Source organism: Crinia signifera, chromosome 5, assembly GCF_055691185.1.
Source record: "Crinia signifera chromosome 5, ASM5569118v1, whole genome shotgun sequence".
Taxonomy (NCBI): domain Eukaryota; kingdom Metazoa; phylum Chordata; class Amphibia; order Anura; family Myobatrachidae; genus Crinia; species Crinia signifera.
The window spans coordinates 254,619,585-254,691,673 of NC_139221.1; the positions used below are offsets into that span (position 1 = coordinate 254,619,585).

Here is a 72,089-nt window from a genome sequence, read left to right on the forward strand (position 1 = left end):
ATTAAGGTGGGGGTGCCGGTCCCCCATCCAAGTTTATATATATATATATATATATATATATATATGTCACAAACTTGGGGTGCACTACCACTCGGGGATTGGCTAGACCTGACACAGGGGCGCGGAGTCTAACCGTGCCGGGGGTTTTCTGCCAGTGACCCCTCCAAGCGGGATATGGGCTTCTGCGGCACCCGACACGTCGGTCGCGGCCCCCTGGTCAGGTTCCCCGTATGAGTGGTGGTAGCTTGTGGAATATGGAGCGTGGTCGTCAAGCCGGATCAGTAACAGATGAGCAGATACGGTACCAAGGAATGCAGCACACAGGGAGCAGGCAGGAGAATGGTAACAGAACTAGCCAAGGTCATACACTGGATGTCACGGATGTAGTACACAAGGAGCAGGCAGGAGAATAGTCAGGAGAATAGCCGGAATCATACACTGGTAAACACTGGGTACGGTACACGAGGATCAGGCAGGAGAATGGTCAGGAACAAGCCGAGGTCAGATGCAATAATCAGAAGTCTGGAATAGTACAAGGCACTGGAACGCTGGAGCTGGTGTGAACCTATACTCTGGCAGCTTCTGTCTCCCAGAGGCTGCCCTTTATAGGAAGCACAGGGAACCCACAGGTGAACTAATCAGTGGGCTGAGCATGCTCAGTTTACACTGAACTCTCCTGCAGGAGAGTTACCCAGGTGTAACTAATTAGCTGAGCTCAGATCTCACAGCACAGTTCAACTATACAGAGCTGTCAGCAGCAAGGACTCCTCCAGGTGCTGTAATTAGCAAAGCTCAGGCCACACAGACTTTCCTTGCAGCATGGAGCAGGCTGAACAGACAGGAGAAGCCACAAACCAGGTAAGAAACAATACAATAACTGAATGTTGTGACATTACCCTCCCCTCTAGGGGTGGGCTCCGAACACCCCACATGGATACTTTCAAGGTCGCCTGTGGTGCTTCTTCTTTTTCTTAGAAGAACACTTAGATCCCTTCAAGGCTGGTGACGCCTCTGGCTCTTCAAAGTGGGCTCTGGCCAACACTAGACCACCCAAAAAAGGAGCAGCATCGTGTTCAGAATCATAATCTGAGTTGGAATCTAGTTCTGGGGTGCAAATCAAAGATTTTTTAACGGATGATTCTTTGAGACCATGAAGTGCTAAAGAGCCGACACGGATGCCCCTAACTATTGAGTTCTTCGATTCAGATCTTGGCAAAAAAATTTTTGCAGAAGCTCTAGTACTCTCGGTATGCCGTCTAGATGACCCATGGTTTTGAAGAGGCATAGGCAGACTTTTAGCCAGGGAGGATGAAGGAGTCTTAGATTCAAATTCCTCGATCACAGCCCTGGAGAATGATATTAGATCTTGCAGTCGAGGATCATTGGCTTCAACAAGTGGATTGACCCATTTTAGTGCTTCTCCCCGGAAGGATAAGATCATAAATCTTACAATATTTGCCATATTGACACTGGAAGATGGATCATGATTCATGGCATCTAAGTAGTGATCCGCTAAAGCCTGGTAATGGGCAAGGTTTCCATCAAAACAAATATCTTCAGAAGACTCTTCAGCTGGCTTTTGTGTACTAGCCAACCCTGGTGGGACCTTAGACACAATGGATGTCTCTTGAACTTGAGGCACTGCTGAAGCCTTATGGATGTCCAGTACAGTAGGCATCGGTACTCTAGAAATTTTTTCTTGGCTGACATGTTTAGGCCCAGGGGTCATGGAAGCAGACCTGGAGACCGCAGAGGTAATGGAGACAGGCCCGGAGGCAACGGATGCACACCTGGAGACCATGGAGGCAATGGAGACAGGCCCGAAGGCCACGGAGGAAGGCCCGCAGGACAAGGAAGCGGACCCGGAGACCACGGAGGCAGGCCCGGAGACCACGGAGCTAGGCCCGGAGGCCACGGAGACTGGCCCGGAGGCCGCGGAGACTGGCCCGGAGGCCGCGGAGACTGGCCCGGAGGCCGCGGAGACTGGCCCGGAGGCCGCGGAGACTGGCCCGGAGGCCGCGGAGACTGGCCCGGAGGCTGTGGAGACAGGCCCGGAGGCCATGGAAGTGGACCTGGAGACCACAGAGGCAGGCCCGGAGGCCACGGGGACTGGCCCGGAGGCCACGACACACAAGTCCTCATGCCCGGAGGCAAGGGCAGATGGGTCCTCATGCCCGGAGGCAAGGGCAGATGGGTCCTCATGCCCGGAGGCAAGGGCAGATGGGTCCTCATGCCCGGAGGCAAGGGCAGATGGATCTCCACCAGGAGTGACAGACCTGAAACCCCCACCTGGGGTGAGTGACTCGGAACCCCCACCTGGGGTAAATGACTCGGAACCCCTACCTGGGGTGACGGACTCGGAACCCCCACCTGGGGTGATTGACTCGGAACCCCCACCTGGGGCGATTGACTCGGAACCCCCTTCTGGGGCGATTGACTCGGAACCCCCTTCTGGGGCGATTGACTCGGAGCCCCCTTCTGGGGCGATTGACTCGGAACCCCCTTCTGGGGCGATTGACTCGGAACCCCCTTCTGGGGCGATTGACTCGGAACCCCCTTCTGGGGCGATTGACTCGGAACCCCCTTCTGGGGCGATTGACTCGGAACCCCCTTCTGGGGCGATTGACTCGGAACCCCCACCTGGGGTGACGGAAGCCCCTTCTTGAGGCAAAGTGCTCAGTGGCCCAACCTGGGAAGCCACACTCAGAGACCCTTCCTGGGGTGTGGCTACCAGAGGATCCTTTTGGGGTGCAACTCTCGGAGATTCCTCTTGGGGTAGTGTACTCAGAGGCCCTTTTTGGGGTACCACTTTCAGAGACCCCTCTTGGGGTGCAGTGCTCGGGAAACCCTCCTGGGGCGCAATGCTCAGAGACCCTGTTTGGGGTGTGGTACTCTGAGACCCTGCTTGGAGTCTGACAGTCTGACACCCCTCCTGGTGCACGACACTCTGAACCCCGTTCTGCAGCTTGAGAATTTGAGAACCCTCTTGGGAAATTACCCTCCGAGACCCCTTCTGAGGAAAAAGACTCTGTACCCCTTCTTGGGGCTCGCCATTCTGAGACCCCTCTCGGAACTCGACACTGTGAGAGTCCACTTGGGGTGAAACACTTTTATGCCCCTCTTCGGGCAAGACACTAGGAAGCCCTTCCTTGGGCAAGACACTAGGAAGCTCCTCCTGGAGCACAATACTCGGAAGCCCCTCCTTGGGCTGGACTAACAGAACCCCATCTTTGGGTTTGATACTCGGACTCCCCTCCTGGGGCTTGTGACCATGAACTCCCTCCTGGGGCTGGATGAACAGGACCCCCTCCTGGGGTTGGACACCCGGACTCCCCTCTCGGAACTTGACACTCGGGTTCGCTTCTTGCGGCTTGACCAAAAATGTACTGCTTTTAGGTAAAAAGATTTTAGTTCTGGGACCCCAGTGATAGCCTTGAAACTCTTCCTGAGCGGGCACAGAAGCAACAACCTTATTCCTGGCCTCTCGGAGGGAGCAATCCCCAATCAAATGGTCCTGGTCTCCACAATAAAAACATAAATTTAAGGACCTGCGTCGCTGGCGTTCCTCACCTGACAACTGGGGACGAGGCCGACTCACGTACTTGTCCTTTAAGGGCACAGATGTATTTGCCAATGTGGTACCCGGAGTGGAATCTGAGGGTCTTACAGGCACCAAGCCCACAGTAGACTCGCCGAGCAGTTTGGTGACAAGGGTGAGGACGTTAGACAGCAGCTCCTGTAACTGCTGTATTAGCAGGCGAGGCACCCTAATGAACTCCGGATCAGAAATCACGGGTGTTGGAGAGGGTGGAACGAGGTCCAATTGCTGCTGCAGAGTTTGCAAGCTTTGCATAATCAGAGCTTGGTGCTGTCCTTGCTTGTCAACCCGGACCAGCAGGTGTTCCAGGAGTTCTTTATGAGACATGCCACTAACAGCATCCATATTCCAGTTGGGCCAGAGTATTCTGTCACAAACTTGGGGTGCACTACCACTCGGGGATTGGCTAGACCTGACACAGGGGCGCGGAGTCTAACCGTGCCGGGGGTTTTCTGCCAGTGACCCCTCCAAGCGGGATATGGGCTTCTGCGGCACCCGACACGTCGGTCGCGGCCCCCTGGTCAGGTTCCCCGTATGAGTGGTGGTAGCTTGTGGAATATGGAGCGTGGTCGTCAAGCCGGATCAGTAACAGATGAGCAGATACGGTACCAAGGAATGCAGCACACAGGGAGCAGGCAGGAGAATGGTAACAGAACTAGCCAAGGTCATACACTGGATGTCACGGATGTAGTACACAAGGAGCAGGCAGGAGAATAGTCAGGAGAATAGCCGGAATCATACACTGGTAAACACTGGGTACGGTACACGAGGATCAGGCAGGAGAATGGTCAGGAACAAGCCGAGGTCAGATGCAATAATCAGAAGTCTGGAATTGTACAAGGCACTGGAACGCTGGAGCTGGTGTGAACCTATACTCTGGCAGCTTCTGTCTCCCAGAGGCTGCCCTTTATAGGAAGCACAGGGAACCCACAGGTGAACTAATCAGTGGGCTGAGCATGCTCAGTTTACACTGAACTCTCCTGCAGGAGAGTTACCCAGGTGTAACTAATTAGCTGAGCTCAGATCTCACAGCACAGTTCAACTATACAGAGCTGTCAGCAGCAAGGACTCCTCCAGGTGCTGTAATTAGCAAAGCTCAGGCCACACAGACTTTCCTTGCAGCATGGAGCAGGCTGAACAGACAGGAGAAGCCACAAACCAGGTAAGAAACAATACAATAACTGAATGTTGTGACAATATATATATACACACACAGAGAGAGAGAGAGAGAGAGAGAGAGAGAGAGAGATTGAGAGAGATTGAGAGAGCTAGAGGCTTGCACTCTCCTCATAGTCAATTCAATGCTGTGGTGACTGATCCAGCTGCACAGGACCACAATTGGTCGGACAGTGGGCCAAATTCATCTAGGCTTGCTAAGCAGCGGTAGTTTGAAAGTGTGAAAAAAGTTCCTTCCCATGTCATGTAACAGCAGCCTCACTGTCAAGTAGCAGTAGCCTCACTGTCAAGTAACAGCAGCCTCACTGTCAAGTAACAGCAGCCTCACTGTCAAGTAACAGCAGCCTCACTGTCAAGTAACAGCAGCCTCACTGTCAAGTAACAGCAGCCTCTCTGTCAAGTAACAGCAGCCTCACTGTTAAGTAACAGCAGCCTCACTGTCAAGTAACAGCAGCCTCACTTTCAAGTAACAGCAGCCTCACTGTCAAGTAACAGCAGCCTCACTGTCAAGTAGCAGCAGCCTCTCTGTCAAGTAGCAGCAGCCTCACTGTCAAGTAACAGCAGCCTCACTGTCAAGTAACAGCAGCCTCACTGTCAAGTAACAGCAGCCTCTCTGTCAAGTGATGGACTACTGGGAATGGTTAACCAGGCTAGGAATGTTCACATTGTAAAATAAAGATGTTTAAGATGGGACATGATGAATATCTATAAATATATCAAGGGCCAATAAAGAGATCTGTCAGGTGCATAGACCATGAGGTACTGTAGTATAATTATATAAATAGGTTGAACTTAATGGATTTTAATCTTTTTTAAACCTCACAAACTATGTTACTATGAAGTATGAAGAGGGAGGAATCATCTATGGGCTGCAGTTCGGCTATCAATGTGTATTGGTGGTATGCCATAATGAGGTCTGGGGAGGAGGGAATTGCAACATAATACTTAACTTAAATTTAGGGCGTCAAACGTGTATCAACTGCATACATTTGGTATTCCTAAGTATCTCCAAACCAGTAAGTAATGGTCAGTTACATTTTAGGGTTTGAAGAAATTATGTGATGTTGGCTATGTGAAGAAACATGGAAAAGTGTATTTTTACAACTGCTACTGTTCCACACACACACTGCCTATAAAATATATTTATACCTAAAGAAAGCCATGCCCATCAACACTATAACTCACTAAGAAATAAAAACAAATTCCAGTTGAATAGATACAACACAAATCGGGAAATTTGGTTAATGTAGGGGTAAAAATCCTGCAATCTTGGGGTAAAAATCCTGCAGTCCCCAAAGTCCTGTTGATCCCAGGGATATTGTGACTGACTGCAATATGTATTTGTGCTTTGAAGTAGATTTCTGGGGCTGTAAATAGATTGTTACATGGTAACCTGATGTGAACCATTTTTAAGGAGATTGTTAAATAGTTTATTAGGTACGTTTGCAGGTAACCATAGGAAACACACGTAAGTACAGTACAGTATGTATGAAATAAATTATTTCTGAAAGAGTTTAATGAATATCCTTGATTGCCTCTTATTTCATTGTCCACTAATAGAAAAATAGAACAAATGTATTTCATACCGTGTTCTGACAATAAATTGTTCAGGGCCTTTGAAATAACAGTAGAAAACAGATTGGCATTGTTCATTGTCACCAGAATCCAGCTACAGTTCTGTATATTTTAGTACAGTATTTTGTGTAGTGATTACATGGAAATATGAGGCTCACTTCTAGCATCACACTTCTCCCTTGGAAATGAGCCCCCAGCATTATCTATTGCTTGGAGATATACTTCCACAAGCCTTCTCCTCAGTAGCGAAAACCAACAACAGGAATAAATATATTCCCAGCCTAGGCTGGAAATAAACAGGCGCCTAAATGGGGTGTGTAGTCAAGCAGCTCTCACTAGGGGGTGTCTAGTCCCCAATATACATAGGAAAAGAAAAAGGAAGGGGTGGTGGAGCGCTAAATTAATCTAAATAGAATCAATTGGGTAGTACAGTATTAATATTTTTAATTAATCACATACATTTAAAACACATATAGACATGTATTATTAGCAATAAGTGACAGTCACAGTAAAATATATAATAAAAAATTTAAATATACACAATATTGAAGGTTGGACTAGTGAGGTAGTTATATTGTTAACCAGAGTTCCAGTGATAGAAGGATGGTGGCTTACTGATTTTGTATTGGTACAGTCCCTGGTGTAGATCCCAAATGTAGATGAAATTTTGTAGGGGAGTCCATAAAACCTGCAGGAATTGGTTCTGCTGGAGGGAAAGATGTAATCCTCACCAAAGAGGCATCCTCACCAGGGCCGTCTTTTCGTATGGGCTTAATGGGCACTTGCCCAGGGGCCCCTGATAGCTGAGGATCCCCTTTTTCCAGTGATACCAGAATTTTTAAAATCGGCCCTGGGGAACTGGAGATATCCAACTTCAAAGCAGCAGTCCACATCTGACCTGTTAATTGCAATTCCCAGTCATATTTCTCAGGTTCTCTCTGACTTTTTCTGAGAGTACATTCCAAAATATGGGACTCTCCCCTTTCTGTCGACACTAGCGGCTTGTCTCTATTATGCCCAGAACTAGAGATATCAGCCTTCCAGCAGCCAGTCCCTTCTCCAGCTCCAAACGTCTGGTGTACAGTTTTATATTTTTGTCAATGGATTGCGCTGGTAGTGTTAGTGTTCTCCCTCCCACCACCTGTGCAGTAAAGGAGTAATTAGCAGAAGTTACTGCTCCAGGTCCTACATGTTGAATGGAAGATAGAGCAAACCCTTCCATCTGTGGGACATCAAAGCTGCTGCTGATAGGAGGGGAGAATGGGTAAGGACCCCAGTGAATTGCTTTGCCCAGGGGCCCACACTGCTGTTAAGACGGCCCTGATCCTCACGATTATGCGATCCGTAAGTCCTGAATGTTGAGCAGGTGGTGGTGTCCCAATTGCAACAATTGCATGCGATCTTGGCAGGGGATTAGCCAGGAACCAAAGTGTAAAGCCAACTTGGATAAGAGCTTAGGATATCCGGTAACTCCTCAAGAAGTCCAACAGATTAAAATCAACAGGTGCTTCCCAACATGTTTCACTGCTTGCTGGCAGCTTTATCAAGGGTGCCTTGATAAAGCTGCCAGCGAGCAGTGAAACATGTTGGGAAGCAACCGCGTCTGCGTGCGGGTGACGTGGGAGTATCCATGGGAACATGATACAAAGTCCTAGGTAACCGGACGCTGATGCCCGGCAACCAAATTTACAGCACATCACATATGAATTACATAGCGGACTCAAATACCCCACAGAGCTCATAAAAACAACTTCATTTATAGTGAAAAAGAAATGAAAAAAACACAAAAGAATACCTCCACCAATACTGAATAATAACTTACATATAAAACATATATGATCAATAATGAAAAAATAGAGTAATAAGAAAATAACAAATCAAACAAAACAAAAAAAGAGAAAATTCAAATCTAAAAAGGATCCCTGCGGATACCGAGCATGACAACCTGCTTACATATATAATCAAGTACAGTAAATAGCAACATGGGCTAAAGCCTAATAATAGGTCAGTAAAATTACTATGTAAATCTGGTACATGCCTTACAGGGAAAAAGTGCCGGTAAAACAGTTGATGACACAACAGAGCCTATAAGAAACAATGGAGACCCCGAAATTCATTTAGACCTCGGGGTGCCACGGTGTCAAGACGCTTAATCCAGTTAGCCTCACATTTCAATAATTTCAATGAGCGGTTCCCGCCTCGTAGGGAGGCCGGGATATGATCAATGATCATATATCATAGCATGGCCATAGTGTGGCGGGCTTCCAAAAAATGCAGCGCCACCGGTTGGTCGCTGGAACCCTTTTCCAGGGCCAGTTTAATTGAATGACGGTGTCCCACCATCCTTTCTCTAAGTGTACAGACGGTTTTTCCAATATAATGGAGGGAGCAAGGGCACGATATCATGTACACAATGTACCTGGTGGTACATGATACCCTGTGCTTTAAAAAAATCCTGGTGCCATTATGGGGGTGACAAAATGAGGTACCAGTGATCAGAGCTCGACAAGTAATGCATTTAAGACATTTAAAACAACCAGGTCTATTACCCAAAAAATGGTCTTGATTGCCATCACATAACACTGACACATCGGCTTTGACGACAATGTCACGCACACTCCTGCCACGAGTGTAGCATGGCATTATCGCTGTATCACCCATGCGCAGGGATTCATCCATCTGGATGAGAGGCCACAGATTCTTAGTAGCCTTACTGATGTCCTGGCTACACACATTATAATGGTTGACCCAGGGTAACCGGTTGCTGACACTGCTTCTTTTCGGTTGGTATTTAAGTAAATCAGCCCTGTTTTTAGAGAGAGCTTTCAATTTGGCTTCATGCAGCAGTCCGATATCATAACCTCTGGTGGAAAATTTGGTGATCATGACATCAATCTGTTCACAAGCCAAAAGGTCCATGCTGCATATACGCCTGGCCCTTAAAAACTGGGAGTAGGGTAGACTAAATTTGCTGGATCTAGGGTGGCAACTGGTTGCATGTAAAAAAGTATTCCGGTCCGTGGGTTTCGTAAAGACCGTAGTCTCCACGATCCCATCGACCACCTTCAGCGCCACATCCAGGAAACTAATCACCCTACTGTCGACAGCATATGTCAATTTTACCGGGCTGTGGGTGTCATTGTGCCTATCGATAAGATCGACGAACTCTCCATTGGAACCAGTCCAAATCATGAAGAGATCGTCGATGTACCTGGTGTAGGCAAAAATATGTTTAGAAATGTCGACATTGCTGAAAAAAAGTTGTTTTTCAACGTCCATCATGTACGCGTTGGCATACGATGGGGCGAAATTGCACCCCATCGCACACCCAACGAGCTGCAGATGGAACGTCCTGTCATACAGAAAAAAGGGTACTCTTTACCTAGCACGGCGCCCGCGATTACAATCGCGGGCGTCGGGGGTAAAAAATCGCGGGCATCGCGGGTAAATCAAAAACGGGTGCGACGCGATGCCCGCGATGCCCGCGATTTTCGCATAAGGATCAATGTTAAAAGTCAGATTGGTCGCGATTTTAGCGTTAATTGGCTCAATGCCCGCGATTTTTACATAGGAAACAATGTTAAATGGGCCACAGAGCCCTAATAGTCCCCCTGAAGTGTGAAATGGCCCCCACAATTTTTAACGCCACCCCACGATCAACGTGAACCCGAAGCGTGGCGAGCGCAGCGAGCCCGCGAGGGGCGGCGGTACGCGTCCTCCGACCTTTTCATACCCCCACTATCCACGTTGGCGTGGAGTTGAGAATAGAATAGTGTGGCGAGCGCAGCGAGCCACCGAGCCCGAAGCGTGGCGAGCGCAGCGAGCCCCGCGAGGGGACGCGGATACCTTCACAGGTAAACGCGTCCCCTCGCGGGCTTCACAGGTGTCCGCGTCGCCGCGGACACCTGTGAAGCCCGTGAGGGGACGCGTATAACTGTGAAGGTATCTGCGTCCCCTCGCGGGGCTCGCTGCGCTCGCCACGCTTCGGGCTCGGTGGCTCGCTGCGCTCGCCACACTATTCTATTCTCAACTCCACGCCGACGTGGATAGTGGGGGTATGAAAAGGTCGGAGGACGCGTACCGCCGCCCCTCGCGGGCTCGCTGCGCTCGCCACGCTTCGGGTTCACGTTGATCGTGGGGTGGCGTTAAAAATTGTGGGGGCCATTTCACACTTCAGGGGGACTATTAGGGCTCTGTGGCCCATTTAACATTGATTCCTATGTAAAAATCGCGACCAATCTGACTTTTAACACTAAAATCGCGACCAATCTGATTTTTAACATTGGTCCCTATGGGAAATCGCGGCCATCGCGGGCATCGCATCGCACCCGTTTTTTAGTGCATGCGATGGTCGCGATGGTCGCGATGGGCGCCGTGCTAGGTAAAGAGTACCGAAAAAAGTTATGTGTCAACACAAACTTCAGTAAGGATAATACAAAGTTGATATCAGGCCCCACATAACTTTCGTTGCCAGTTAGAAGCCTCCTAACCGCCATCAATCCAGCATCAGTTGGAATGATGGTGTAAAGGCTTGTTACATCTATGCTGCATAATAGGCTACCCTCTGGAATCACCCCCAACCTGCTGATCAAGTTCAGAAAGGCTGTGGTGTCCAGAAGGTGCCCCGGGGAAGCCCGGATACATGGTTGGAGTAGAGCGTCTATGTAAGTAGAAATGTTTTGAAACATAGACCCACGGGCGGCTATGATGGGTCGCCCTGGGGGTGCCTGAAGCCCCTTGTGTATCTTAGGCAACGTGTATAACAGTGGGACCACAGGATAAGGTACAGTAAGAGCAACAGCCAAAGAAGTGCTAATAACACCATCAGCCACTGCAGTGTCAAGAATTTCTTTCAATAGAGCAGTGTATTCACTGGAAGGATCATGTGTCAAAACCTCATATACACCTGGATCGGCCAATTGCCTAGAGATCTCGCATTTGTTATCCTTTAAATCCTGCAGAACAACGGCTCCACCCTTGTCGGCGGGCCTAATGACTAAATCTGTATAATTACCCAGATCACGTAATGCATTAAATTCATCTTTAGACATATTAGCTCTAGAATTATTTTTACCATGCTGCTTAGGTCTGACAACAGAGGTAACATTATGTTCAAGTGCATGCATAAACGTTTTAATGTTGTGATTATAAGAAACAGGCTCAAAAACAGACTTAGGTTGTAACTTCAATACCTGAGGTGGTATAACTGAACCAGGATTCAAAGGTAAATCAATGGGCTTAGGGGTCACAGGTTTTTTGTTAAAGTGTTCTTTCAACTTCAATAAGCGATTAAGTTTATAGCGTTCAATTTCCCATTGCATATCATCCAAACGAGTGGTAGGCACAAACGAAAGGCCTTTATTGAGCACCCTGTGCTCTGCATCTGTGAGGACATGGGAAGATAAATTGAAAACTATATCATCGATGGGGGTCTGCCTTTTCTCCCTCGACCTTTGGCACTGACCACCTCTCCGCGTCCTGTGCCTGCGTCTCGGGAGATTATCTGCCTGGTACGAACCCCTAAAGGGGGAAGGGTCTTCTTCACGCGTCTGGCAGGTCTTACATTACCATCGGAATCGCTGGTGGTTAAGATCTCAGCAGCAGAATCAGCTCCATTAATGTCAGACCGTCCATACCGTCTATTATTATGTCGACCATATTGTCGTGGGCCAGATTGTTGGTTGCCCCCCTGGATCCATGAATAAACAGAATTCTGCTCATAGTCAAGGTTAACACGATTCAGTTTCTGCTTCTTGAACTGGATAAGATCACGCTTATATCCAATAACTTGTTTGTTAAGCTTGTCGAGCCAGTCGACAGAGGTGTCAGCAGTAAAGGAAACCTTGTGTGAATCCTCGAATACTTTGATCCGATCACGTACTACATCCAACTCGCGCCCAGCTTCTTCAATAACTAACAAAATCAGGTCCAGACTGCATTTATTAAGGACCGCGATCCATTTTTTGCAGAAAGCTACGTTGAAGCGGCCAATTGTAGGTGCGTTCCGCACACGAAAGCCTCTGGGAATGCGCTTGGATTGATAGTAGTCTCCAAGGGTGATGCTATGATACATATAATCAATTTCGCGCTGTTTGTGTTTCAGCCAATCCTTATACAAAAATTCAAGGGGACGGATTTCATCAGTCTCCTTATCCTGTGCTCGTCTTGACATGATGGCCTCTGCCTCTGATTCAGAGAAGGAGAGCACATTCCCCTGTGTCAGCAAGGCCAGATTAATTTGGTCGACATAGTCGGCATCCGCAGAAACACCACCTTCAGCCATGGTGCAGATATGACGTGGTGCACAACACCTGATGTGGATGATAAAATGTATACAAAACGGGGTGCTTCAGCTCGAAAAGCCCTCAACCAGCCTGCCAGCTGTGAGGGTATAACACAGTCCAAGTAGTCGAGCAGCACAACCTTAGCTTAGGTAAAAGGCCGGTGCCATCCAGAATCCCCTCGGGGACCACACACTCTCTCAACAGGAGGCGGCACTCGTACAGAAAATCCAGAAACGGCAGATAAATGTGTCTATATGTGTTTTAAATTTATGTGATTAATTAAAAATATTTATACTGTACTACCCAATTGATTCTATTTAGATTAATTTAGCGCTTCACCACCCCTTCCTTTTTCTCCTCCTCAGTAGCCCCCGCCCTCCAGGAAGTCCTTTGTTCACCCAAGGTGCTTAGATGAATATTAGGGGTGAGATTTAATAGGATGAGAGATTCAGAAAGTGAGAGATTTGGGAAGAAATCTCCAGGTTTTTTTAAAGCGGCAATCATTTACACTACAAAATCAAAGATGGAGATTTCTTACCAAATCTCTCACTTTCTGAATCTCTCATCCTATTAAATCTCACCCTAGGTTTCTACATGGACCAATAATCAGATATTTGATCCCTTCACCTCCCAATAAGTTTTATGGCAGGAAGGCACTCTAATAGCCTATCACTGGTCAGAGCAGATGCTTGCTCCACTGTGATAGCAAGACCACACCTCCTTATACAATGCAAACATAGCTTTGAAACTAGCAAAACAGACATATAATATACACTTATTTTCATGTGGGAGATGGTTTGAAGATGGGCTAACCCAGACCAGACCATAAGGAAGTACACAATCTACTGGAAACTCACAGGTAATCCACAAGTAGATTGTGAATCCACCTTTGATGGCTTCTGTGACCATGCTAAGGGAAAGGGATAGGGAAAAAAACCCATCCACTGATGCAATAAACAAAATTCAATGTTAGAGAAGGTTGTGTTATCCTCCAGAGTATGTAGTTATTTCTCTGGGATGTTCCCACGAGAGCAGATATTAGTATACCAAATACAGAAAAGAAAAAAGTACTCTTGTGGTTGTGGCACTAACCCACCCAAATATCAGTATATAAGTAATATATAAAACATCATGTTTATTCATATATATATATATATATATATATATATATATATATATATATATATATATATATATATATATATATATATATTACATAACCACTGTGCTATTTTTGGATGGAAAATTAATCTGGTCACAATCTTTGTGTTATTCTCAAACATTTCATATTCGTTTGATTACTGTGAAAAGGATATATAGTAGATTAGCAGGGTGTGCTTGAATTGAATCCAATCCAGGTATTAGGTGTGGTTAGGTCTATTGCAACCTGACTGCAAACATCTGTCAGTCGGTTTTGAAATGCTTTCAGAGACAAGAGACAGAACTCCTGATGCTGGGCAAGCTAGCCAGGTGATAGGCCTGAAAGTGGTTAGTGTTAGTGGCACTTGGTGGTCTTTGACGACATTTACACCATGTTTATAAAAGACCCACTGTGACCTGTGGTGTGTTCTGTAACTTACTTGTGAATTGCTGACATTCTGCTAATAACTGGCTCTCTGTGAAACTTGTGGAGATATAAACTCTTTTCATTTGGAATTTCATCCAGTGTGTTTATGTTCCTTATCACACTTAAAAAAAATATGTACCTTGCTGACAATTTCAATTACTAATTATATACAGTATCTCTCTGCCTGTTAGTAGATGTATTTGGGATTTGTCCCACAGATTTCTAAGATTTATCAGTATCTTGCCAGGAGACAATGATATATTTTCCATAATGTGGATTTCATTTTATAATAATATGTGTTGCCAATTGTTCTTGATATCACACACTCCAATAAATTAGAGTTAATATATTTATTTACTAATATCACAATTACGCATTAACAGTGACCACTAGGTCACATATTTTGGTAGGTACACCAACAACTGGGAGTGCACATTTTCAGCATCCCAAGTGTATGATTTTGGCTAAATAACATGGAATTAAAACAGTAAGTGTATCACCATATGATTTTATTATGTGTATTTGTTGCATGCATTTTGTTGTTATTTTCTCAATATATCCTTTTATATTAATATGAATAAATGTTATGTTTTATACAGAAATTATATATTGATATTTGGGTGGGTTATCATTCCACCAAAAATGACCCTCAACAGGAGGGATACAATGCTCTTTTCCTGCACTTTCTTTCTAGTCACACCATCAGTGACACATCATAGAGCAGCAGATCATTGAGTAGTCCAGTTTACCCATGAACAATACACCAGCAAAGACAAACCCATGCACCCATTGTGGGTGACCAGACTGCCAGCTACCTGCTCCCCACTACAGTCATTGTGGAGCGCTTTGTTGGAAACTTGACTTTACCTTCCAGACACTGATATTAGGGATTCAGTATTGAATCCCGGCGGTCGGGATCCCGGCGTTCAGAATCCCGACGCCGGAATCCCGACAGCCGAAATGCCGACAAGGGGGGGACGTGGATCGCCCCCCCAATTGTTAACGCCACCCCACGATCAACATGAACCCGAAGCGTGGCGGCGGTACGCGTCCTACGACCTTTTCATACCCCCACTATCCACGTCGGCGTGGAGTTGAGAATAGAAAGTGTGGCGAGCGCAGCGAGCCCCGCGAGGGGACGCGGATACCTTCACAGGTATCCGCGTCCCCTTGCGGGCTTCACAGGTGTCCGCGTCCCCTCGCCACGCTTCGGGCTCGGTGGCTTACTGCGCTCGCCACACTTTCTATTCTCAACTCCACGCCGACGTGGATAGTGGGGGTATGAAAAGGTCGTAGGACGCGTACCGCCGCCCCTCGCGGGCTCGCTGCGCTCGCCACGCTGCGGGTTCACGTTGATCGTGGGGTGGCGTTAACAATTGGGGGGGCCATTTCATACTTCAGGGTGCCTATTTGGCCTCTGTGGGCCATTTAACATTGTTCCCTATGGAAAATCGGGTCAATTGGGACATTTCACATTGTTCCCTATGGGAAATCGCGGTAATCACGTCGGTCGCATCGCATGCGATTTTTTGGTCGCATAAGATGCGACCGACGCTATTTACATTGTAACATGTATTTTATGTAAAATGCGACCGACGCGATTTTTTACCTTGCGATGCCCAAGATCAAAATCGTGGGCGCCCTTCTAGGTAAAGAGTACCCAAGCTAGAAACATCATACAGATCTGCTTGTAAACATGAGCTATGGGCCCTTATTCAGATCTCATCACAGTACAAATTTGTTCTCAAAATGGGCAAAACCATGTGCACTGCAGAGATTTAAATTTGGGTGGGGTGTGTTGAACTGAAATCTAAATTGCAGTGTAAAAATAATGCCGCCAGTATTTACCCTGCACAGAAACAAAATAACTTACACAAATCTAACTCTCTCTATACATGTTACATCTGCTCCACCTGCAGTGCACATGGTTTTGCCCATTTTGAGAACAAATTTGTACTGCAATCAGATCTGGATAAGGGCCATGACCCGTTGTGTATAGATAGTAAAATTGTTTTTACAAGATGAATTTGGGGTTTGCATTTAGTTGCAACTTGTACTCATATTCACAGCTGCATGCATCCCTCTGATCTGTGAAACAGCATTCTTTGTAAAACAAAAATGTGTGTCCGCCCCCCTTCTAAATACAACCCATGGAATGCAGACACCATATCTAATGCCAGTGGTCCCATAGCACTGAGTTAGGATCAGGTGTATGCAGGAACGGTTCTCTGGAGTTTGTATGCATGTACAATAGCCCCACTGTGCAAACATAATTAAAGTATAAAGTCCTTAATCAGAGAACATCACTGTCTCCTGCTAATGAAAATGACCCTCACAAAATGGCTGCTCATGCAATGCGATCCTGGGACCAGAGATGCCTCTGAAGAGGATCCTGAAGGCCACCGTGGACGCCGGGGGACACCGTGGACAACGGAGGACCATCGGGGCACCACCAGGGGTCCAGGTAAATATGGAATTCTTTTTTCCAAAATCAGGAAAAATCCCTTATCTAAAATGCTTGTGGTACCGAGCATTTCAGATAAGGGATACTCAACCTGTACACTGTAATTCACACCCCAATAATAATAGATTTTATTTTTATTCTGATTTACATAGATCAATTTATACTTCACATTATCATTGTGGTAGAATTATACTATTTTACCTTTATACTGTATTTAGGAAAACTTCTAGCTGCTAGCTGATAATACTGTACCTTAGCTTTTGGAGAGAATTATTTTAGACTAAAAAACGGCTAATGATAATTTATTCTACAGTGATATTTGGGTTTCCTTCTAGATTCTTAAAGACGATTCTTAACTTATGTAAACGTATTCCTGATGTGCACAACATGATATTTCTTATACAGAGGACACAATGGTTGACATTCGTGGCTTGAGTTTATTTTAATGCATTGACATTCTCCTGCATTCTCTAAAATCAGTTTTCTATGAATACTTTTGTAGACTTAATAGGCGGCTATGGAGGACATGGCAGCATCATGAATATTTAATGTTTGTGTTTTTCTCTCTAGTTTATTTTACATTTTAGTAAAATATCAAGCTATACATAACTACAACATAGGGCCTGATTCAGGTTGGATCGTATATACAAAGCTGGTTGGAGTGACGCAGTCCTTGGTCTCGCCATGCCTGGGAATAAAGGTTGACACACCCTCATTTCCCTGAATGTCAATCAGGCAGAGACTTCTGCATTTCAGATATGCAATCTCAGGACCTGTTCTGCACATGCACAGGACTGGTCCAGCTCGTCCTGATCAGTCGTCAGTCTAACGAGTTTACAGTATCTGCCTGATGAAGCCTACGCAGGAGATTTATCAAAGCTTGGAAAGTGAAGAGATAAAGTACACACCAATCAGCACCTGTCAGTTTTTAAACACATCCTTTAAAATGTCAGTTAGAAGCTGATTGGTTGATTCTTTTTTCCACTCTTTGAATAATCTACCCCTTAGACCCTATGTAAAGTGTTAAGCATCTTACACGTATCATGTTATAATGCATTGAGAGGCAGAATGGAGAAGGTAAGCTGAGGGGTTCACATTTCCTAAAATCCAAACCCACTGAAGCTTAGGTATCCAAAAAGATCTGAGCCAAAGCCTCAAGATCATGCTGACAGATCTGATGGTTTTGCTTTGGGCGCCACTTTGAAAAGCTGCCACCCCTGCACTGAGGACACTGCCGGCACTCCTGCACTGCTGACACCACCAGCAATTTCACACTGAGGACACCGCTGGTACTTCTGCACTCCCATCACCACGGTAAGTAAGTAAGTTTTTAATTTACATAGCGCACTTTCTCCAACGGGACTCAAGTCACCCACTCATGAATTACACCTCCGGCACCCCTCACTGCCAACACCGCAGCAATACCGACAGCCCCGTTCTGAGGAAATCTCTTATAACCCCTATCACAGAAAGTGCACTATGGGTGCATCCGAGCTGCATAGTATCCAACCAGCATTGTATGCAAACCATACTGTAACTGACCTCCACTACAGTATATCCAACTCGCACTGTATGCAAACCATACTGTAACTGACCTCCACTACAGTATATCCAACCCACACTGTATCCAACCTGCTATGTACCCCAAGCTGTATAATGCTGACACTGTGTCCAACCCGCACTGTATCAAAACCATACTGTAACCAACCTGTACTATATCCAATCCACACTGTATCCTGCACTGTGTTTGACCCACATTGTATGGAACCTGTACTGTATACATAACACACTGTGGACCTTATTCTGGCGTGTGATTTAAACCCTGCCCGCTGATAGTCCAGCTGCCCACCCAAACCAGAGTTTGTATATTTTCCCTGTGTTTGCGTGGGTTTACTATGGGTACTCCAGTTTCCTCCACAACCCAAAAATATACTGGTAGGTTAATTGGCTTCCAACAAAATTAACCCTAGAATGAATTTGTGTGCGTGTACATGTGGTAGGTAATATAGATTGTAAGCTCCACTGGGGCAGGGACTGATGTGAATGTTCAAATATTCTCTGTAAAGAGCTGCAGAATATGTGTGTGCTATATAAGAATCTGTTCATAATAATAATAATAATAATAATAATAATAATAATAATAATATCCTTAAATAATGCAGTGTAAGTAATTAATGTAAAATAAAACCACAGAGACATAATACATAATTAAAACATATATAAAAGTAAATGATAACGTTAAAAAGAACGTATACAATGTACAATATTAGTACAATTGTGCTGTTTGAGTGAAAATAGCAAGGTGACTATAGTCCATACGGTACTGTACATTCAAATGTCCGCCTGGATTTGAGTGCCTGGTTATGGCTGTTCCTATTTTGCCTCACTGATTAAAGTGTCATAGTGATGGTAGGATTATCCAACTGCAGAATCTTTTTATAGTGGCTTGATGGAGATGTAAACATCCTGTGATTTGGAGCCAAAAGAATGGAGCAAGTCCAAGTTCTTTTCTCAGAGGCTGGTTTGGTCGCCCAGGGTGGATGGTAGTGATTTAATGGATATAGAGTAGGTCCCTCATGAAGGTCACCAACACGTTTCACTCTTTAGCAGAGCTTTTTCAAGGTGTATTAAAGCCTTTTCAGCTATATAAAAACTTCTAATTGTCTAATTAATCAATAGATGGGGATGTCCCAGTGGATCTGATTGGGATTAAATTAGGAATTTAGTGAAAAACTTTTCACCTGCTCAAGCGCTGAGACAAAAAATGTGTAAAAATCCTATGCAAAATGTGTTAAATCCTATGCAAAATGTACACATATTAATACCTGCAACTCACTGGATAGAGAAATCTTGTGGTCCACTATGTTAAATAATTTTATCAGCATTAATCCTTGAAATTATGTTAACGTGGCTAATTGAATCGTCCTCTTTGTTTCAAAAAGATCATACAGAAGAAGTTGTTTGAAATAAATAACCCTTTGAAATTTACACAATATCTTCCTAAACTTCCAGTGGACCTTTAAAAGAAATAATCTCTTGGACATTTAAACCACAACACATATTTTACAAAAGGTCAATCACTAATAAATTGATCAGACATACAGTATTATTCAATTTATCCCCTGTGATCAAACATTAAATATGACAGGACCGAAGGCTGAGAGGATTGCAGGTAGACCTTGGGTTGTGAGATGTCCGTTGCTACCTTATATTTTTAATATTTGTAACACTCTAAGCTACAAACAGAACTATAATATTTATTGGGGTTAAAAAAAATCTTTATAATAGGGCATACACACGGTTTGATTTTTTCTATTCTACTCTGTTAATTCTATTTGATTTGGCTTAAATAAGCAACATCGAACCAAAATCGATCGGAAATTGAACGCATTCCATTCTGATTCCATCCCATTGAGGGACCCCTTAACTGTATTATTTCAATTATGTAAACACCCATCTACTATTAACTGTGTCTTTTGCATAGAATTATTGTAAAGTTATGATTACAATGTCAGTAATTGTATATACAAGTATATTTAAGCAAATAGTTTTATACAGAAAGTTATCTATGGACAGATTTGGATCATAACTTTGATATGTAATATTTGTTTTCAGAATAACACATTTATGTGCAATGCTATCTTGTCTTGTCTTATTTCCTTGCATTGCACTTACAGTTATCTGATAATTGATTTACTCCGTTTTCTGCATACTCTTGTGATGCCTGCTGTAAAGACACAAAAGATTAATCTTTCTGTGCCCTCCAGTACTGGCAGAATTCTGTAGGGACTGGCTGGGCTGTTCTGAAGGTACTCATTATTCGGCTTAAAGTTGGGGATATTTATATATAAATAATTATATAGGAGTTGTTTAGCAGGATGGCACTCAATAAGGTAGCTCTTCGGTGCCAGGAACTTAATACAATAATAGAGAGCACTTACCCCCTTCCTTTGCAGGCGAGGATGGAACCGGCACACGAGTTTTAGTGAAGAAAAAAAGTGAAGTTTATTGTACAAGCATAATTTTGCACAAACAGTCAGCTGTAACCTAACAGCCGTTTCAACCACTTCCTAGTGGTTTTCGTCAGAGGTGAAGAAGCATTACACTGAGCCGTTTAAATAGCATACAATTGCGCCAAATTCAGCACCAGAAAGAGGCCAGTCAGACCTCCTGTGATGTCAGCAAGCGTCACATACAGTGAGTGACAGCGGGGCTTGGTTGTTGGGGGCGCGGCTCATGGTGAGTCATCAGGGAACTCCCGATGCGTCAGCTAAGTGCTGGCATCGGGGTTACCCTGTGTAATACATGGGACTTCATAGCAGATGACCGCGGGGGTACAGCGCCGACGCTGCTGCAGTCTGGTGGGAGTGAGGACAAAAGTGAGGACAAAAGTGAAAGGGGATGCGGGAACGGAGGTCTGATTGTCAACTCAGACCGTCAATAAGCATACACATGCGGGGGAATACAAGTGAACACATACAGGGAAATACATGTAAATAGCGCTGGAAGCATATGTATCTGTCGCCTGTTACATAAATGGCATGCAATGAACGGAATCTTTACAGTCACAATCACATAGTTGTATAACACGTTAGGTCACCTATATCCTGTGGTTAAGGAATCTGTGCGGAGCCATGGCATATACAAGACATATTCACAAATAGTCGACACCAGCATGTGTCGACCTGGGTAGTGACATGTACTGGATAAAATGCAAAACAGTATGCTGGGTATAGCACTCCTTTACAAACTCAAACCAATACATTATCAGGACACTAATAAGCAACCAGTGCCTGTCCAGTCGACACAGAGCCGTGTCGATCCCGGACCATATATACAAAAAAAATTTAGTATTGGACTGTTCCTACACACGGCGGTGTAGGTCAACAGGTGGCAATAAACTTTAGTGTAACAGGATAACATATGAAGAGAAGATTAACTGAAATAAACAGGAATAAACGCACGGCGGCGTGAATATGAACCCTGGACACACAGCGGTGTTCAGGGGACCAGCAGGAGACTTAAACACCCCAAACACTCGGCGGTGTTTAGGGGACAGGCAGGTTAATGCGATAGCAGTATTTAGAGAAAAACACCCAATTTGAAGTCCTCATTTAAACCCACTGGGGCCAGACTTTTAAGCCTGAAAATCCAAGAAAGTTCCCTTTGTAAAAGGAGTCTTTCCCTGTCGCCTCCGTACTTGAGGGGTGGAATGTGGTCTAAAATCGTACATTTTAGATCTATCATCTTGTGTCTAAGTTCCAGAAAATGTCTTGCGACAGGCAGGTTCTTAAGGTCGCTCTGGGTCGTCATGGGGTTGATGCTCTTTTTGATTGAGGATCTGTGCTGGTTGAATCTCTCCTTGAAGGTGCATGTCGTCTTGCCCACGTAGACTTTGTGGCAAGGGCATTGTAAAGCATATATAATATATCTGCTGTTGCAGTCGAGGTGGTACTTGATATTGAAGCTCTCGCCATTGAGGGGGTTGACAAATCTGGGGCCAGTTAGAAGGTACTGGCAGTTCACACACCCCCCACATTTGAAGGTACCTTTTTTGCATGTAAGCCATGTTTGTCTTGATCCAATAGCAGGGTTGGGAGTGGTTTTAACCAATAGATCCCTCAGGTTTGGCCCTCTGCGGTACGCAAATCTTGGGGGTGCCGAGATTTCTTTTGAGAGCACAGGGTCGCTCGTGAGTAGGTGCCAGTGTTCATTCACTTTGTCTCTAATATGCTTAGAGGCCACTGTGTATGTGCTTACAAAGTTGAGTCTGTTTTCCCTCACTGTGTTCTCTGGCTTTTTACTTTGGAGGAGATCTTCTCTGTTAAGCTCCATCACTCTCTGGATTGCCTTTTCAACTTCATGTGGATCATAGCCCCTTTCAAGAAATTTCTCCTTCATTGTAGAGATAGCTGTTTTAGTGACTTCAGGGTCTGATGTTATCCTGATCACCCTAAGTAATTGGGAGTAGGGTAGCCCACGTTTAAGTGGCTCGGGATGGAAGCTGGTGGCTGCAAGTAAAGTATTTTTATCCGACTCTTTGGAAAAGATTTTAGTTGTTAGATGCCCATTTTCGATCATTACAGTAACATCCAAGTAATTGATGAGTCTTTCACTGAAGCTGATCGTGAATCTAATGGTGCCAGGTAAGGTATTGAGGTCATTGAAGAATTTCAGTAGTCTCTCCTCCCCTCCTGTCCAGATAAGAAAGAGATCGTCTATATAGCGAACGTATAAGGCGATGTCTGCGCTGTATACACTGTTCCCGTAGATGTTGGTCTCTTCAAATGATGCCATAGTCAGGTTGGCATACGCCGGTGCCATGTTAGAACCCATGGCAGTCCCCTGGCGTTGCAGAAAAAACCTGCCTTCGAAGAGAAAGTAATTCTTTTTGAGAATAGTCTCCATAAGGGACAATACAAATTCAACCGGTGGTCCTTCATAGGCCTCACTGGTAAGTAGGGCTTCACGGCATGCTGCTAGCCCAACTGAGTGTGGGATGTTAGTGTAGAGGCTTGTAACATCAAGTGTCACAAGCAGCGCTCCACTCAGGTCGTGTTGGTAGGCTTGTATCTTCCTTAAGAAGTCGCTAGTATCCGCTATAAAGCTTCTGGTTTTTTTGACCACAGGCTGGAGGTAAAAGTCCACTAGTTGCGATAGTGGCTGGCAGAGGGAACCACGGGCCGAAATTATTGGCCTTCCAGGTGGGGTCACCAATGACTTGTGTACTTTAGGGAGCGTATATAGGCATGGTGTCTTCGGGTGAGGTTGTGTGAGAAATCTGGCCGTTTCTTCACTGATGAAGTTGTTAGTTTTGCCTAGTTGGATGGTTTGATCGATAGCTTGTTTAAATCTCCAAGTGGGGTCTGAATCCAACTGCTCATAGCATGTTTTGTCGGATAGTTGTGCCATTGCTTCAGCAATATAGTAAGACCTGTCCAGCAGGACTATACCGCCACCCTTGTCTGCGGGTCTGATAATCAAGTCAACATCTTTGGAGAGGGTGTCAATGGCTAGCTTCTCCTCTCTCGTGATGTTGAAGTAGGAAATTTTCTGCTTCTCAATGAAAGGGTTGGTATCCCTCTTCAGGACCCTGTTGAAGGTGCTGATGGATGGATTAATCGAGGGTGGATCAAAGGTACTTTTGTTCCTCAGTGCAGGTGTGTAGGGTATTTTAGTGTCAACTCTTTCGGGGGCAGGATGTCTAATAAAGTGATCACGCAGGCGGAGTTGCCTCCCCAGGCGAAACATGTCAATTTGCCAGTTGAAAAGATTTTGAGATAGGGTAGGCACAAAGGATAATCCACGATTCAATAGTGTGGATTCGGCAGCAGTAAGAGTATGCTTTGAGAGATTGAACACAACAGTCCCATTTCTTATTTCTGTGGTTTTCTTCTTCCTCTTTCTCCCACCCCGGCGGGTGGGTAGTAGAGGTTTTTTGGCGGGCGTCGATTCCTGTCTCCCCGTGCAAGATAGTGCAATGATCGAAAATGGGCATCTAACAACTAAAATCTTTTCCAAAGAGTCGGATAAAAATACTTTACTTGCAGCCACCAGCTTCCATCCCGAGCCACTTAAACGTGGGCTACCCTACTCCCAATTACTTAGGGTGATCAGGATAACATCAGACCCTGAAGTCACTAAAACAGCTATCTCTACAATGAAGGAGAAATTTCTTGAAAGGGGCTATGATCCACATGAAGTTGAAAAGGCAATCCAGAGAGTGATGGAGCTTAACAGAGAAGATCTCCTCCAAAGTAAAAAGCCAGAGAACACAGTGAGGGAAAACAGACTCAACTTTGTAAGCACATACACAGTGGCCTCTAAGCATATTAGAGACAAAGTGAATGAACACTGGCACCTACTCACGAGCGACCCTGTGCTCTCAAAAGAAATCTCGGCACCCCCAAGATTTGCGTACCGCAGAGGGCCAAACCTGAGGGATCTATTGGTTAAAACCACTCCCAACCCTGCTATTGGATCAAGACAAACATGGCTTACATGCAAAAAAGGTACCTTCAAATGTGGGGGGTGTGTGAACTGCCAGTACCTTCTAACTGGCCCCAGATTTGTCAACCCCCTCAATGGCGAGAGCTTCAATATCAAGTACCACCTCGACTGCAACAGCAGATATATTATATATGCTTTACAATGCCCTTGCCACAAAGTCTACGTGGGCAAGACGACATGCACCTTCAAGGAGAGATTCAACCAGCACAGATCCTCAATCAAAAAGAGCATCAACCCCATGACGACCCAGAGCGACCTTAAGAACCTGCCTGTCGCAAGACATTTTCTGGAACTTAGACACAAGATGATAGATCTAAAATGTACGATTTTAGACCACATTCCACCCCTCAAGTACGGAGGCGACAGGGAAAGACTCCTTTTACAAAGGGAACTTTCTTGGATTTTCAGGCTTAAAAGTCTGGCCCCAGTGGGTTTAAATGAGGACTTCAAATTGGGTGTTTTTCTCTAAATACTGCTATCGCATTAACCTGCCTGTCCCCTAAACACCGCCGAGTGTTTGGGGTGTTTAAGTCTCCTGCTGGTCCCCTGAACACCGCTGTGTGTCCAGGGTTCATATTCACGCCGCCGTGCGTTTATTCCTGTTTATTTCAGTTAATCTTCTCTTCATATGTTATCCTGTTACACTAAAGTTTATTGCCACCTGTTGACCTACACCGCCGTGTGTAGGAACAGTCCAATACTAAATTTTTTTTGTATATATGGTCCGGGATCGACACGGCTCTGTGTCGACTGGACAGGCACTGGTTGCTTATTAGTGTCCTGATAATGTATTGGTTTGAGTTTGTAAAGGAGTGCTATACCCAGCATACTGTTTTGCATTTTATCCAGTACATGTCACTACCCAGGTCGACACATGCTGGTGTCGACTATTTGTGAATATGTCTTGTATATGCCATGGCTCCGCACAGATTCCTTAACCACAGGATATAGGTGACCTAACGTGTTATACAACTATGTGATTGTGACTGTAAAGATTCCGTTCATTGCATGCCATTTATGTAACAGGCGACAGATACATATGCTTCCAGCGCTATTTACATGTATTTCCCTGTATGTGTTCACTTGTATTCCCCCGCATGTGTATGCTTATTGACGGTCTGAGTTGACAATCAGACCTCCGTTCCCGCATCCCCTTTCACTTTTGTCCTCACTTTTGTCCTCACTCCCACCAGACTGCAGCAGCGTCGGCGCTGTACCCCCGCGGTCATCTGCTATGAAGTCCCATGTATTACACAGGGTAACCCCGATGCCAGCACTTAGCTGACGCATCGGGAGTTCCCTGATGACTCACCATGAGCCGCGCCCCCAACAACCAAGCCCCGCTGTCACTCACTGTATGTGACGCTTGCTGACATCACAGGAGGTCTGACTGGCCTCTTTCTGGTGCTGAATTTGGCGCAATTGTATGCTATTTAAACGGCTCAGTGTAATGCTTCTTCACCTCTGACGAAAACCACTAGGAAGTGGTTGAAACGGCTGTTAGGTTACAGCTGACTGTTTGTGCAAAATTATGCTTGTACAATAAACTTCACTTTTTTTCTTCACTAAAACTCGTGTGCCGGTTCCATCCTCGCCTGCAAAGGAAGGGGGTAAGTGCTCTCTAAATAATTATATATATATCTATTCTCCTGGGATATTGGCAACTGTAGCAAGAGGATAGAAGACACTATACATTTCTACTTATTCTTAAACTAGGTGATTCATCGCGCCCTTCGGGCGCTCTTCACACCGTCGTGAGGGGCTTCGCCCCATTTGAAGTGGAAATATATGTGAGTGTGAGATGTAGTGTAATTTGGTGAATAATGTTCTTGTAGTGAATTTGAGTGACAGCATAAATGTTTTGAAATGAAAGTGCATATAATTGCAAAGGTGGTGTCGTCTGTGATAGTGTTATGAATGAATATTTGTTGTTGTTGATGGAAAAGTTAACTAATGTAGATGTAGGAAATATGTATTGAAATAGAAATGTCTTAAAAGATAAATGTGTGAATAGGTTGAACATTGTGAAGCATTTATTGTAAACATTGTAAAAAGAGTGGAAAGTGCATATATATAAATAAGGTTAGTAAAGTCCCAACCTACTACGACATGTTACATTTGGAAAATGTCATGAAAAACCACATTTTTTGTAAATTGTCTATTGTTTAAAAGTAGTTGTCCTTGTTCTTCATTTGGGGTAATGTGGACTTTGACTTGATTTGGTTGTCTTGATCTTTATAAAGCTACGTAAAGTTGTCCATGAGAGAAGACTGAAGTTTGAAGATGAATTCCAACGTGATTGAATGTTTGTCCTTGGGATTTGTTAATAGTGATTGCATAAGCTGGTATGATTGGAAATTGGCGTCGTTTTAGGATAAATGGCAATGTGGTATCTGTTGGAGCTAAATCAATGCGAGGAATAAAGACAATGTCACCTTTGTTGCAATCGGATATAATTTTAGTAGTGATGAAGTGAGGTGCTAAGTTTTCAATAATTAATCGTGTCCCATTACACAATCCTTTTTTTGGGTTAAGGTTGCGAAGTAGCATGACAATAACTCGCTTTTTTAACAGTAAGATATGTGGAGGCATTCCCGAAGGAGTTTGCTCATGTAGAAATTCCAGGGGGAAGTTTAAAGTGTCGTTGGGGTCTTCACTTACAACGGAGTCGGCGCTGTAATAAATTTGTGGAATTCCAGGTATTAATCCAATAATGTTCCGATTCATTTCAAGTGTGTGGGCATTTGTTGGAGCAAGAATGACTCTTTTAGAAAGGTCTTCTACGGACATGTTTTGTACATTGTTAAAAATGGTATTAATGAGATTGTCTGTAGTTAGCATATGTTGTGGGATTTCAATGATATTTGTTTGTGATATTTCTGGTATTGCTGGTACAGTTCCCATTCCAACTTGTAAAAGCCATGTATTATGTTCTAGTTGTCCTTCACTGCGCATGTTTGTAGTGAGAGTTAGATGCCTGAAATGTTGCCATAGGTGACTGGCTTTTATGCAGCATTCAATAATATCAGTTTGTGTTCCTCTTGGCACAACAGGAAGTGTCTGTCTAAAATCTCCTCCTAATACAATAATTTTGTTTCCAAATGGTTTGGTGTTGTTCATAATTTCCTGTAGAAGTGTGTCAATGCATCGAAGACCATGTTTGGGGAGCATAGTTATTTCATCAATGAGAATGATAACTGCTTTCCGTAATAGTTCAGCTTCTGGGGACGTTAGTCTCATGCAAGAAACGGATGTATCAAGTAGTGGGACAGGTAGCTTAAATCCACTGTGCACAGTGCGTCCACCTTTGAGTAAAGTAGCTGCAATTCCTGTGGTAGCAAACGGCAATATGATGTTACCTTGACCTCGTATATATGCAATGAGCGTAGTGTATAGGAATGTTTTTCCGGAACCTCCTGGCCCATCAACATAAAAGCAGTGGTTGTGACTGTATTCATTATGTACAGCCATGACTATGGTGTTGAAAGCAGCTAACTGTTGATTGTTAAGCATTGCAATGTTGTGATTCGCTAAATTTTGTTCTTCAAGGACATTATATGTTTGTTCTTGTGGTGCATTTCCGGTGGGAATTGGCAAGCCAAGCAGTTCACATGACAATCCATGTTGTTGTAAAATGGAGTTAATATGGTGGAGTGCTTTACTTTGGGCTATGGGTTGTGTGCTATTGTGCTGATAGTCAAGAGTGAACTGAATAAGGTGATCTTCCCACAACCGAAGTGGTTCAGCAGGCTGACAAAAGCAACATATGTAGGCGAACATTTCTCGTAACTGTTTTGGCATAATGTATGTGGCTGCATCTGTTAAAGAGTTATGCCATTCGTTATCTGAGGCCAGAAGTCCATGTGCTAAAGCAGCAGCTTTGAAGGATTCACAAACAACACCATTGACAGTTTTCAATGCTTGGAAACTGATAGCCCCAGGAACATGTAGCAGTAACATGCGAAGGTAAAAGCGCTCTTCATTTTTTATACTAACGGTAAACATGCGTGCAACAATTTTGTCTCCACCGCGTTTTCTGGGTTGCCAATTGCCATGTGTGAAAATGTAGTAATGTGGAATTTCAGAGTACAGCCATTGTTGTGCATGGTTTGAATTTGCATTTAGGTTAAACCATGCTTCAAGTTTGGTTTGTGTAGTTTGTGCAGCAGAAAGTGCTTTTATTTCCTGACCTGGTTGAAATATGATTGTTTGCTGGTTGGGGAGATGTATTGGAAGTCTGATGACTGTGTGAGAGCGATCATGCATTAATGATTCTCGTAATCGCCAAATAGCTTCTGGTGGGCTTACATAGCGACAGTCAATAAAATTGGTAATTTCATTGTAGTGAAGTTCTGCTTCGCCATTTGGTGTAATGGCCACATTAGCACAATCAAAGCCTTTAAATATGTATTTGTATATGTACTTAATAGCTGTGAGTGATGTGCATATTTCCACATTGATGTGAGCATTGTACTTGAGTGATAAGTATGGATTGTACGGTACCACATTTTGGTTTGACATAAGGTTACCTCTAACTTGTACTTGTTCGCCAGGTCGACGTTGGTAAAGAGGATAGGCATTAATGTTTAAAGTGGTTTCAGTAATAAATGGCTTAGGAAAAAGCTTTGAACATTTTCCATCTTTCATGCAGGGTGCACGTGGATATTGTGTGCCGCATGGACCATGTAGCATACAACGTGTGATAATGTTGCGCAAGACAGGATTGTCTTTTGATGGAATTTCTGCTGACACTAACTGATTGATTTTGGAGACTGTGTTAATTTTGTCCTCTGGTCTTAGTGTAAGAAGTATGTGTGCATGTGGTAGTCCCCTTTTTTGGAATTCGATGGTATATACAAAAGCTTTGGCCTGTCCAAACACTGCATGCTTTGTTATATCCTTGATAAGAGAATGTAGCTTAATTTGAAAAACACGTGCTACCAAGTCTGGTCGATCTGAAGTTTGTTCGCCGGGTCGTAAGTTCTCTTTAATTTCCGTCCAAGTTGGATTAGCAGTGAAGGTAACAAAAACATCTGGAGCTCCCCACTTTGAAAAAATAGACATAGCGTCACAGCAACGCTCTCGCATGTGTCTTGGTGATCCTTCAAAGGTTGATGGTAAAATGACAGGCACACCAGGTTGCATGTCACAATTATCAGCCATGTTTGCAAGGTGATCTGCAAGTCCTTGATACTGTTCAGCTCGTAAACGTTTTTGATTAAGACGAATGTAGTTTAATCTATTTGCCTCCACTTGAAGGTATGAATCAACTAACCACTGTTGAGTTAATTTGCCAGCAGACATGATGGGACTGAATTGTTGACGAATGGCTGTTAAGGCGGCCTTGTACTGTAACATGGAAACATTTTTGTTTACTGGATTAAGTTTAGCTGTATTGTATGACTCACATTGCCAATTTGGTTGCCATCCTGGTTCTCCATAGGGGAAAAGAAGTGCATATGTCATTGGATCCATGTTTGGGCTTAAAATATTTAAATTGATAAAAGGTTGGTTTGGATTGTCTGGGTTTTTTGGATATATGCGGATATCTCGTTTGAATGGTGGCTCACCATCTTCATTGACAAAGATCATAGCGACTTCGTTGGAGGTGGGTGTGTTGTATCGTCTTGAATCAGATTGTCGATCACGTCTTAGCGCCATGCTTATTACTGGAATGGTTTCTCCGTTTTCTGCGGCAATTGTCATTTGTTGAGTTTCAACTTGACGCATTAGGTGATAACTTTGTGCAAGTCGATTGTGTTGTCTAAAAAAGCGATCAATTTGGTCCATGATATTGTGTCGACAATCCTGATTGGCTGTATGAAGGTCACGAACGTTGGCTGCTTGTGTGCTGCCCAGAACGTATAGTTGTGCAAACTTTGGAGTTTCATTATTAATTGGTTGTAGGTGTGAAGTACGATGATATGTTTGTCCTTGAACTTTAAAAACATATGGTCCGTTACCTGGCAAAGTGACAATGTTGGCTCCCATAGATGCAAAGGAAAGCGCACTATTGTACGACCGAATTTTGTCTTTGAAATGAAGATAATCCGGGCAAAGTGGATTGGATAGTAAGTTGGTTAAAAAATCTGGATAGTGTAACTCTTGTCCATGAATGTCTTGTGGCGTAGGTAATTTAACTTTTCCCTTTTGGCAACAGTGAGTAAATTTTCCATCGGATGGGCGCTCAGCTATAAAATTAAAAGAACCACAAAACTGGCAGATAATGTTAAATGGTCCGCAAGTATGTGGTGTCACTTGTTGTTCTTGAAACATTGGTAAATGTGTGGTTGTTGTAGTATTTAGTGTGTGAAGTTGACCGGTTTCTGTGTAAGTATGTAACTGTGTTGATGTACTTGGTAATGATGTATTAGAAAGGGATGTAAGTTGCTGAATATGTGTGGTTACATCTTGGTTCGGTTTGCAAGGTGGTAACTTTACAGTTGTAAGTAAATGTTGCGGACATAGGTCATTGTTAATTAGTGGAAGTTGCTCTTGTAGCATTGTCAGTTGAGGAACATTGTGTTGTTGAGATTGTAGTCAAAAATATTGAGAGGAAGAGAAAGACAGTTTTTTATGGATGCACTCCTGGTTTCACAAAATTATCATTCATCAAATGATTTTCTTTTTATATTTTTATATATAAAATTGTGGGGACCCCTATCGTCTTTATTGTTATGACCTGTGACATGGGGTAAGCCACAAAAAATGTGCGAAAATTAAAGAGGTTAAAATATCCCGACATACATATATACACAGTGATAAGGAAGAAAAATTTGTGTTGGACAGATTATTTTAAAAACGTGTAGGCAGGTTTCATAGGATGTTAATGTTCTATTAATAATTGGGTGGTATTCCCATATATACAATTTATGTACTTCCACTTTTATTAATTTTTCAATACACTGTTGTTGTTATCCTTGTTGTTACAAGGGGATATGACAGTTGGTTCTGGGGCTTTGTCTTGGTAGTGAATAAATTCACTTATTTTGCCAACCCATATACCCAACTGACACACCTATAGATTATTTTGCAAGAATACAGTTAGATATATTTGTCTCCAGATGTTTTTTTCCAGCTTTAATTTGCTGTACTGGTGAGTGTTTTGGCCTTTGGAATTAGCTCTATATTACACTTGAAGGTATATACTATCACAATTGTACTGTGAATTTCTATCACCTGTGGTTAACAATTCTGTGGAGCGATATCTTTATGTTTGAACAGGCTGTGTGCCTTGGCCATATGTTAGGCTCTATATCACATGGGCGTTGTATGCCCTGTTCAGGTCTCTTATTGTTATTGCCTATTTAGCTGTTTGTATCAGCATTTGGCAAATGACAACGTGTGTGTCGACTGTGTGGTCTGGCCCTGAATCTGGCTCTATATCACACTATTTTTATATGCCCGAAATTTTATCCTCCTCAGTTCTGTAAGCTGTGCCTTTTAAGCTGTGTTATAATCAGCATATGGCAAGATGGTGAGATTTTGTGATTATAGCCTTAATTTTGACTTTATTTCACAGTATATTGTTATATAGTGTTACACTGTATTTATCTCAGGTTTGTATTCAAGTGGCAAATTCTTATGGCACTTAATACTGTGTGTTAGATCTAACTGTATATATTGCGCGCTTCCCAGAGTGTGCATATAAATTCTCTAGTCGTTCAGTGGATACATTGTTATCTCCTGATTTGGCTTTTTGCCCAGGATTTTAGTATAACAATTTTGAATACACTTCAATATGTTCCTCCTAGTCGCTACTGACACCTGCTGGTGAATTTGATGTATTATATATCTCTTTCTAAACTGGCTTAGTTTTCAGTGCCAGTTTAAAAGCAACTATGTTGCAATTTTGGGTTATATGTACGGTTTTAATGATATTGATTTCAAGTACGTTATTCAGTTTTGCCTGATATAACCTTTAGTGCTACACCCCTTAGATCGTCACTTAGGTGTGCACTAATAGTAGATTGTTTGTACCATACACTTGCCTAGTTGAAATTACTATCTACCTTGAGTTGGTAGATTGCGTGAGCTATAATAGTTCACTATTGCCAGCAGTCAGTCAGAGCGATTAGCGCTATAGGTGAACAAACAGTGGGAAGTAGTATAATAACAAATAATACAATTCACATCCTATTACACCTGCCTAACACGGGTCTAGAACACGTGTTTCGCACTTAGGTGCTTCTTCAAGCTAGCTTGAAGAAGCACCTAAGTGCGAAACACGTGTTCTAGACCCGTGTTAGGCAGGTGTAATAGGATGTGAATTGTATTATTTGTTATTATACTACTTCCCACTGTTTGTTCACCTATAGCGCTAATCGCTCTGACTGACTGCTGGCAATAGTGAACTATTATAGCTCACGCAATCTACCAACTCAAGGTAGATAGTAATTTCAACTAGGCAAGTGTATGGTACAAACAATCTACTATTAGTGCACACCTAAGTGACGATCTAAGGGGTGTAGCACTAAAGGTTATATCAGGCAAAACTGAATAACGTACTTGAAATCAATATCATTAAAACCGTACATATAACCCAAAATTGCAACATAGTTGCTTTTAAACTGGCACTGAAAACTAAGCCAGTTTAGAAAGAGATATATAATACATCAAATTCACCAGCAGGTGTCAGTAGCGACTAGGAGGAACATATTGAAGTGTATTCAAAATTGTTATACTAAAATCCTGGGCAAAAAGCCAAATCAGGAGATAACAATGTATCCACTGAACGACTAGAGAATTTATATGCACACTCTGGGAAGCGCGCAATATATACAGTTAGATCTAACACACAGTATTAAGTGCCATAAGAATTTGCCACTTGAATACAAACCTGAGATAAATACAGTGTAACACTATATAACAATATACTGTGAAATAAAGTCAAAATTAAGGCTATAATCACAAAATCTCACCATCTTGCCATATGCTGATTATAACACAGCTTAAAAGGCACAGCTTACAGAACTGAGGAGGATAAAATTTCGGGCATATAAAAATAGTGTGATATAGAGCCAGATTCAGGGCCAGACCACACAGTCGACACACACGTTGTCATTTGCCAAATGCTGATACAAACAGCTAAATAGGCAATAACAATAAGAGACCTGAACAGGGCATACAACGCCCATGTGATATAGAGCCTAACATATGGCCAAGGCACACAGCCTGTTCAAACATAAAGATATCGCTCCACAGAATTGTTAACCACAGGTGATAGAAATTCACAGTACAATTGTGATAGTATATACCTTCAAGTGTAATATAGAGCTAATTCCAAAGGCCAAAACACTCACCAGTACAGCAAATTAAAGCTGGAAAAAAACATCTGGAGACAAATATATCTAACTGTATTCTTGCAAAATAATCTATAGGTGTGTCAGTTGGGTATATGGGTTGGCAAAATAAGTGAATTTATTCACTACCAAGACAAAGCCCCAGAACCAACTGTCATATCCCCTTGTAACAACAAGGATAACAACAACAGTGTATTGAAAAATTAATAAAAGTGGAAGTACATAAATTGTATATATGGGAATACCACCCAATTATTAATAGAACATTAACATCCTATGAAACCTGCCTACACGTTTTTAAAATAATCTGTCCAACACAAATTTTTCTTCCTTATCACTGTGTATATATGTATGTCGGGATATTTTAACCTCTTTAATTTTCGCACATTTTTTGTGGCTTACCCCATGTCACAGGTCATAACAATAAAGACGATAGGGGTCCCCACAATTTTAGATATAAAAATATAAAAAGAAAATCATTTGATGAATGATAATTTTGTGAAACCAGGAGTGCATCCATAAAAAACTGTCTTTCTCTTCCTATCAATATTTTTGACTACTGACTTACAGTTGGTCAGGATAGCACCCCCGCTACATGACAAGGTAAATGGTATAGCGGTAAATACCCGATAACATAGGGTAATATATACTACTGAGTGCAGATTCCAGAACCCCACCTGTTGTTGTTGAGATTGTGCAAGCACGTCCGTTTGAAGTACAGTTGTTCCTTCCATGTGGTGTTGGACGATGGGTATTTTGGCTTGTGCATTAACGATGTGAGTCATTTGACTGTGCTGAATAGTATTTTGTGTGCGTTTTAGTTTGCTGGAAAGAGCTTTAGCAGCTCGTAGTTTGTTTAGAGACTCTTGGCTTTGCCTAGATAACCATCTTTGGTAGCGTTGGGCACTTTTAGTTTTGTTTGTCGTTGTTGGTGATGCGAGTTGTGGATTATTTGGTGTTAAATCTTGTGTGGTTTTTGAAACTGGGAGATGTTGTGTTCCAAGTAAATTTTGTTGACATTGTACAGTAATAATATCCGGCAGTTGCTGTTGTAGTGATGGTTGTTGAGTAAGTGTATGTGGCTGACATTGTGGATGCACAGTTTGTTGAATGTAGGTGTTTTCTTGTGTTTGGGGTTGGACTATGGGTTGGTGCACTTGTGCAGTGAACATTTCAGGCATTTGACTTTGTTGTAATTGTTGTTGTTGTTTGCGTTTTTTTGTCATGAAAAGAGCATTAGCATCTCGCATTTTGTTTCGCAACTCTTGACTTAGCTTAGATACCCATTGTGCTTTGCGTTGTGCATTTGTTGATTTGGTAGTAGTTGTTGATGTATTAACATTGCATGTAATTGGTTGAATTGTTTCTGTTAAATGTGTGTTTGTTTCATAAACTGGTAGCTGGTCGGTTGGAAGTAACTGTTGTTGACATTGTAGACTGATAATGTGAGGCAGTTGATGTTGTAGCTTAGTTTGTTGGGAAAGTGTATGTGGCTGACACTTTGGATGAAAGGTTTGTGGAATGGTAGTTGTTTGCTGTGTTTGTGGTGGGAGTATGGCTTGGTGTCCTTGTGTATTGACGATTTTATGCGCTTCACTTTGATGTAATTTTTCTTGAGTGCGTATGCGTTTCATCGAAAGAGCATTTTCTGTTCGAATTTTGTTGCGTGACTCTTGACTTTGTTTAGCTAACCATCTTGCTTGGCGTGTTGCATTTTGTGTTGTGGTAGTATTAATTGTAGATGTATTTACATAGCATGTAAGTTGTTGAAGATTTGATGGAACATCCTGGTTAGTTATTGAAAGTGGTTGATTTGGTGTTGGAAGTAAAGATTGGTGACATTGTGAATTGATAATTAGAGGTAGTTGATGTTGTAGTGTTGTTTGTTCAGTAGGTGTCTGACAGAGAGGATGATTATTTGGGTCAATGGAGCCTGTGTCCTCTGTTTGGCATTGAACTCTGCGTTGCTGCACTTCTGCATTGCTGATTGTAGCTTCTTGAGTTGTATTCAAAGTTTGTTGTGTGCGTTTTCTTCTCATTGAAAGAGCTTTAGCAGCTTTAATTTTGTTAAGCGACTCTTGGCTTTGCTTAGCTAACCATCTTGCTTGGCGTTGTGCATGTTGTTGTTTTTGTTGTAATAGTGGTTTTTTTTTGGAGTCCATAGCGATGTTGTTTTCCTTGAAAAGTCATTGTGTTATTTGCAATAGTAGACAGTGATAACAGAAACTGGGTAACAACAGACAGACTTGGAGGTAGGAGGGCCCTGCTGCAAGCTTACAATCTATAGGGCTAATACTAATGAGTATTGGGAGGGCACTTGTGTATGTGTGCTAGTGCACAGCTCTTTCTATGGTTCTTTGTGGAGTTTGAAAGTAAGGGGTTAGTGATGTGTTCATAGTTTCCCGTATACAGCTTCTGTATTGGCTTGGAGTTTGACCAGCACAGTCACTGAGAGCTGGTGTGTGATAGTGTTGCAGCATTATTAGAGAAAGGAGTTGCTGCTTGATATGTTAGCAGGTGTATAGCAGCATTAGGGCGTCTGTCAGGCACTAATATCGATGGTTTACTACGGTTTATGGTGCACATAGTGTAGGATGCTAAATGCATGGAGAGAGGAGCTAGCGTTATAGCTAGCCACATGAGCACAGTAAGGTATGTGATGGCTGGTGGGAGGGATGTGAATGTGTGTTTGTGGGTGGTCATTGTATTGTTAGGTGTGTGCGTAGTTGTGAGTATTGGAGACATAGATGGGTGAGTGTGTGTGTGTGTACTTATGAGTTTGTTAGGCATGGATGGGTGTGTGTGGTTGTGTGTACGTGTGAGTATTGGAGGCAGGTATGGGTGAGTGTGTGTGTGTACATGTGAGTATTATATGCATGGATGGGTGTGTGTGAGTGTGTTTACTTGTTAGTACTGGAGGCATGGATGTGTGAGTGTGTGTTTACTTGTGAGTATGGTAGGCATGGATAGTGTGTAAGTGTGAGTATTGGAGGCATGTATGGTTGAGTGTGTGTGTGAGTGCACTTGTGAGAATTGTAGGCATGGATGGGTGTGTGTATGTGTGAGTATTGGAGGCATAGATGGTTGAGTTTGTGTTTAGTTGTGAGTATGGTAGGCATGGATGGGTGTGTGTGTGTAGTAGTGTGTATTGAAAGCATGGTGTGTGTAATATAGGCATGGACGTGTGTGTGTACTTGTGAGTATAGAGGCATGGATATGTGTGTGTAGTTGTGAGAATAGTAGGCATAGATATGTGTGTGTGTGTATTTGTGAGTATTGGAGACATGGATGGGTGTGTGTGTGTGTTGTGGTGAATATTGGAGTCATGGATGTGTGTGTGTGTGGTTGTGAGTATAGGAGGCATGGATAGGTGTGTGTGTGTTTATTTGTGAGTATGGTAGTCATGGATGGGTGTGAGTGTGAGTAGTAGTGAGTATTGAAAGCATGGATGTGTGTGTGTGTGTGTGTGTAATATCGGCCTGGACGTGTGTGTGTGTACTTAAGAGTATTGGAGGCATGAATAAGTGTGTGTGTGTGTAGTTGTGAGATTTGGAGGGATGGATATGTGTGTTTGTGTATTTGTGAGTATTGGAGGCATGGATGGGTGTGTGTGTGTAGTTGTGAGTATTGCAGGGCAGGTTGTGTGTTTGTGTAGTTGTGAGTATGGTAGGCAAGGATGTTTTTTTTTGTTTTTGGAGTATTGCAGGCATTGAGGTGTGTGTGTGTGTGTTATTGTGAGTATAGTAGGGAAGGATGTGTGTTTGTGTGGGTGTGTGTGGGCGCATGTTTGTGAGTATAGGAGGCATGTAAGGATGTGTGTGTGTGTGTGTGTGTGTGTGTGTGTGTGTAGTAGTGTGATTTTGGGGCATGGATGTGTGTGTGAGTGTGTAGTTGTGAGTATTGTTGGCAAAGGTTGGGTGTGTGTGTGGTTGTGATTATTGGATGGCTGGGTGTTTGTGTGTGGTGTAGTTGTGAGTATTGGAGTCATAGATGTGTGTGTGGTTTACAATGACGTTGCTGCAACAGTGTGCAAACATAGTGAAGTGTAGTGTGTTATAGTGTGAGTATTGAAGGGACATTAAAGGAAAATTTTAAAATATAAGACATATGTTGAAGTGTGGAAAGTATGTGTGCTGAATGTAGCTATTGATGTGTGTGTGTGTGTGTGTTTATAGTGTAATTTTGGAGGTATGGTTGGGTGTGTGTTTTAGTGTGTGTAGTTGTGAGTATTGGACACATGGATGTGTGTGTGTGTGTGTGTGTGTGTAATTGTGAGTATTGTAGCCATGTTGGGGTGTGCGTTTGTGTGTAGTAGTATTGAGTATTACAGGCATGGATGTGTGTGTGTGTGTGTGTGTGTGTGTAGTTGTGAGTATTGGAGGCATGGATGTGTGAGTGAGAAGTTGTGAATATTGGAGGGATGGTTGCTTGTGTGGGTGGATGTAGATGTGAGTATTGGAAGGATGGATGTGAGTGAGATTAATTGTGGCTATTGTAGCTATGCATGTATAGGTGTGTGTGTGTAGTTGTGAGTATTGTCGGCATGGCTGGGTGTGTGCAGTTGTGAGTGTTGGATGAATGGATGTGTGTGTAGTTGTGAGTATTGCAGTTATGGATGGGTGTGTGTGTGTGTGGGTATAGTTGTGAGTATAGCAGGCATGGATGTGTGAGTGCGTAGCTGTGAGTATTGGAGGCATGGATGGGTGTGTGTGTGTATAGGAGGCATGGATGGGTGTGTGTTTAGTTGTGATTTATGGAGGGATAGATGTGTGAGTATTGTAGGCATGCATAGGTGGGTGTGTGTAGTTGTGAGTATTAGGGGCATGGATGGGTGGGTGTGTGTGTAGTTGTAAGTATTAGTGGCATGGATGGGTGTGTGTGTGTATTGTGTATTTTTGGAGGCATGGATGGTTGTGTGTTTATGTGTGTGTAGTGGTGAGTATTGCACACATGGATAGATGTGTGTGTAATTGTGAGTATTGTAGCTATGCAGAGGTGGGTGGGTGTAGTTGTTAGTATTGGAGGCATGAATGGGTGTGTGTGTGTGTGTAGAGAGTATTGGAGGCATGGATGTGAGTGTATTTGTGAGTATTGGAGGCATGGATGGGTGTGTGAGTAGTTGTGAATATAGGAGGGATGTATGTGTGTGTGGGTGTATGTAGATGTGAGTATTTGCGGCATGGATGGGTGTGTGTGTGTGTGTGTGTGTGTGTGTGTGTGTGAAATTGTGAGTACTGTAGGCATGCATAGGTGTGTGTGTGTAGATGTGAGTGTGGTTGGCATGTGTGTGTGTAATTGTGTGGATTGTAGGCATGTATAGGTGGGTGTGTGTATTTTGCATGGCTGTGTGTGTGTGTGTGTGTGTGTGTGTGTATTTGTGAGTATTGTAGGCATGGATGAGTGTGCATTTGAGTGTGTAGTTGTGAGTATGGGAGGCATGGATGGTTGTGTGTAGTTGTGAGTATAGGAGGTATGGATGGGTGTGTGTGTATTTGCGAGTATTGGATAGATGTGTGTGTGTGTGTGTGTGTGTGTGTGTAGTATTGAGTATTGTAAGCATGGATGGATGTGTGTTTAGTTCTGAGTATAGGAGGTATGGATGTGTGTGTGTGTGTGTAGTGAGTATTGGAGGCATGGATGGGTGTGTGAGTAGTTGTGAGTATTGGAGGCATGGATGGTTGTGTGTGAGTGTGTGTGTGTGTAATTGTGAGTATTGTAGGCATGCATTGGTGGGTGTGTGTAGTTGTGAGTGTGTTAGGCATGGCTGTGTGTGTGTGTGTGTGTGTAGTAGTGAGTATTGTATCCCTGAATGGCATTTTTTAGTATTGAGTATTACAGGGCTGGACGGGTGTTTGTATGTGTGTAGTTGTGAGTATTGGAGGGCTGGATGGGTGTGAGTGTGTGTGTGTGTGTGTGTGTTTGGGAGTAATGGAGGCATAGATGGGAGTGTGAGTAGTGGATGCATGGATGGGTGTATGTAGTTGTGAGGAATCGAGGCATGGCTGGGTGTGTGTGTGTGTGTGTCGTGGTAGTTGTGAGTATTGCAGGTCTGGATATGTGTGTGTGTGTGTGTGTGTGTGTGTAGTTGTGAGTATTTTAGGCACGGATGGTTGAGTGTGTAGTTGTGAGTATAGGAGGGATGGAAGGGTGTGTTTGTGGTTGTGAGTATTTGAGGGATGGATGTGTGTGTGTGTGCGGTTGTGAGTATTGTAGGCATGGATGGGTGTGTGTGGTTGTTAGTATTGGAGGGATGGAAGTGTTTGTGGGTGGGTGTAGTTGTGAGTATTTGAAGCATGGATGTGTGTGTGTGTGTGTGTGTAGTTGTGACTATTGGAGTCATGGATGTGTGTGTGTGTCGTTGTGAGTATAGGAGGCATAGATGGGTGTGTGTAGTTGTGATTATTGGAGAGATGTATGGATGTGTGTGTGTGTGTGTGTGTGTGTGTTAGTATTAGTTAGTATTGTAGGCATGGATGTGTGTGTATTTGTGAGTATTGTAGTCATGGATGGGTGTGTGTGTAGTTGTGAGTATTGGAGGGATGTGTGTGTGTTTGTTTTTAGTTGTGATTATTGTAGGGATGTGTGTGTGTAGTAGAGAGTATTGTAGGCATGGATATGTGTGTGTGTGTGTGTGTGTGTGTGTGTGTGTAGTAGAGAGTATTGTAGGCATGGATGGATGTGTGAGTGTGTGTAGTTGTGAGTATTGGATGGATGTGTGTGTAGTATTTTTGAGTATTGTAGGCACGGATGTGTGAGTGTGTGTAGTTGTGCGTATTGGATGGATGTGTGTGTAGTATTTTTGAGTATAGGAGGCATGGATGGGTGTGTGTGTGTGGTTGTGAGTATTTGAGTGATGGATGTGTGTGTGTGTGTGTAAGTGTAGTATTGAGTATTGTAGGCATGGATGTGTGTGTGTGAGTGTGTGTAGATGTGAGTATTGTAGGCATGGAAGTGTGTGTGTAGTGGTGAGTATTGTAGTCATGGATGGGTGTGTGTGTAGTTGTGAGTATTGGAGGGATGTGTGTGTGTTTGTGTGTAGTTGTGATTATTGGATGGATGTGTGTGTAGTAGAGAGTATTGTAGGCATGGATGTGTGTGTGTGTGTGTGTAGGAGAGAGTATTGTAGGCATGGATGGATGTGTGAGTGTGTGTAGTTGTGAGTATTGGATGGGTGTTTGTGTGTGTGGGTATTATTGTTGAGTATTTGCGGCACGTATGGGTGAGTGTGTAGTTGTGAGTATAGGAGGCATGGATGGGTGTGTGTGGTTGTGAGTATTAGAGGGATAGATGTGTGTGTGTGTGTGTGTGTGTGTGTGTGTGTGAGTGTAGTTGTGAGTATTGTAGGCATGGTTGTTTGTGTGTGGTTGGTAGTATTTGAGGAACGGATGGGTTTGTGTGTGTGTGTAGATGTGAGTATTGGAAGCATGGATGTGTGTGTGTGTATTTGTTAGTTTTGTAGGCATGGATGGGTGTGTGTCATTGTGAGTAATGTAGGGATGGATGTGTGTGTGTGTGTGTGTAAAAAGCATGTTGTTGTGTTAGTGGTTAAAGTAACTAAAGATTACTGTGTAATACAGATTTTTGAAGGCACCTTGAAGCAAATGTCAAATGTTAAGACATACTGTATATAGAAGTGTTTAAATAGATTAGTGAGTATTGGAGGTATGGATGGGTGTGTTTGTGTGTGTGTGAGTGTATATTTTGTAATTGTTGAGGCATGTCGGGATGGGTGTGTGTGTGTGTGTGTGTAGTGTTTGTTTTAGGATGCATGGATGGGGGTGTGTATGTGTATGATCAAGTGTTGTAGACATGCAGGGGTGTGTGTAGTTGTGAGTGTGGTCGGCCTGGCTGGGTGTGTGTGTGGTGTTTGCATGTTGTGTGTGTGTGTTTGTTGTTGTGAGTATTGTTGGCATAGATGTGTGTGTGTGGTTTTAAATCATGTTGGTGCGTTAGTGGTGTTGAAAGAGGTGTGAAAATATAGTGTGATCTGCAATGTTTAAGGGAGGAATGTTGTATAAGAAGAGCCGTTTGTAGTGTAGTGGTATGGGGTAGTTTTGAAAATTGGAGTTATGGATGGGTGAGTAGGTGTGAGTATTGGAGGCATGGAAGTTTGTGTATTTGTGTGTGTATACGTGTGTATAGTTGAGTATTGTAGTTATGGATGGGTGTGTTTGTACTTGTTAGTATTGCAGGCACAGATGTGAGTGTGTGGTTGATGATGTAGGTGGTGTGTCAGTGGGCAGACCTTGTAAAGTGTGAGTTTGTAAGGGTTATGTAAGCAAATGTCAATATTGAAACTTATAACTGGAAGTGTGTTAAAGTATAGGAGTTGTGAAATGTTAATGTGAGTATAGTTTGGTTAGAAGAGATGTTGTTAGTGCAGTTGTATGGGGTGTTTGTGATTATGGTAGGCATGGATGGGTGTATGTGTGTGGACTTGAGAGTATTGTAGGCATTGATGTGTGTGTGTGAAGGCATAGATGTGAGTGTGTATTTGACAATGAAGTTGGTGTATTAGTGGGTAAATGTAGTAAAGTGTGCTGTGTTACACTGTGTGATTTGAGGGGACCTTGAATGGGAAAGTAGTTGTGAGTATTGGCGGCATGGCTGGGTGGGTGTGTGTGTGTACTTGGTAGTATTGTAGACATAGATGGGTATATGTGTGTGTGTAGTTGTGAGTATTGGATGCGGGGATGGGTGTGTGGTTGTGTGTACTTGGATGTTTGTGTGTGTGTATTTTTGAGTATTAGAGGCATGGAGGTGTGTGTGTGTGTGTGTTTTGTTTTGAGTATTGGAGGTATGGATGGGTGTGTTGTGAGTATGGTGTGTTGTGTGCCAGGAAGCAACTCATGCCATGAAATGGAAGTTAGTTGTGTTAGTAGATTAGTTGTTAGTGTAGTGGTATGGGTTGTTAGTTAGTACTTACAGATGGCTGCGGTACAGTTGTGTATTACGGCAGGCGTCAGGTGAATTTGGCAGGAGGCGGCAGCAGGTCGTACAGGGTTTGGTTTATTTGCAGCAGGTTGGTGACGTAGTTAAAGAAACCTAAAATCAAAAATAATTATTAGAACATACAAATGGATGAGTGTGTTGTGAGTATGGTTTGCTGTTTGGCACGCAGCAGGAATTGGGCTAAAATGGAAGCTAGGTGTGTTTGTAGATGACGTAGTGGTGTAGTGGTATGTGGTGTTAGGTAGTACTTACAGATGGGTGGGGTAGAGTTGTGTTCTGTGGGCGGCGTCAGGTGAAATGTGCAGTAGGCGGCAGGAGGTCGTATAGGGTGGCGTAGGTGGTAGAGGGTGGTGGTTTTAGGCAGCAGGTTGTGGAGTTTGTTGAGGGGACCTTAAAGCAAAATATAATATTAGAAGACACGAATCGAAGTGTTCAAAAGTAGTAAATGCTGCAGCTAATGGCGTGAGATTCATTAATGGTTGTGTGTGTGTATGTAGGCGTGAGTTTTGGAGGCATGGAGTGGTGTATGTAAGTGTAAGTGTAGCAAGCATATGTGTGTGTGTAGCTGTGATTATTGGAGGTGCATGAGTGTCCAGATATCGGTTAGTGTACTGTGGTAGACCGTGATGGTTGAAAGTGGCTGATGTGTGGTACAGTTGTAAACCCTGCATGGCCGTACCAGATAAGGGAGGTGTGTGATGATTGGTGTGTTGGAAGTGGTGTACTGGGGTGCTGGTTGGCTGGGGTGAGCTGGGTTTTGATTGTGTATTAGTATCGGGTGTTGGCTAGTACTTACAGATGGGTGAAGAAAAGATGTGGTGTGTCACTGGGAGTCTGGGAAAGTTGAGTTGTACGGCATCAGGGCCTGGCGAGTGTTGCTTGTTGGGATCAGATTCTGGTGGGTGTTGTTTAACATCAGATGGTGGTGGTTGTTGTTTGGCTGCTGCAGGTTTTAGAGAATGGAAATAAACGTGGGAAGGGGGTTGTGGGGGTGGGGGGTGTGGATGGGGTTATTTGGCAGAGGTGTACAGTGGGCTTCCAGATGGGTGTGGTTGAGATGTGGTGTGGCAATGGTGGGCTGGTAAAGTTGAGTTGTGTGGCATTAGGTCCTGGAGGGTGTTGTTTGTTGACATCAGATCCTGGGGTGTGTTGTTTGGCTGCTGCAGGTTTGAGCGAATGTAAAGAAAAGTGTGAAGGTGGTTGGTGGGGGGAGGGGTGGGGTGTAATTGAGCTGAAGTGGACATTGGACTTCCCTGCCCTTGTCCCCGTGCCCCGCGCTGCCACTGTCAGCCTCTATGATGGTGTTAGAAGACCTGAATTGAAGTGTTCAAAGGGAATAAAGGCTGCAGCTACTGCCGTGAGATGCATTGATGGGTGTGTGTGAGTAGGTGTGAGTTTTTGAGGCATGGATGTGTGTGTGTGTAGGTGTGTTTATTGGAGGCATATGTTGGTGCATGAGTGGGCAGACATAGGTGACTGTAGTGTGTTAGACCGTGATGTGTGAAAGGGCATGAAGTGTGGTAAAGTAATAAAAGTGGTGTACTGGGGTGCTGGGTGCCTGGGCTGAACTGGAAGGGAGCTGTGTTTGTAGTTGGTGTATTGGTATGTTGTGGTGGGTAGTACTTACAGATGGGTGTGGTAGAGATGTGTTGTGGCCCAGGTTGTCCTTGAACTTGGAGTTGTGTGGGCTCCGGTCTTGTAGGGTGTTTGTTGTCATAAGATGCAGGTGGGTCTTGTTCGTTTGCTGCAGGTTTGAGAGAAAGAAAAAAAAATAATTGTGAAAGTGCTTGTGGGTGTTGTTGGTTTTGGGGGGGTGGTGGTGTTGTGGTTATTTTGTAGAGGTGCACAGTGGACTTGTAGATGGGTGTGGTAGCGATGTGGTGTGGTCCAGGTGGTATTTGAAAGTTGAGTTGTGTGGCATCCGTTCCAGGAGGGTGTCGGTTGTTGGCATCAGATCTTGGTGGGTGGTGTTTTGCGTCTGGAGGTTTGAGAAAAAAATATTAAAGGTGGTTGTGGGGGGGTGTAGGTAAATCTGTGTTAGGTGTGAGCGTGTGGGCCAGGATACCTTGCTGTAATGGGTATTTTTGTTGTGTGTGTGTGTGTGTGTCTCAGCTAAGAGTGGACCGCTTTAGCTGGGAGTGTGAGGCAGCGGGTACCCTGGAAAGGTTTGCTGAGAGTGGCAGGCAGCGTTGTGTGGCTGGGAGGCGGCGTGTGTGTCTCAGCTATGAGCGGACAGCTTTTGCTGGGAGGGTGAGGCAGCGTGTCCCCTAGGAGGGCTTGCTGAGAGTGGCAGGCAGCGGTGGGTGTCTGTGGGGGGGTTGTGTTGTGTAGACGTGGGGCTGGCTGTGTGTGGCAGGTGGTGGTGAGGGGGGTTGCGCGGTGTGTTGAGGCAGCGGGTTCCCTGGGAGGCCTAGCTGAGAGCGTTAATCACCGTCTGGGAGCCAGCGTTTGAGTGTGACCTGGGAGTGGACAACGTTAGTTAGGAGCGTGAGTCAGTGTGTTCCCTGGGCGGCAGGTAGCGTTGGGGGGGTTGGGTGGGGTGTGTGTGTGTTGTGTAGACATGGGGCTGGCTAGGTTGGGCGCCTAGTGGGGAGGGGGGTTGATAGGCAGCGTGTGTGTCTTACCTGGGAGCGGACAGAGTTCGGGGTGAGTGTCAGGCAGCGGGTCCCCTGGGAGGCAGGTAGCGGTGTCCGGGTGGGATCCTTTTGGGAGCGGTAGGCAGCGGGTCTGGTGGGTGGTGTTTGGCGTCTTCAGGTTTGAGAAAAAAAGATTAAAGGTGGTAGTGGGGGGGTGTAGGTAAATCTGTGTTAGGTGTGAGCGTGTGGCCCGGGATCCCTTGCTGTAATGAGAATGTTTGTTGTGTGTGTGTGTCTCAGCTAGGAGCGGCCCGCTTTAGCTGGGAGTGTGAGGCAGCGTGTACCCTGGAAAGGTTTGCTGAGAGTGGTAGGCAGCGGTGGGTGGCTGGAAGGCAGCGTGTGTGTTTAAGCTAGGAGCGGAGAGTTTTTGCTGGGAGGGTGAGGCAGCGGGTCCCCTGGGAGGGCTTGCTGAGAGTGGCAGGCAGCAGTGGGTGGCTGGGAGCCTGGGTGTGTGTTGAGGGGGGTGGTGGGGGTGTGGGGGGGTTTTGTTTGGGTTGTGTAGACGTGGGGCTGGCTGTGTGTGGCAGGTGGTGGGGAGGGGGGTTGCGCGGTGTGTTGAGGCAGGGGGTTCCGTGGGAGGCCTAGCTGAGAGCGTTAGTCACCGTCTGGGAGCCAGCGATTGAGTCTGACCTGGTAGTGGACAACGTTAGTTTGGAGCATGAGTCAGTGGGTCTCCTGGGCGGCAGGTAGCGTTGGGGGGGTTGGGTGGGGTGTGTGTGCGTTGTGTAGACATGGGGCTGGCTAGGTTGGGCGGCTAGTGGGGAGGGGGTTTGGGAGGCAGCGTTTGTGTCTTACCTGGGAGCGGACAGAGTTCGGTGTGAGCGTCAGGCAGCGGGTCCCCTGGTCGGCAGGTTGCGTTGTTTGGCTGGGAGTTAGCTGGGAGTGTCAGGCAGCGGGTCCCCTGTGAGGTAGGTAGCGGTGTCCGGGTGGGATCCTTCTGGGCGCGTTAGGCAGCGGGTCTGGCGGGTGGTGTTTGGCGGCTGCAGGTTTGATAAAAAAAATATTAAAGGTGGTTGTGGGGGGGGGGTGTAGGTAAATGTGTGTTAGGTGTGAGCGTGTGCCCCGGGATCCCTTGCTGTAATGTGATTTTTTGGTGTGTGTGTGTTTTTCAGCTAGGAGCGGACCGCGTTAGCTGGTAGTGTGAGGCAGCGGGTACCCTTGAAAGGTTTGCTGAGAGTGGCAGGCAGCGGTGGGTGGCTGGGAGGCAGCGTGTGTGTCTCAGCTAGGAGCGTACAGCTTTTGGTGGGAGGGTGAGGCAGCGTGTCCCCTGGGAGGGCTTGCTGAGAGTGGCAGGCAGCGGTGTGTGGCTGGGAGCTAGGGTGTGTGTTGAGGGGGGGGGGGGTGGGGGTGTGGGGGGGTTGTGCTTGCGTTGTGTAGACGTGGGGCTGGCTGTGTGTGGCAGGTGGTGGGGAGGGGGGTTGCGCGGTGTGTTGAGGCAGCGGGTTCCCTGGGAGGCCTAGCTGAGAGCGTTAGTCACCGTCTGGGAGCCAGCGTTTGAGTCTGACCTGGGAGTGGACAACGTTAGTTTGGAGCGTGAGTCAGTGGGTACCCTGGGCGGCAGGTAGCGTTGGGGGGGTTGGGTGGGGTGTGTGTGTGTTGTGTAGACATGGGGCTGGCTAGGTTGGGCGGCTAGTGGGGAGGGGGGTTGGGAGGCAGCGTTTGTGTCTTACCTGGGAGCGGACAGAGTTTGGTGTGAGCGTCAGGCAGCGGGTCCCCTGGGCGTTAGGTAGCGTTGTTTGGCTGGGAGTCAGCTGGGAGTGTGAGGCAGCGGGTCCCCTGGGAGGCAGGTAGCGGTGTCCGGGTGGGATCCTTCTGGGAGCGTTAGGCAGCAGGTCCCTTGGGCGGCAGGTAGCGGTGTCTGGGTGGTAGGCAGGTGGGAGAGTCAGGCAGCGGGTCCCATGGAGCGTCAGGTAGTGAAGTCTGGCTGGAAGCCAACTTTCATCATTAGGCAGTGGGTACCTTGGGTGGCAGGTAGGGGTTTCTGGCTAGAATGCTGAGTGTGCTTCTCAGGTGGGCGACAGGCAGCTTCTCCGTGCAGCTTCTCCGTGCAGGTGTGTGACCTGAGTGGGATAATGGTGGGAAGGGGAGGTGACGTTGGGGGATGCGTGTGGGGCACTGGGCGCATCCCCATTGGTGGCGGGGAGGCGCTAGGCTGTTGTGTTTGCCTGGGGGGGTGGCTGCCAGACTATCTTCTTGTCCTTCCCCCTCGTCGGGCGACACAGATCTGCGTGTCCTGGGGGCGTGGTTATTTTAGGTGCCGTAGCCAGTGGCAGAAGGGGGCCTGATGCTGGCGGCTTTTGTAATAAGTGCCGCAGCCGGTGTCCGGCCGTCGCCCGACACAGGTGTGCGTGTCGGGGGGCGGGCTAGCCGGTGAGCGCTGCGGCAGAAGGGGGGGCGTGCAGGCGTCGTCTGTCCGTCCGCCGCTGAGGGTTGGTGATGCCTCAGCGCTGCGTGTCGGGGGGCGTGGTTAGCGTAGCCTGGGTCTAGCCGGTGAGCGCTGCGTCTGAAGGGGGGGCGTATGTCCGCCGCTGAGGGTTGGTGATGGCACAGCGCTGGTTGTCGGGGGGCGGGGTTAGCGTCGCCTGGGGCTAGCCGGTGAGCGCGGCGGCAGAAGGGGGGGCGTGCAGGCGGTGTCCGTCCGTCCGCCGCTGTGTCAGAAGGGTTGGTGTTGCCACAGCGCTGCGTGTCGGGGGGCGTGTTTAGCGTAGGCTGGGACCGCTGTGGGTGAAGTGGGGGGTGTTGTTGTGAATAGGTTAGATGCAGAAGGTGGGCGGGCGTTGTGTTGGTGGGTTGTCAGGTGTGAGTCAGAAGGGGGTGCGGGCTAAATGTCCGGTGGGGGGGTCTATGAGGGGGAGGTTGTGTGCGCAAGGTGTGTAGATGCCCTATGGGCGGTCCGGGGATAATTGTGTTGGGGGAGGGGTTGTGGGTGGTGAGCAGCCGTGGATGGAGTTAGTGGGCAGGCATAGGGAGTGTTGGCCGAGGAGGGGTGTGTGCTTGTGGAGAGCATGTACGACGGAAGTGCCTTGCTTCTGCAGTGTGGCTGACGGTGGATGGGCCTGTCAATCACCCCTGAAACCCCGCCCACCGTTTGCCACACTGCGTTGACTGACAGATCTGGCCAAATATATAAGAGATTGCCTCCCTTGGGATATAGGTGACAGGAGGAGTAATGAGTTGTAACTTCCAGTGATAAACTGATCATGTGTGTGTGTGTGTGTGTGTGTGTGTATGTATATATATATATATATTTTTTTTATATATATATATATATATATATATATATATATATATATATATAGTTCAGTTGAAATGAATAGGCGTCACTCCGGGGCTTCATCAATAGAAAACTTTACTGAAGTGCAGCGGCCAACGCCGTTTCGGAATTACTCCGTCCTCAGGGCCAACACAAGTGATAAGTGACAAAACAAAAATATTTATAACTTACAGAGTCAGATGTTCCCGCATGCGGCGTTCTCCTCCGATCGGCCCACACCGATGACCACTCCTGACGTCATCAGGAAGCGTCCTGCCGGCTAGTACTGGCAGCGGAAGATGCCCATACACTGAAACAATATACATACAGTCAAATTCATATTCTGATATTGGTGCTATGATATAAACATTGTGCATATAATAACCATCGTGCTATTGAATAAATAATGTGCTTGAATAGAACCAAATAAAAAAATTGTTTAAAAACAAGTTCATTGCGTAGTCATATACCTATACAAACAATGGAGGGTGTTATGTTGTATATCCACCACAAGATGTCACTAAAGTAAATCAATAAGAAATTACCTGTCAACCCTATTAGATTAAATATAATGAAGTGACTTGTCTGTATAGGGTGCACGTGCTTAGATTATTAAAAAAATTTATTTAATTAACCCTAGAATGTTGGTAGATTTAATGGGGTGATAGGTATGTAATTGAATTGAAAAAATACTAGATAATGGGCCACCACATATAACTGTTGGGCTAACCCATATTCATCAAAGTTTTAGATTCTATGTCTACCACCTCAATACTGTGTCCACAAACCGAACCATTCAGTACTTTTCTGTGTTCATAGAAAACAGCCCAAGCTTAAACATTCATTAAGCCCTCCTGGGGAGATGGTGCCCAATCTATGGATCCATTTATTTTCAAGTTGCAAGAGACGCTTGCCCCTATCTCCTCCTCTAGGGCTCTCCTTAACATGGTCAATGAGTTGGAATCGTAAGCATGACATGTTATGGCGGGCTTGTACAAAATGTCGGGCCACTGTTTGTTCACTGTGGCCCTTCTCCAACGCAGAGCGAATAGCTGCTCTATGATTGGCCATGCGTTCCTTTATAGTGCAGATGGTTTTGCCTATATAACTAAGCCCACATGGGCATGTTATCATGTATATGACAAAACGAGTGGAACAAGATAAGATGTGCTTAATAGGAATAACTTTTCCTGAATGGGGATGCTTGAAGGATGTACCCGTGATCATATACCCACAGGTAGTGCATCCTGTGCACTTATAGCACCCATTAGGTCTGGAAAGAAAGTGTGAGGGAGGACTGGGTTTACTGGGTGATTTGGACGCCCCAATATGATTGCCAATGGTTGATCCTCTTACATACGCTGTTTGTAATTTAGTATCCTTTAAACTAGGTAATGTGGGATCTGAGGCTATAATGGGCCAGTATCTTTTAGTCTGTTTAACAATCTGTGGGCTAGATTCAGTATAATGTGTAACCCAAGTGAAGGTGTTATTCTGTACGGGCTTATCCACCTTATTAGGGTCCTTCCCCAGAAGCTTATCCCTAGGAATGGTTTTGGCTTTCCGCATGGTGTTAGTCAAAAGGTCATAAGGATACCCCCGCTGTAGAAATTTGTCAAACATCTGTTCCAACTGTGCATCTCTCACCATGATGTCATTGTTGATGCGACAGACCCGCAAAAACTGCGAGTAAGGTAAGCTCCTGATAGTAGCTCTTGGGTGGAAGCTTCTATAATGTAGAAGCATGTTCCTATCTGTGTCTTTCGTGTAAAGTTGAGTTTTGAGTTTAGTACCCTCTTTGATGATCCTGACATCCAAGAAATCCAATTGATGTTTATCAATGGTGTAAGTAAATTTGGCCGGGCAGGAGGAGGCATTGTGGTGTGCCAACAACTCCTCCAAGATCTCCCTCTGCCCCGTCCAAAACAAAATCAAATCATCAATATATCTAAAATAAAATAATGCAAATTTCTTGAACATCTCATTATTCAAAAAACACTCAGTTTCGACTTTAAACATGAAAGAATTAGCATAAACAGGCGCGGCTGGAGAACCCATTGCACATCCCGATGTTTGTATAAAGGTCTTGTTGTCAAATAAGAAAATGTTGTGGGTAAGGGTAAACTCCACTAGTTTAAGTAAAAAGTTGGGATCTGGACCAGTATACAAGGGGTTCTGTGCTATGAGTTCTCCAACCGCACGTAATCCAAGTTCATGGGGGATACACGTGTAAAGGCTGGATACATCTATGCCAACCAACCACGTGTGTTCTGGGATTTCCCCCAGGGCCTCTAGTTTAAGTAATAAAGACGTGGTGTCCTTTAAATAAGTGGAAGTTCCTTGGACACTCTGTTGTAAGTGGGCATCAACATATCGGGCAACTGGCTCACATAAAGAACCCCTGGCCGATATAATGGGCCTACCGGGTGGGTTAGAGGGATTCTTGTGTAATTTGGGTAGAATGTAAAAATATGGAATGAGCGTGTCAGATTTTAGCAGGCATTTTTTAATATCCTGTGGGACCACATTGGATTGTATGCCCTCCTCCAGAATGTTTTCTAGCTCCATATAATGGGATGCAAGAGGGTTTGTGTCCAATTTACTGTAAGTCCCAGGGTCTGAGAGCAGGCGTTCACATTCCTGTGTATAGTCCTTTTTATTCATGACCACGATGGCACCCCCCTTGTCTGCTTTGGATATGATGATAGAGTCTTTTTCTTTCAGACTTTTGAGGGCCGCTTGTTCACGTCGATTCAAATTGGGGCCTGGTCTGTCATAGGTATCTTTTCCCGCATTGTCCAAAAGTCTTGAGAAAGTTCTTAGAGAAGCACTGTTACTGAGAGGATCAAAAGTACTTTTGGGTTTTAAACTCTCCAAAATGGGATCCTTCTGGTTAATCTTGTCTGGTTGTGTGGGGTTTTTATCGAAATACTCCCTTAACCTGAGTTTACGGTTGATCTTGAAGTGGTCAATCTTCCAATCAAAGTTGTCATGTCTTGTATTGGGAACAAAATTGAGGCCTTTATTGAGTATGTTCAGTTCATCCGGGGTGAGGGTAATATCTGAAAGATTAAATACTACCTCCTGTATCCCCCTCTTTGCTGTCGTCTTCCTCTGTCTTTCTTTTTGACCACCTCTGCGTGTTCGCTTCGTATGGTGCTCGCGTCCCTTGCTCGGGTGCCAACCGCTAAAGGGATTTGCACTCTTTGTCTTGGTGGTCTTTGGGATGACGATTGCTCAACCTCACTAGTCGATGTGCTTGATTCATTGCCTGAAAATTGTACTTGTGGTCTACGCTGTCGGCGTGTCGATTGTGGTCCTGGCTTAATTGGTGCCGCTCCTTGTAGCCATCGATATACCCGATGGTGGGCATAATCATCTTTTACTTTGGCCAGTTTCGTTTTTTTAAACTTAATGAGCTCATCTTTATAATGTTGAATTTGCTCCGACAGCTTCTTAATGCGATCCTGATTGGCATCAGATTTAAGTATAGCGGTATGATCAGTCTCAAATTGTACAATCTTTTCTCTTACACCTTGTAACTCTCGATTGGATTCTTCCACCACTAATACCATTAGATCCATCGAGCATTTGTTTAAAATGCTTATCCATTTGGCACAAAAGGTGGGATTGTATCTCCCTATGGTTGGGGTGTTGGATACTCTAAACCCCCTGGGAATGAGTTTGGATCTGTGGTATTCAGAAAGCGTGACACAATGTAACAGAAAGTCCACTTCTCGTTTTTTCAATTTAAGCAGGTCACCAAACGCATCCTCATCTGTCTGTTCTGTGGTATCAAATATAGGTTCAGTATGGAGAATATTGCTGATTTCACTGTCAGAGAAACTGAACAACTCTCTGTTATCACATGATAAGAATTGTGACATTTGTTCTAAGGTAGCCGCATCCATTCTTCCACTAATAAATGAGTAGATTCGTGTGGTAACAAGTGCTCCAGTGTCAAGGATATTGACGCTCCAGAGTATTGATGGTCGGCAGTTAATCAACACCAAAGAGTTGACACGCGCAGTCGGCTGTTACTGCAATGATGGCAGAAACCAGTTATCCCAACTGATTAGGTAACTGTAAATGCATTTGCTGGCTGTAGATGTAGAAAACAGCCAGGGTATGGACTCCGTGTTTACAACAGCAATATGCCTTCGGGTGCCATGACAAACCCCAGTGCTCAAAACGTGAGCGTGCAGGGGTGAATGTAAGTACTGTATATGGGGTCCGGCACTCCCAGTGTGCAGATGGTAGGTGCCCGGGTGCCTTCCTCGATTGGCTATGCCAATGTATCTGGTTCAGTTGAAATGAATAGGCGTCACTCCGGGGCTTCATCAATAGAAAACTTTACTGAAGTGCAGCGGCCAACGCCGTTTCGGAATTACTCCGTCCTCAGGGCCAACACAAGTGATAAGTGACAAAACAAAAATATTTATAACTTACAGAGTCAGATGTTCCCGCGTGCGGCGTTCTCCTCCGATCGGCCCACACCGATGACCACTCCTGACGTCATCAGGAAGCGTCCTGCCGGCTAGTACTGGCAGCGGAAGATGCCCATACACTGAAACAATATACATACAGTCAAATTCATATTCTGATATTGGTGCTATGATATAAACATTGTGCATATAATAACCATCGTGCTATTGAATAAATAATGTGCTTGAATAGAACCAAATAAAAAAATTGTTTAAAAACAAGTTCATTGCGTAGTCATATACCTATACAAACAATGGAGGGTGTTATGTTGTATATCCACCACAAGATGTCACTAAAGTAAATCAATAAGAAATTACCTGTCAACCCTATTAGATTAAATATAATGAAGTGACTTGTCTGTATAGGGTGCACGTGCTTAGATTATTAAAAAAATTTATTTAATTAACCCTAGAATGTTGGTAGATTTAATGGGGTGATAGGTATGTAATTGAATTGAAAAAATACTAGATAATGGGCCACCACATATAACTGTTGGGCTAACCCATATTCATCAAAGTTTTAGATTCTATGTCTACCACCTCAATACTGTGTCCACAAACCGAACCATTCAGTACTTTTCTGTGTTCATAGAAAACAGCCCAAGCTTAAACATTCATTAAGCCCTCCTGGGGAGATGGTGCCCAATCTATGGATCCATTTATTTTCAAGTTGCAAGAGACGCTTGCCCCTATCTCCTCCTCTAGGGCTCTCCTTAACATGGTCAATGAGTTGGAATCGTAAGCATGACATGTTATGGCGGGCTTGTACAAAATGTCGGGCCACTGTTTGTTCACTGTGGCCCTTCTCCAACGCAGAGCGAATAGCTGCTCTATGATTGGCCATGCGTTCCTTTATAGTGCAGATGGTTTTGCCTATATAACTAAGCCCACATGGGCATGTTATCATGTATATGACAAAACGAGTGGAACAAGATAAGATGTGCTTAATAGGAATAACTTTTCCTGAATGGGGATGCTTGAAGGATGTACCCGTGATCATATACCCACAGGTAGTGCATCCTGTGCACTTATAGCACCCATTAGGTCTGGAAAGAAAGTGTGAGGGAGGACTGGGTTTACTGGGTGATTTGGACGCCCCAATATGATTGCCAATGGTTGATCCTCTTACATACGCTGTTTGTAATTTAGTATCCTTTAAACTAGGTAATGTGGGATCTGAGGCTATAATGGGCCAGTATCTTTTAGTCTGTTTAACAATCTGTGGGCTAGATTCAGTATAATGTGTAACCCAAGTGAAGGTGTTATTCTGTACGGGCTTATCCACCTTATTAGGGTCCTTCCCCAGAAGCTTATCCCTAGGAATGGTTTTGGCTTTCCGCATGGTGTTAGTCAAAAGGTCATAAGGATACCCCCGCTGTAGAAATTTGTCAAACATCTGTTCCAACTGTGCATCTCTCACCATGATGTCATTGTTGATGCGACAGACCCGCAAAAACTGCGAGTAAGGTAAGCTCCTGATAGTAGCTCTTGGGTGGAAGCTTCTATAATGTAGAAGCATGTTCCTATCTGTGTCTTTCGTGTAAAGTTGAGTTTTGAGTTTAGTACCCTCTTTGATGATCCTGACATCCAAGAAATCCAATTGATGTTTATCAATGGTGTAAGTAAATTTGGCCGGGCAGGAGGAGGCATTGTGGTGTGCCAACAACTCCTCCAAGATCTCCCTCTGCCCCGTCCAAAACAAAATCAAATCAGATATTACCCTCACCCCGGATGAACTGAACATACTCAATAAAGGCCTCAATTTTGTTCCCAATACAAGACATGACAACTTTGATTGGAAGATTGACCACTTCAAGATCAACCGTAAACTCAGGTTAAGGGAGTATTTCGATAAAAACCCCACACAACCAGACAAGATTAACCAGAAGGATCCCATTTTGGAGAGTTTAAAACCCAAAAGTACTTTTGATCCTCTCAGTAACAGTGCTTCTCTAAGAACTTTCTCAAGACTTTTGGACAATGCGGGAAAAGATACCTATGACAGACCAGGCCCCAATTTGAATCGACGTGAACAAGCGGCCCTCAAAAGTCTGAAAGAAAAAGACTCTATCATCATATCCAAAGCAGACAAGGGGGGTGCCATCGTGGTCATGAATAAAAAGGACTATACACAGGAATGTGAACGCCTGCTCTCAGACCCTGGGACTTACAGTAAATTGGACACAAACCCTCTTGCATCCCATTATATGGAGCTAGAAAACATTCTGGAGGAGGGCATACAATCCAATGTGGTCCCACAGGATATTAAAAAATGCCTGCTAAAATCTGACACGCTCATTCCATATTTTTACATTCTACCCAAATTACACAAGAATCCCTCTAACCCACCCGGTAGGCCCATTATATCGGCCAGGGGTTCTTTATGTGAGCCAGTTGCCCGATATGTTGATGCCCACTTACAACAGAGTGTCCAAGGAACTTCCACTTATTTAAAGGACACCACGTCTTTATTACTTAAACTAGAGGCCCTGGGGGAAATCCCAGAACACACGTGGTTGGTTGGCATAGATGTATCCAGCCTTTACACGTGTATCCCCCATGAACTTGGATTACGTGCGGTTGGAGAACTCATAGCACAGAACCCCTTGTATACTGGTCCAGATCCCAACTTTTTACTTAAACTAGTGGAGTTTACCCTTACCCACAACATTTTCTTATTTGACAACAAGACCTTTATACAAACATCGGGATGTGCAATGGGTTCTCCAGCCGCGCCTGTTTATGCTAATTCTTTCATGTTTAAAGTCGAAACTGAGTGTTTTTTGAATAATGAGATGTTCAAGAAATTTGCATTATTTTATTTTAGATATATTGATGATTTGATTTTGTTTTGGACGGGGCAGAGGGAGATCTTGGAGGAGTTGTTGGCACACCACAATGCCTCCTCCTGCCCGGCCAAATTTACTTACACCATTGATAAACATCAATTGGATTTCTTGGATGTCAGGATCATCAAAGAGGGTACTAAACTCAAAACTCAACTTTACACGAAAGACACAGATAGGAACATGCTTCTACATTATAGAAGCTTCCACCCAAGAGCTACTATCAGGAGCTTACCTTACTCGCAGTTTTTGCGGGTCTGTCGCATCAACAATGACATCATGGTGAGAGATGCACAGTTGGAACAGATGTTTGACAAATTTCTACAGCGGGGGTATCCTTATGACCTTTTGACTAACACCATGCGGAAAGCCAAAACCATTCCTAGGGATAAGCTTCTGGGGAAGGACCCTAATAAGGTGGATAAGCCCGTACAGAATAACACCTTCACTTGGGTTACACATTATACTGAATCTAGCCCACAGATTGTTAAACAGACTAAAAGATACTGGCCCATTATAGCCTCAGATCCCACATTACCTAGTTTAAAGGATACTAAATTACAAACAGCGTATGTAAGAGGATCAACCATTGGCAATCATATTGGGGCGTCCAAATCACCCAGTAAACCCAGTCCTCCCTCACACTTTCTTTCCAGACCTAATGGGTGCTATAAGTGCACAGGATGCACTACCTGTGGGTATATGATCACGGGTACATCCTTCAAGCATCCCCATTCAGGAAAAGTTATTCCTATTAAGCACATCTTATCTTGTTCCACTCGTTTTGTCATATACATGATAACATGCCCATGTGGGCTTAGTTATATAGGCAAAACCATCTGCACTATAAAGGAACGCATGGCCAATCATAGAGCAGCTATTCGCTCTGCGTTGGAGAAGGGCCACAGTGAACAAACAGTGGCCCGACATTTTGTACAAGCCCGCCATAACATGTCATGCTTACGATTCCAACTCATTGACCATGTTAAGGAGAGCCCTAGAGGAGGAGATAGGGGCAAGCGTCTCTTGCAACTTGAAAATAAATGGATCCATAGATTGGGCACCATCTCCCCAGGAGGGCTTAATGAATGTTTAAGCTTGGGCTGTTTTCTATGAACACAGAAAAGTACTGAATGGTTCGGTTTGTGGACACAGTATTGAGGTGGTAGACATAGAATCTAAAACTTTGATGAATATGGGTTAGCCCAACAGTTATATGTGGTGGCCCATTATCTAGTATTTTTTCAATTCAATTACATACCTATCACCCCATTAAATCTACCAACATTCTAGGGTTAATTAAATAAATTTTTTTAATAATCTAAGCACGTGCACCCTATACAGACAAGTCACTTCATTATATTTAATCTAATAGGGTTGACAGGTAATTTCTTATTGATTTACTTTAGTGACATCTTGTGGTGGATATACAACATAACACCCTCCATTGTTTGTATAGGTATATGACTACGCAATGAACTTGTTTTTAAACAATTTTTTTATTTGGTTCTATTCAAGCACATTATTTATTCAATAGCACGATGGTTATTATATGCACAATGTTTATATCATAGCACCAATATCAGAATATGAATTTGACTGTATGTATATTGTTTCAGTGTATGGGCATCTTCCGCTGCCAGTACTAGCCGGCAGGACGCTTCCTGATGACGTCAGGAGTGGTCATCGGTGTGGGCCGATCGGAGGAGAACGCCGCACGCGGGAACATCTGACTCTGTAAGTTATAAATATTTTTGTTTTGTCACTTATCACTTGTGTTGGCCCTGAGGACGGAGTAATTCCGAAACGGCGTTGGCCGCTGCACTTCAGTAAAGTTTTCTATTGATGAAGCCCCGGAGTGACGCCTATTCATTTCAACTGAACCAGATACATTGGCATAGCCAATCGAGGAAGGCACCCGGGCACCTACCATCTGCACACTGGGAGTGCCGGACCCCATATACAGTACTTATATATATATATATATATATATATATATATATATATATATATATACAGCACTTACCTATCCTGGGAACCAGGGTAGGAAACAGACCAGCACTCACGAAGTTTGAAGTGAAGAAAAAGCTGTATTGAATAATTCAAAGCATTATACAAAGTACAGTGCAGCAGGGCTGACCCAACAGCCGTTTCAACTGGATGCCTTCCAGTTTTCGTCAGGGGCCTGAATTATTCAATACACCTTTTTCTTCACTTCAAACTTTGTGAGTGCTGGTCTGTTTCCTACCCTGGTTCCCAGGATAGGTAAGTGCTGTTTATCATTATCCATTGTGGACCTTGCACCACTCTTTCCTACATGTACCTGAGTACTACTTCAATATATATATATATATATATATATATATATATATACTGGAAGACTGGCGGCACTCAGACGACTTGAAATAACAAGAGACCACACTGGTTCAAGATCAAGGTCTCTTGTTATTTCAAGTCGTCTGAGTGCCGCCAGTCTTCCAGTTTATATTTGCCTACCCTGCCGGGCTAGAGCTTGGGAAGGCACCGGGCACTCATCACACATTGTAAGCAGAGGAGTGCCGGCTATTCAACTATATATATATATATATATAGTAGAAATAACTCACAACAGCGGCACTCAGCAGGAACTTTTCAACGTGTGTATTCAAACCAAAAAACCAACGTTTCGGGGCCCGTGGTGCCCCTTTGTCAAGGTGTAGGTACCTACAAAGGGGCACCACGGGCCCCGAAACGTTGGTTTTTTGGTTTGAATACACACGTTGAAAAGTTCCTGCTGAGTGCCGCTGTTGTGAGTTATTTCTACTATTCACTGAGCCCGGAAGGCACCCAGGCAGCTGTACCCCGTTGGGTGAGTGCCAGGCCGCCAAACCCCCTTATATATATATATATATATATATATATATAGACAATCAGACAGACTGGCACTCTATTGATGTATGCTGTGCTGTACAGGCGGCCCAGGTGCCTTCCAAAGCGCTTTATCAGCATTTGTAATATCCAATAACGTTTCGGTCTTTATTGACGTTCAATCTGACGAAGGTCAATAAAGCCGAAATGTTATTGCACCTATGTGTTAAAGCCTCCGTGCTTTTTTCCGTTGCTATCAAGTCCTGAGAGTGCCACCGTTATACACTGGATATATATATATATATATACAGCGATGCGGTCCGGCACTCACTCCTCTGTGTCAGCTGCCCCGGTGCCCATCAGATTGTTGGGATAATAGAAGAAAGAGACTGGCACTCGAGGGTCTTGTAAAAAACCAGTGTATTCACAGCAAGTGAAAAGACATCCAACGTTTCGGGGCTGCGCCCCTTTGTCAAGGTGTATGTGGTAACAAAAAACAACTGTAAGTTCTTACCTTAAATAAGAAGTGGTGTGTGAGGGGCGGCGTGAGGCGCTGGGCTCTGACTGCCGTGGCTGCGGGGAGATGGGCGGAAGTGAAGTGACTTCCGGCATTTCCGGCAGCGTCAGCGTCAATCGCGTCACTTCCGCCCATCTCCCCGCAGCCACGGCAGTCAGAGCCCAGCGCCTCACGCCACCCCTCACACACCACTTCTTATTTAAGGTAAGAACTTACAGTTGTTTTTTGTTACCACATACACCTTGACAAAGGGGCGCAGCCCCGAAACGTTGGATGTCTTTTCACTTGCTGTAAATACACTGTTTTTTTACAAGACCCTCGAGTGCCAGTCTCTTTCTACTATTATATATATATATATATATATATATATATATATATATGTAGGTATGTTTTACAAAGGTGAAGAGTACCTATTGTATTCATACTGAAACTCTATGATGGCCATACTGTGAGCAGGATGAGGGTGGCCAATCCAGTGGGATCCCAGGATTCGGCTCAAAAAATTTACATGTTTCCAATCCCAGGACTTCGGAATAGACAGTCTAATGCTGGGCTGCGTCTAAGCATCCGCTCAGACGCTGCCCAACTGTTCCCCACCCTGGCGTGCAGCTCTGCACAGCGTTACATTGTCAGAGGTCACACTGCACAGGCTGCACAGCCGCCCCCTCCCCGCACCTGTCCTCCCTACTGCCGTCCGACTGCTTGCTCCTGGCGGCACCAGGCACCACCTCACTGCCTCACCACTACCATCTGCCTGCTTCCAGATGCACTGCTACTGTCTGCCCCGCTCTCGACTGCACCAGTGTGTGTGTGTGTGTGTGGGGGGGGGGGGGGGGGGTTGGTTGCAGTGGGTAGTGACATATTTAAATGTTACCCAATAGAAGGCTATGGGATTTTTTCCTTGTTTTTCCTGAAATGGATACAATCATATCCCTCCCAATAACCTCCGCTGCATGTGCATCACTTGACAAATAAGCAGAAGGCCTCCTCCCTCATGCAACCATGTTACTTCTCATAATCACCCACAGATGCAGATTTCTGCAAATTTGACTGCTAATTTGATACTTGTGCAGAGTGATGAGCCAATGATGAATGCACAGTATCAGAATAATTGCTAATTCCATCAGCAATCTTTGTGATTGCAAGACAATATAGATGGTATTGCAGTGACCAACAGAGAATACACAGTGCCCTTTAGTGACCACCAGACAATACTGGCAGTAATTTTGCAACTGCAAGACACAGTGTCACAGTGACTGTCATACACATAGTCATACATAGGGTGACATTTAATAGGATGCTTGCTCCTGGTGGCACCAGGTACCACCGCACTGCCTCACCACTACCATCTGCCTGCTTCCAGATGCACTGCTACTGTCTGCCCTGCTCTCGACTGCACCAGTGTGTGTGTGTGTGTGTGTGTGGGGGGGGGGGGGTTGGATGCAGTGGGCAGTGACATATTTAAATGTTACCCAATAGAAGGCTATGGGATTTTTTCCTTGTTTTTCCTGAAATGGATACAATCATATCCCTCCCAATAACCTCCGCTGCATGTGCATCACTTGACAAATAAGCAGAAGGACTCCTCCCTCATGCAACCATGTTACTTCTCATGATCACCCACAGATGCAGATTTGACTGCTAATTTGATACATGTGCAGAATGATGAGCCAATGATGAATGCACAGTATCAGAATAATTGCTAATTCCATCTGCAATCTTTGTGATTGCAAGACAATATAGATGGTATTGCAGTGACCAACAGAGAATACACAGTGCCCTTTAGTGAGTGACCACCAGACAATACTGACAGTAATTTTGCAACTGCAAGACACAGTGTCACAGTGACTGTCATACACATAGTCATACATAGGGTGACATTTAATAGGATGCAATAGTTGAATTTGTGCAATATTAAGGCAACAAAATGGTGTTTTCGCACATTTTGGTGAAACAGCTTACTTAATAGGTTAATCGCACTTTTTCATTTTCTGGTTTGAATTCGCATTTTATTCGCATCCAAATGTTTTTGCATTGAAAAGTATACAAATCGCTTACTTAATGGAATGCGCTAACGAAATTCGCATTTCAAAAGTGTCTAAAAATTGCCACTGATGCAGAATAGGTCCTGATGGGCGAATTGACCCAAAAGCAACTTTGTACAAATGCAGAAATGATAAATTTTCATACCGGTGTCCACAATTTTATTCATAAACTCCCCTACATATACCCAAACATCATTAAGGACACCTGTGAGGGTTTGAGAGATGAAGATTGTGCAGAGTGGTTTTGAGCTGGCTGCTTGTGACTTTGATCGTTTGGAGAAGCTGCAGGAGGAGGGAGCAAGCTGCGCGCCAGATCCAGGTACCCCGAGTACTGTATGCTTCACGTAGGTATCGTGCTAGGCTGTACCTGGACTCCCTCTCTGATCAACAGGTTGTGGGGATGTTTCGGCTGAACCGCAGTAACCTCTTGAACTTATATGAGCAGGTGAGAGATGGTTTGGACCCTTATGGGGGTGCCAACTATGCAGTGTCTGGGCTGCAGAAATTAATGTGTGCCCTCTACTTCTTGGCCACAGGCTCCACTCTATGACCTCATGGTCATTCGGGGTCTCACAAGCCACTTTCTCTAAGCATTTCACTCTAGTGTTACTTGCTTTCAAGAAGTTGATGCGCACATACATCAGATTCCCACGTTGTGAGTCCGAGTGGCTTAAGGTGGATTTCTTTCAGCATTTCCAAATGTTCTGGGAGCCATAGATTGCAGCCACATTGGGCTTCAGGCACCACAAGTGAGGGGACACGTCTACGTCAATCAGCGTTGGCGTCACTCTCTTAACGTTCAGGTGGTATGTGATGCCAATCTCAAAATACTCAGTGTGGTTGCAGGCTACTCAGGGAGCTGCCATGATGCCTATATTCTGCGTCACTCAGCCCTCTGGGACCGATTCCAGGACCACCAAATGCTGGAGGGCTGGCTAATTGGTAAGTACATTTTAAGTTATGTAAATTATTGCGCACTATGTATAGTGCTATTATGTGTTCATTTACATACTACACATATATTGTACTCCTGTGTAGTGTGTGAATAGTGTGTTAAGTTTAGCCAGAAATGTATCTAACCCTCAATCACTTTTAAAGCTGATGTCAGTCTGGATCAATTATGGGTATGCTTGTTTATGAAACCGCTAACTAGCAACAGTAAAGGTGCCCATACACGTACCAATTACCAGGTACTTTTTGTGCTAAAATAGCATCGCATCCCATGCACAACATATGCACAACGATGCTATTTTAGCACAAAAAGTACCGGGTAATTGGTACGTGTATGGGCACCTTTAGTGTACCCTGTACTATAGTGCATATTTTTTTTTACTCTGAAGTGACACTTTAGTGTGTTGTGTCTTCTGATATGTCCAATATATAGGTGTAATCAGTCCCTCTCTTTTACCATACTTCAGTAAATATAAAATACTGCCTGTCAGCACATGTCGGCTCAAAAAAGAGTGAAAAACCCCATGTCGACCTCTTTACTGTCGACATATACATTGTCGAACTAATGACCTGTCGACCATCATGCTGTAGACCAAATGATCCCAACCCATTATGTGGAGGATGGCAATACAGCAGTCGTGCAGGAAGCTGAAACTACCCAACCTACGGTAGTTAGGAGTACGCGGAGGGGGGGATCTGATGCGTAGGGAGATCATAACGCGGTATTTTTCAGGTAATTGCATTTCTAAAATAAAACTACCATGTACCTTTTGTGTAAGTGTGTTTACATACCATAAACCATTTGCCATACATTATCACCAATATTTAGGGGAGTAGTGAGACCCCAATGAAAAAAAGCTACTTAACCTGAGATATCCCTTGGTGATGACATGCTGGTAATTAACTTTTTAAAAATAGTGTATGGCAATTAAAAGTGACCTAAAAAAAACAATATATTGTAACACCCTAACTGCACATTAACGTCGCGGATTACACCATTTTAGTTTAAAACACCAAATCATTACGATGGAAAAAAACACAGACACATGTTACTGTAAAGGAACGTCTTTACTACTGTCAGCAATGCTTGGTTTGTGCAATTACTGCTCCATAAATTGTTATGAACACATTATGCAGTCAAAAAGTGTAGTACAACAAACTTTGCCCCTCACCCCTGGTTCCCACACTCCTACATTGGGGTGAAGTTGGTGAGCCACTCAGTGGTGTACTTGACACACTGCTAATTGTGGAAGTAGCTGCCCCTAATAAATTGATCTCTTGGTTATTTAATTGTGTCTGCAGGACAACCAATGCAGTAGTTTGTGCGGTACTTGTGGAGTATCACGGCTCCCATCGTATGGCATCGTATGCCATATGTAGTGGCATACGATGGCATACGATGGTATACGATGCGATGCGATTTTTACCGATTTTTCAGCATTTTTGGTCAAAAATCATATGCGATCGCATCGGATGCCATACGATGGCATCCGATGCGATGTGATGGCATACGTTTTTGATCTTAAATGCATTCAAATGCATTAAAATTAGTATGAAACTTGTTAATTGGCCCCCAACTGTCATTTTTCACCGTGTACCACCCCCAATATCAACGCCAACCCGAAGCGTGGCGAGCGCAGCGAGCCCGCGAGGGGCGGTGGTACGCGTCCTACGACCTTTTCATACCCCCACTATCCACGTCGGCGTGGAGTTGAGAATTGAATAGTGTGGCGAGCGCAGCGAGCCACCGAGCCCGAAGCGTGGCGAGCGCAGCGAGCCCCGCGTGGGGACGCGGATACCTGTGAAGCCCGCGAGGGGACGCGTATAGCTGTGAAGGTATCCGCGTCCCCTCGCGGGGCTCGCTGCGCTCACCACGCTTCGGCCACGGTGGCTCGCTGCACTTGCCACACTTTCTATTCTCAACTCCACGCCAACGTGGATAGTGGGGGTATGAAAAGGTCGTAGGACGCGTACCGCCGCCTCTCGCGGGCTCGCTGCGCTCGCCACGCTTCGGGTTGACATTGATAGTGGGGGTGGTACACTATGAAAAATGGCATTTGGGGGCATTTCACATGTTTACTACACATTTTAATGCATTTTGATGCATTTCAGTGCAAAATCGGGTGCGATCGCATCGCATGCGATTTGATCGTATGTGATGCGATACGATTTTTTTATCATACGATCAGCATACGATCAAGGTCGTGGGAGCCGTGATACTCCACAAGTACCGTTTGTGCTGATATAGCTTGTGTTTGACCATGTACACTTTCATTTAATATTGCTACCTTATTGTTTTGGACCCGTAGGGCCTGGCTGATCTCGCCCAGACATGTGTCCAGGGTGGCAGTCGTTCTTACTGGTGTGCCCACACTTACACAGACACTGTTGCCCAATTTTTATAGTTGTTGAAATATATTTTTAAAGTATCCTTGCATATTGCCCATTTGATGGCTTTGCATCTCCATGAATTCTATTTGTTTGTGTTTAAATGTATGTAATGAGCATGCTAACTCATCTGCTGTAGATGGTGTATGGGGTGGTTGGGTGGGTGTGGTTTGCTGGGGTGTCACCAGATTTGACGGCCTTTGAGTGACAGTTGTCGGTGTGTTTTCTCTGTATTGTTATGCAAACATTACAAGAGAGCATTACAGTTATAAAACATTGTAATGTACATGAAAATGTGTAAACACTTACCAGCTTGGGGTGGCATTGGTGGCCTATCGGTGTCGGCAACATGGATCCTGGAAGGACCTCTGGTGGTATGATTCTTTTGAGTTGCTTCATATATGACGTATATGTAACCGGTTGGGTGGTGCCTCCTCCAGTGCAGCTGGCCTCTTTAATTTCAGTTGCCATCTTGGCTTTGAGTAGCCTTTTGATGTCATTAAACCTTTTTGACATTTCTAACACTTCTTTTGTGGCTGCTAATGACAATGACTGCGCCAGTGATGGATTTCCACATGGCCCTCTTCCGCTGCACAGTGGTCCTGTTACTGTGCTTCCCCAACAGCCTGTCAAATACCGGCACTATGGTGCAGACAAGGGCCCCATTTTCCACATTGGAGAAACGCACCTTGTGGCCACTTTAGGTGCGGGCACTTACTGGCTCCTCCTCAACCTCCTTTGCGGCCATGTCCCCCTCCTCCTCCAGGGCAGCAGCACCCTCCTCCTCACCTCCATCTTCCTCCACCTCAGGCCAGTTGACCTCAGAGATGTGTCCCTCCTGCAGCTCCTCCTCGGACACTGTGCTGAACAGGTCCTCCTGTAACAGGAGATGAGATGGGGAGGCAAGAGGGTCCTCCACTTCCTCCTGCTGTGCCTGCTCCTCCAGGGTCCGCCCTGACCTAGGCCTTGTTGTGGCCATGCTGGCTGGTAAAGTGCTGCCTCTCCCTTTCACACTGCTGGTTCTTAGTGTACGTCTGCTGGCTCTCCCCCTGGCTCCTCTGGCACTGCTGCTGCCTGTAACTGGCCAACTGCTGCCTCTGCCACCTGCACTCCCCGACACTGCTCCTCTCCTGTCCATCCTCATCACCTTACTACCTTTCAAAGGTCAAAATGGCGCCTGTGCCACTTTATATAGGGGGTGTGATGTATATTGTAGGGGACTTAGGTGGGCCAATAGGTTAGGGATTGGTTGGCATAAGGAGGCAGTGCAGTAATTTGCATTACGGTTGGTCCGAAAATCGCACATGACCTGCGTCGGAAATCGCACATTTCTGTGTCATAAATTCGCACCACATCACATCTCTACGCACTTCACCACACTTTTTGGCCACATTAGCGCATCCCATTGAATAATCGGTTTTGGAGAATAAGGTGCGATTTTGAAATGTAACTAAAACTCACATCCTATTAAATGTCACCCATAGTGTAACAGTGCCCACCATATAGTACAGTAATTCACTAAATACCATATAATTCAGAGGGCATCACAGTGACTGTTATACAATACCTAGAGGAAAATGTACTAAGAAATTTACTCAGATCATGTCTATTATATTCTACAGTATGCTAAAAGAAGTACAATAGATTCTGATTGGTTGCCAATAGGAACATCCCATGTTAGTAAATGTCCCCCATAGTGTCACAGTGCTGGCCATACAGTGCAGTAATACACTAACTGCCATATAATGCAGAGAGCAGCACAGTGACCTCCATATTACACAGAAAGTGTTGCAGTGCCTGCCAGAACCTCCCCACAATACTACCCATTCCACTACAAAGTAACAGATGCAAATACAGAGTCAACAGATACACATATAGGGGTAATAGTGTAATAGGGTGCAATTTTTAAAAAAATGTGCATTTTTTTTGGTCTCAAACGGCAAAAATCGCATGTTTTCTGGGAAATCACATTTGTAGTAGTGTGTGATTTGCAATGAAAATGCAATAAAAAAAAATGTGTGAGGTCCCCTAACAAGCATAACCTGGCCCAGGTGCTTTGACCCAGTCCTGGTTCCAGAAATATGGGAGAACAAATGACTGAGGCTCCCCCATATTTCCAAAACCAGCATCGGGCTCTTAAAACGTTCATGGTTCAAGAAATATTGGGAACAAAAAAAGTAGCCCCCCCCCCCCCCCATTTTTTGAAACCATCACCAGGTTCCAACAGTTTAATGCCACAGCCAGGGGACATGTTTTCTGAAGGGTCCCGTGGTCATGGCAGTACCTCTGTGACTTGTCAGCCCTGGCTGGGGTCCCATGAGTGGGGATCCGTCCCCAATAAAGGGTTAAGCCCGGGATTATCCCCAGTACCCTTGGGCGGTGTATGCTGGGTTGATAGCTTTTTCATTAAAATAAGATTTTAAAATCTGCATAGGTTCTGCTGTAGAACAAAGTCTCTGCATGCAGGTACCTGGATAACCACAAATACCTGCATGTGGAGCATTAAAGGGCCAGCTGGGACTTGTACTACCACAGCAGAACCAATACTACAATAAAAATACAGACACACATACTGTACCATTGAAAGTAAAAGTCTACATACATGCACTCACACATGCCTACAATTATACATACACTCACCTAAGTTGGCATGTAGATCTGTCCTCTTGTCCAGTAGAAATCCATTTGGGAGCTGTAATTTATACTCACCTACTTCCAATGTAGTTCATGTCCTCTTGATTTCAAGTAGGCATCCAAGGGGTTAAAACAAATCAAAAATTACCATAACACCGAACCAAGTAGCAGTATGTGTGGTTACAAATGCTGCTCATCTGCGTAACTGAAGGGGAATCCCACCGACATCAGTCAATGAGACTCCCCTCAGTCAATCATGTGCAAGCTCCAAGGAAACTGGGGACATCCCCGGGCTTCAGCTGGATAGGGGGTCCCCATGCATTCGTACCCATGCAGTCTTAGTAAATTTCACCCAATGACTTAACAAATATAAAACTGGTATGTCAATAAGTAAATGTATTACTTACATTCAGGTTGTTGGATGATTTATAATGCTTACCCAAAGAACAATCTACTGCACCTGGATTATTGAATTGCTGCATTGTTGGAAGACCAAAATATTTTATTATGAATATGAAATGCATGTTTCAATGGCTTATAGCACAGTTTTGTTTTTATGTTACTTTTCCCATAAGGAATAACTTAACTTTGAAATGCATTCACTGCAAGAGCCTGTCAGCCTGAATGCTCACTGCTTATGTATGAGTAACTGCATTCACGTCTGAAAAGCCAGATATTTTTCGCAGCAAGATCAGTATTATAAATTAATCTGTAATCTTTCTGCAAAGAGGACAAACATTAGAAGGGGTAGAGAGTTCATTTCAGAACTAAAAGCTCTTGGGACCCCATTAGTTAGATCTCCATTTAAATAACAAACTTCAGTAAGAACTTTTCCAAGACTATAACGTATGCGGAAATACAGTGGGAAATAAGCCGACAGATGTTGTAGTGACCTCTTGTACTGAGGTTTGATTGACAGTTTGGCTGGTGTCTCAATTCAGCTTGCAGGAATCACATGAGAAGTTAGATCATTCCCAAGACCTTTTATACCACCTGTAGAACCAATGCGTTACTCATAAAGTAAGTATTAATAGCCCGCCCACATAGTACTACAGTATAAAATGATTGGTGCAAATTCCTCTAGAAGGAGGAGACTGCTTTCCTGTTGCAAAAGTACAAATAAATACCCAAAAGTCTAATAAGCCTACAAAGAAGTAAGTAGCCTGTAGTAACATGGTAACCGCAATCAATATCAACAACGAGCCAGAAGTAGCCATGTACTGTTCAGGAAGCCTTGTGGAGAAATCTGCTGTGCATGGCACAGTCAGACCCACTAACCAGACTGTGTCTGGGAACTTCTGCGGTAAGAAGATAAATATAAACACTGTACAGCATAGCAGCCGGCCAAATTTTTCTTTACTTTGGAAAATAACCTCAGACGTCAATATTATTTTGCAGCTGTTGTTTCATACAATACAAAGTATTCATCCAGCTATAGATTTTTATGTTAAATACCAGTCTTTATTATACCCTTAAATGTAATGAATTTAGTGGCTTATTAAGACGATCTTGGCTCTTGAGCAGAACCTAGAGATAGGCAAATCTCCTGTGGTTTTGTTTGCAGAATGATTTGTACTATAAGGCAACAGTTCAATTATCAGCAAATAGATTCACGCATCACTTATTTTCAGGGAGTCTCAAATTTAAATTTGAAATTGCTCTAAGGTGGATGCACACTAGGTGATCCCCGCCACTAATGATAATGGTGGCAGCGAGGACACGTTTGGGGGTACACACTTGCCGATGGCGGTGGAGGTGAGAGATGGCGGGGGTAAAGGATCGGTAACAATCCTCTCTTTTATCTGTGCTTGCACAGACAACAGAGGGGTTGTTATCGATCGTGTGCATCGGCCGTTGGGCAGAGTATACACACTGGGCGATATAATGAACAATATTGCTCAGAAGTGCCAAAATCAGGTATATTGCCTTGTGTGTACGAGGCTTTACTGTTACATGAGAGCAGTGTAGGAAAGGGCATTTTACAGTGTGCAGGGAAGGTATGAATAGGTGGAGACATTGAAATAGGCTGGAAGAGGTGGAGCGCTAGGGTTATTATATGGTCTGTGGTTGATAGGGATATCACTGTGGTGTAGAAGACTCAGAGCGGTGGGAATTTTATGGTAGACTTTGAACTGAAAGATGGGTGGTTATAGCTATTGTTGGAGGGGTGGCAGCTTCAGAGTTGAAAGTAACCAGGAAGCATAGAAGATCAATCAAACATTCAGTTCACCTATGGATTGTTTCATTCTACCTGAATATTTACTAAGTATTTTGATTATAGTGTATCCATGTACTCTGATTCTCTTTTTAATAAGCAAGAAATAACTGAGGAGTCATCCATTGCCCAAGCCTATCTTTCAGCCCAGAACCATGAGTAATCTTGATTCAACACTTGTGCTGTCAAGAGAATAACAGCAGGCCACAGCAATATAATATTGGGAAGGGCATGGCTGTTTTTATACCCACCAGTGGCAGTTTTTACCTATGGGCTGCAGGGATGCAGCCCCCCTTCTCCATCCTGTTAAGAGCCGCCACTGATACCCACCTAACAGTGAGAGAGCACCGGGCAACCACACTATAGTAACTCTCCTGTGAGTGATTTGGCAGACTCTGATTGAAGGTAAGTTTTGGCTTTTGCCCCATGTATCATTGTATACTGTTACATGTTGCCATGTCATGCATTTTCTGCAATTCTAGTATAAATAAGGTTTTATTTGTTCAGTCCAAACTTCGGGGGAAATTGACTAAGATGTGTATTCTACTTCACATGTGATTATGCTATGGGCAACCAATCAGATCCTGTCTACTATCTTCTAGAGGGTGGTAAATAATTTAGAATTAGATTCTGATTGGTTGCCCATAGCAACATCACATGTGAAGTAGAATACACATCTTAGTAAATTTCCCCCATCTTGTTGCATGTGTCAGTGAAAACAATAAGGGCAGGAGGAAGGAGACAACTGTTGGCGATAAACACTAGTGGGGAGGTCAAGAAGTATAATAGTCGGGAACTAGGGAGTTTGAAGTATATTAAGTAACTGTGAAGAGAATGGGGGCTCTATGTAAAGTAGCTGCAAATAGTGTGTGTGGGCTTTTAAATAAATAATGTGCTTTATCAGTGATAGAACGTAATGCTGGTTTAGGGACTTATTTCAACATGAAGCTGAGATTTAGCAGGAGGGCTACTTATTTTACATGAATACTAATGATTAAATGTAAGTAAAGTATTGGAGTAAAATAAGTTTATTAAATTGTGGATGTAATTAATTTAATGTTAGGGTTGGTTGTGGGGAAGAAGCAGGGCTGGATTAAGGGAGGGGCGATAGGGACAGCCGTAATGGGGACCCCACATACCAGCGGTGGATTCATGGCTTGGCAGGATGCCACTGACACTGTCACTCACTATGCAACATGGCTGGGCAACAGGCCACGAGAACCGCGGTCACAGTGCACACTGGGCAAACATAACCAGGAGTTGAAATGGCCGCGTGCACACTGCTGCGTATGTGTGGCTGGTGCAGAAATTCTCATGGGAGTGTGGAGGTGGAGCTGTCTCTCACAAGCTCTGCCATAACACTCCACATGCTTCCTGCAGCACAGGGCAGCCAGCTTAGGGAATACAATGGGCAGCGGCGGTAACAGTCAAGTGCTGTGCGTGATCATCTCTCAGTTCTTGGCTCTAACTCTTTGGCATTGGGAGTAATTCAATTATTTAGTGGGCACCCAAAAGGACTTCTTTCTTCTTGCATGTTAGCAGAATTCATTGACTAGTTGTCCCTGAGTGCCAGTAAACCGGCCCTGGGAAGAAGGCCTTTATTAAAGGCAAGTACTGCTGATTTAACAACAGATTGAGATTGTTTTAACAACGATTGAGATTGTTCTATGCAGCCTACAAATTTCTAGTTATTCCCCTTCTCTTGTGCTCCCTGTTTTATAGGAAATTATCTCTAAAACAACTCGGTGCTGTGCCTTTAGGACATGGGGCCTTATTCTAGTTCACTCTTTCTGACAAAAATGGACAAAACCATGTGCACTGCAGGTGGGGTAGATGTTACTTGTGCAGAGAGAGTTCGATTTGGGTGGGGTTTTACTTCCAAGTGAGATCTATATTGCAGTGTAAAAATAAAGCAGCCAGTATTTACTCCGCACAGAAACAAAATAACTCACCCAAATCTAATTCTCTCTGCACATGTTACATCTGGCCCCCTGCAGTGCACATGGTTTTGTCCATCTAAGAAGGATTTTGTCAGAAAGAGTGAACTAGAATAAGGCCCGTGGTGTTTATCATTTTAGGATAGCTTTTTTCCATAAGAAATAAAACATATTTTCATCACTTCACTGTAGTGTTTGCATAGATTTTTTTAAAGTTTTTTTCTTTTTAATTACTCTAGACTCTTCAAAATGAATTGCTCTACTAATTTGTCCTCAAGTAAACTAGAACTGAACCACTCCATTGACCATAGAAAATCTACTATATTTAAGCCACTTACATGAGATCTAAAGGAGAAAACACTTCATGTCTGTGAGAAATATTCAACACAGCTTATGGGTTTTTCAGGA

At 44.3% G+C, this 72,089-nt stretch overlaps 1 long non-coding RNA gene across 1 annotated transcript; it reads right to left on the reverse strand.

The window, feature by feature from the left end:
- Positions 1–20,293: 20,293 nt before the first annotated feature.
- Positions 20,294–43,315, reverse strand: LOC146079681 (uncharacterized). The gene is made up of 3 exons (XR_014474697.1): positions 43,181–43,315; positions 42,903–43,021; positions 20,294–20,391 (listed from the first exon to the last, which is right to left on the reverse strand). It is a non-coding gene; the product is annotated as an uncharacterized LOC146079681 (long non-coding RNA).
- Positions 43,316–72,089: the final 28,774 nt, after the last annotated feature.